Source organism: Nicotiana sylvestris, chromosome 6 (genome assembly GCF_000393655.2).
Source record: "Nicotiana sylvestris chromosome 6, ASM39365v2, whole genome shotgun sequence".
In the NCBI taxonomy this organism is placed as follows: domain Eukaryota; kingdom Viridiplantae; phylum Streptophyta; class Magnoliopsida; order Solanales; family Solanaceae; genus Nicotiana; species Nicotiana sylvestris.
Genome location: NC_091062.1, coordinates 144,966,971 through 145,037,259, shown reverse-complemented (window position 1 = coordinate 145,037,259; position 70,289 = coordinate 144,966,971). Strand labels below are relative to the sequence as shown.

The 70,289-nt window shown below is 38.9% G+C and overlaps 7 protein-coding genes and 1 long non-coding RNA gene across 11 annotated transcripts in view; 5 read left to right on the top strand and 3 right to left on the bottom strand.

Annotated features, from left to right (window-relative positions):
- Positions 1-20,089: 20,089 nt before the first annotated feature.
- Positions 20,090-24,470, top strand: LOC104238693 (type IV inositol polyphosphate 5-phosphatase 7-like). 2 transcript variants are annotated; one of them, XM_009793131.2, is made up of 11 exons: positions 20,090-20,580; positions 20,708-20,795; positions 20,972-21,037; positions 21,152-21,236; positions 21,320-21,424; positions 21,557-22,310; positions 22,426-22,625; positions 22,826-22,934; positions 23,027-23,175; positions 23,363-23,614; positions 23,748-24,470. In XM_009793131.2, the coding sequence occupies exons 1-10, from the start codon at positions 20,551-20,553 to the stop codon at positions 23,580-23,582; spliced, it is 1,806 nt and encodes a 601-aa protein (XP_009791433.1). In that variant the 5' UTR covers positions 20,090-20,550; the 3' UTR covers positions 23,583-23,614; positions 23,748-24,470. The 2 variants fall into 2 exon arrangements, 1 of the variants encoding a protein (XP_009791433.1); XR_713946.2 differs by having other exon boundaries at positions 20,091-20,580; positions 23,363-23,632.
- Positions 24,471-24,770: 300 nt separating this feature from the next.
- Positions 24,771-30,315, top strand: LOC104238692 (probable RNA helicase SDE3). The gene is made up of 5 exons (XM_009793129.2): positions 24,771-25,044; positions 26,134-26,959; positions 27,052-27,222; positions 27,905-29,362; positions 29,664-30,315. Exons 2-5 carry the CDS (start codon positions 26,162-26,164, stop codon positions 30,093-30,095), a joined length of 2,859 nt encoding a protein of 952 aa, XP_009791431.1. The 5' UTR covers positions 24,771-25,044; positions 26,134-26,161; the 3' UTR covers positions 30,096-30,315.
- A 67-nt stretch (positions 30,316-30,382) lies between these two features.
- On the bottom strand, positions 30,383-32,053 carry LOC104238691 (non-specific lipid transfer protein GPI-anchored 21). 2 transcript variants are annotated; one of them, XM_009793128.2, is made up of 5 exons: positions 31,902-32,053; positions 31,575-31,832; positions 30,960-30,986; positions 30,751-30,828; positions 30,383-30,659 (listed from the first exon to the last, which is right to left on the bottom strand). In XM_009793128.2, the coding sequence occupies exons 2-5, from the start codon at positions 31,801-31,803 to the stop codon at positions 30,430-30,432; spliced, it is 564 nt and encodes a 187-aa protein (XP_009791430.1). In that variant the 5' UTR covers positions 31,804-31,832; positions 31,902-32,053; the 3' UTR covers positions 30,383-30,429. The 2 variants fall into 2 exon arrangements, with proteins under 2 accessions (XP_009791430.1, XP_009791429.1); XM_009793127.2 differs by having other exon boundaries at positions 31,575-32,052.
- A 1,039-nt stretch (positions 32,054-33,092) lies between these two features.
- Positions 33,093-34,759, top strand: LOC104238689 (non-specific lipid transfer protein GPI-anchored 5-like). The gene is made up of 3 exons (XM_009793126.2): positions 33,093-33,549; positions 33,950-34,050; positions 34,487-34,759. The coding sequence occupies exons 1-3, from the start codon at positions 33,228-33,230 to the stop codon at positions 34,532-34,534; spliced, it is 471 nt and encodes a 156-aa protein (XP_009791428.1). The 5' UTR covers positions 33,093-33,227; the 3' UTR covers positions 34,535-34,759.
- A 794-nt stretch (positions 34,760-35,553) lies between these two features.
- LOC104238687 (uncharacterized) lies at positions 35,554-36,686 on the top strand. The gene is made up of 2 exons (XR_011400267.1): positions 35,554-35,956; positions 36,387-36,686. It is a non-coding gene; the product is annotated as an uncharacterized lncRNA (long non-coding RNA).
- A 113-nt stretch (positions 36,687-36,799) lies between these two features.
- LOC104238688 (protein CDC73 homolog) lies at positions 36,800-41,999 on the bottom strand. The gene is made up of 4 exons (XM_009793124.2): positions 40,904-41,999; positions 40,620-40,702; positions 38,942-39,049; positions 36,800-37,064 (listed from the first exon to the last, which is right to left on the bottom strand). Exons 1-3 carry the CDS (start codon positions 41,913-41,915, stop codon positions 38,960-38,962), a joined length of 1,185 nt encoding a protein of 394 aa, XP_009791426.1. The 5' UTR covers positions 41,916-41,999; the 3' UTR covers positions 36,800-37,064; positions 38,942-38,959.
- Positions 42,000-66,361: 24,362 nt separating this feature from the next.
- LOC104238686 (uncharacterized) lies at positions 66,362-67,613 on the bottom strand. Its single transcript, XM_009793122.2, has one exon. The coding sequence runs from the start codon at positions 67,233-67,235 to the stop codon at positions 66,672-66,674; it is 564 nt and encodes a 187-aa protein (XP_009791424.1). The 5' UTR covers positions 67,236-67,613; the 3' UTR covers positions 66,362-66,671.
- A 1,689-nt stretch (positions 67,614-69,302) lies between these two features.
- Positions 69,303-70,289, top strand: part of LOC104238685 (folate-biopterin transporter 1, chloroplastic-like) — an 8,439-nt gene continuing 7,452 nt past the window's right edge. Inside the window, exon 1 of one of the 2 annotated variants that reach the window (XM_070147581.1) lies at positions 69,303-69,743. In XM_070147581.1, coding sequence (XP_070003682.1) covers positions 69,665-69,743 — 79 coding nt within the window. In that variant the 5' untranslated portion in view covers positions 69,303-69,664. The remainder of the gene's footprint in view (positions 69,744-70,289) is intronic. The other variant, XM_009793121.2, reaches the window with a different exon arrangement.

The following is a 70,289-nucleotide window of genomic DNA, read 5'->3' as shown; positions in this document are numbered from 1 at the left end:
GATTTAATCCAAAATACGCCAAAAATAATTTATTCGAATTTGGTCAAGTTTTTGGCGATCGTGAATTTCACGATCTCCGAATGACCTGAAATTCGGTAATGTCACGACCCAAATTTTCCACCCTCAGGAGTCGTGATGGCGCCTACTAATGTGAGCTAGGCAAGCCAATTATTTGAACAAATTTCTTCTTTATCCATTTTATACTCTTTACCAATTATAAAGCCAAAGCGTGTGGACAACGGAAAATTTCAATAAGCGGAAGAAAAGCAGTAAATTATCTGAATATATATATGTCTAATACAACTGTTGAACCTCGACCACCCATAACTGGTGTCACAGTACCACAAACGATCTGAAAACAAACAATACACTGTTTTTGAATTAAGGAAATGAAACAGGAATAAGGGATAGAGGGAGACGCCAGGGCCTGCGGACGACTGCAAGTCTACCTTGGATCTCCACGTGGACTGAAGGCAGCCACCCAATCTATGGTCCAAATGTTGCTGCTCCGGGATCTGCACATAGTCCAGAGTGTAGTATCTGCACAACCAACCCCATGTGCTGGTAAGTGTCTAGCCTAACCTCGGCGAAGTAGTGACGAAACTAGGACCAGACTACCAAATAAACCTGTGCAATCTAACTATATACAGCGGAAACGAAGAACAGAAATATACGATCAAGTATGGGAGGGGTAACATGCTACGGGGGAAACTATCAATTTAGAATAGAAAGACAGCAGGAAATTGAAAGAAACAACATATCTCAAATATCAACAAAGAATCAGAATTCAATAAGTGCACAGCATCACCCTTCGTGCTTTTACTCTCGTCCTCACCAAAGCAATCAAGTGATTAAAATGTTTACGGCATCACCCTTCGTGCTTTTAATCTCTTCCTCACCATATAATCAATATAATCGGCACGGAATGGTACATCGTGCGGCATGGCATCACCCTTCATATTTTAACACTCTCTCACCAAAACAATACACGGCATCACCCTTCGTGCTTTAACACTCTTCCTCACCCAAACAACAATCACAAATAATAGGGCAAGGGAATAAATGAAATTACAATAAGAATCCTGTCAAGGGAACAATAGTTCAAAAATCAAGTCCCGGCAAGGGAGTAACATCAGCATCAACATCCCGGCTAGGGAGATAACATCAAAAACAATAAATTCCCGGAAAGGGAGATAATATAATGATTCTCTTATCTTTTTCACTTTTACTTCACAACTCACTTCACAACTTTGAGCCAATGCCCTAAAAGGTTCAGTTTCCACTTATACTTTCACATTTCATTGTACAACTTGAGCCAACGCTCCTCAATGTTCAAATGTCACAATTACTTTCACAAACTTTGCCCAACAATAGAAATCATCATCAAAGCATGAATAATACAATGAAGCCATAATAATCACAATATAAGACTCACGGGCATGCTTGACACCAACGTATAAATACTCGTCAGCATGTCTATACATCGTACTCGACAAATACCACATAGCAAATAGGACTCGACTTCTAATCCCTCAAGCTAAGGTTAGACCAAAAACTTACCTCGATGCTACGAACACAATTCAAGTCCCTACTATCGCTTTACCTCTTGATTCCACCACCAATTCGCTCGTATCTAGCCACAAGTTACTTAATTACATCAATAAATGCTAAATCAATCAATTCTAATGCATGAAAATAAGTTTTCCAAAGTTTTACCCAAAAAATCAAAAATCGCCCCTAGGCCCACATGGTCAAAACCCGAGGTTCGAACCAAAACCCGATTACCCATTCCCCTACGAACCCAAATATATAATTTATTTTGAAATCGGACCTCAAATCGAGGTTCAAATCCCCAATTTTTGAAAAACCTATGTTCTACCCAAAACACACAGTTTCCCCCATGAAAATCATTGATTTTGAGTTGAAATCATGTGAAAAGATGTTAATAATTGAAGTAAACGAGTTAAAACTGACTTATAATCGATTTGGAAGAAGAGTTATCTTTGAAAAATCGCCAAGGAGTGTTTTGGTTTTGAAAGAGTGTGAAAAATGAGAAATTTTCGGCTAAGTTATAAAATTGCAGGTTGTAGATATGGGAATTGCGACCAGGGTTCGCAATTGTGAACCTCGACCTCTGCTATGTTCGCATTTTCAAAGGGGTTCTCGCAATTGCGAGTTGGGAAATGCGAACAAAGGATCGCATTTGCGATAACAGGCCTAAAAGGGGCGTATCGCATTTGCGAAGGAAATCTCGCATTTGCGAGGAAGAGCTGGCCTAGGTTGTTTCACATTTGCGACTCAGCCTTCGCATTTGTAAACTCACATTTGCAAGCCAGGATTCACAAATGCGAAGCCTGCAGGCGTGATGTTATACCCCATGTTTTCGTACGTAAGAATACGTCATAAGTCAATTAATGTAAGCTCAGAAAAGGAATCATCTTTGAAAAATTTACAAAGTTATTTCATTATGTTAACGTGGATGTTACAAATTTTTAAGATCATTAATACCAAGTAGCAAGAGGGTTTGAAGGCTTAGAAGCTAAACGAATTGAAGAAAATAAGTTTCGTCGAAAGTCGACAAGTTGGAATGCTTCACCATGTACTTTGGGGTGAGACTAGGGTTATTAATATTATAAGGAGATTATATTATGAGTTAATTAGTCGTATAATAGTTGATGTATTTTTTTGAAGTCAAGCGAGTTGTGGAACAAAAGTAGAAAAGGTTATCACAAGTTCCATTCATAAATGTGCTGAAACTTAGGTCAAATATAACTGAGCTTTTCTCCCAATATACTTCAAATTAGGGGATGATATACCTACCAAATTGAAGATGTACGAGTCTATTTTCGAACACATTAAGCCATTTATTGATACGATATTGGAGTAGAGATATATTCGCATTTTTTCAAGACAGCGCACACTGGTAGGTGACAAGTAGGTGCATCACCTACTTGCCAAAAGGAGAGGTCTCAATTAAACCTCCTAAAGTCGGCCAAGAGTGGAAATTTAAAGGCTTATAAACTCATTTAATTTACTCATATTTCATACCATATAACCATAGTTAACCCCTGCAACTCCTCCCAAAAAATTCCTGACAAACCCTAGGTTATATCGGATATTACGATGTGATTCTAGTGTCGAAACCCGGATAGCTTGCTAGTTTCTCTTTCTCCTTCATGTAGCTGCATTGGGAGACTGAATTTTTGATGGATAAGGACTATTTTCATGGTTCTACTCATTCCAAGGTAAATTTATGCTTCTCCTTCCATTATCTATGCTTGTACGAGTTGTAACTCGACCGTAAAGACTAGACCTAGCGAGTTTCGAATGAGTGGTATGTTGTTTGTTGTTGCATCACTATTGGCTGGTTGTGAACTTATTTTTAAATTGAATTGATGGCTGTTTTATAGGATAAGATGCTTAATTATGTATTGTTGTTTGTGTTGCTCAATTTGAAAGAAAAGACAAGTCGAAACATGTTTTAGTAAACCGAAAAGTCAGTTTTGAGTTGTTGAACTTGTGGGACTATTTTATGGGCTGTTTTGTGTTGTTGTTGGGTTGTCTATTTTGCTAATGTTTTTATTGGAGTTTGGGAGGAGAAAGAGTGTGGAGAAACACCACGTAATGGCATGGTGGTTGGATGGTCGTTCGTCGTTATATTTTTTTTAGGTTGTTGGACACTACTTTGGTTATCGTTTTATGTATGAAGTGATTAGGGTGTGTGGGCTGTTTTGTGGTATATTGTGATGGAGATAAGGTTGGAACATGATACATACATATTGTTATTGTTGTGTTCTTGTTGTTGTTCGTATATGGTATTGGAGGATGGCCTTGTTATAGGGGAGATGTTGGCAAAATCTACGTAAACAAGCTACTAGTTTAAGTTGCGGACTTAGCCTTTACTTAACACTGATTTGGAATCTCCTTATGCCGTGGTAGATTAAATTGAGTTGTTTGAAGAAATGCTTCGAAGTCATTAAGGACTCAACGGAGCTAAGGTATGTTAAGGCACTTTCTTCTTTCTTTTGGTATGATCTAAAATGAAATGAACATAAACGATATGCTATTTCATAATGAATCTACTCCTAGCAACTAAGGTTGTCCATGTTGTTCTTTTTGTACAAAGTTATTCTAAGAAAGTATGTATGATCCTTGAGTCCTAGTGAATTTCATATTGATGGTATGATGTCCATAATGTTAGTCGAAGGTGCAATGACCTTACGTCGCTCTGAAAGGTTTAGAACGTGATTTCATGAGTCGAGCATGCATTATATATAGTATCTATTTTACTCTACGGAGTCGCACTATAGTTGGCCGGGTAGGACACCTAATGTGCAACCACTGATTAGTTGGGTTTACCAAGCTCCACGTGGCTGGGTACGATTCTATCGAGCCTTATGATGGCCGGGTACATTTTTACCGAGTCCTCTTTGAGGCTGGGTACGATATGATGATGATGATGATTCCCACAGAGGCGTATGTTTTTAAAAAGTTTATGTATATATATTTTTATGCATTTCATGTCAGTAGCCCCCAGAGGCACTAAGATGTTACAGGTTGTATCTCCTTTATCTTTCTTTACATTACTGTTCTTGTTTATGCTTTCCTGCCTTACATACTCGGTACTTTATTCGTACTGACGTTCATTTTGCCTTGGGACGCTGCGTTTCATGCCCGCAGGTCCCGATAGACAGGTTGACATTCCTCCTAGTAGGCTATCAGCTCAGCGGAAGGTGTTGGTGCACTCCACTTGCTCTGGAGTTGCCTATTTGGTCAGTATGATTTGGACATATATTGATTGGTATGGCGGGAACCTGTCCCGACCTTATGATATGTATGTACTCTTAGAGGCTTGTAGACAAATGTCATGCATATGAAAGATTGTATGGCCTTGTTGGCCTCTGTTCAGTGTACGAGTGTTCATTTTGGTCTTATAGGACTGCATGTCACATGTATAAGTTTGTATATCATGTTGGGGCATCCTATGTTGAGTACTCCTTTATGTTTCATTCTTGTTATATCATGACGGCCCTTCCGGCCCATTTACCCATGATGGTATGATAAGAAAGATATTTTACGTTGGTACTTGGTTGAGTAAGATACCGAGTGCCCATCACGGCCCTCTGATTCGGGTCTTGACAATCACACCAGCTAAAAACCTACAATTCACCAAGTCCAAAATCCACCCCGTGGCCTATCCAAAACTCACCCGAGCCCTCGGGGCGCCAAACCAAACATGCACACCAACCTAAAAACATCATACGCACTCGCTCGTGTATTCAAATTACTAAAATAACATCAACAACTATGAATTTAGCATCAAAATCATGAAATTTTCTTAAGAACTTCAAATTTCCAATTTTCTCAAAAACGATCCGATTCACGTCGTTTCAAGTCCGTTACTTACCAAATTTCACAGACTTACCTTAAATCATATATAAGACCTGTACCGGGCTCCGGAACCAAAATACGGGCCCGATACCATCAAGGTTTAATCACAATTCATTTCCAAAATTCATAAACAATTTCGGAAAATAATTTTCTTTAAAAAATCATTTCTCGGGCTTGGGACCTCAGAATTTGATTCTGGGTATACGCCCAAGTCCCATATTTTCCTAAGGACCCTTCAGGACCGTCCAATCACGGGTCCGGGTCCGCGTCCATTTACCCAAAATGTTAACCGAAGTCAACTTAAACTCATTTTAAATGCAAAATTCATCATTTTTCACAAATTTTCACAAAATGGCTTTTGGGCTACGCGTCCGGACTGCACACGCAAATCGAAGTGATACCGAAAGAGGTTTTTAAGGCCTCGAAACGCAAAATCCATTTTAAAAATAAGTGATGACCTTTTTGGGTCATCACAGGTAAGATCATCGAAAACGATCAGTTAAGAAGAACTCATTGTTGTGTAGTGAATCACATCGTATTTTGATGATTCGGGATTGTTTAGATGAGTTGTTTGGAGGTTTGACGGATTAAAATGTGATTTATATACGAAAAGTAATTGTTTCTATCATTTTATTTATGTCCAATCTGGAACATGATAACACATGTTGATTTGACATGAATTGGTATATGATAAGAATGCAGGTCATATTTTAAATTCTTAAAAAAATACTTAAAATGGTAATTTTCCAAATTTGGTCGCAATTTTTGGAGATTGTGATTTTAACGATCTTCGATTGATTTGAAATTTGGTAGGTTTATTAGAAATAGCCCAGTGAATAATACTCGCTACTATACAGTGAAAAACATTAATTTTAGCATAAGACTGTTTAAATGGGGTATTGAGCATTCTTTTAATTATAGAACTTAATCCTCAGAGAAAGGTTTGTGGTTGTGATAAAGTGATGATAGGAATTAACCTCTATGGTCTCCTTTTTTATTTATAGTGAGATAATAAATTTACGCGTTGACATTAGGTCTTCCTCCATATCGAATAAATTTACTATGAGCTCACTAGATATAGTTACTAGTTATTGATAACATGTATTAACTCTCTATCTGAGTTTAAAGGGTTGAATCAATTTTGTAACTAAAATGCAATCATGATTAAGTGGTAATAGAAATATATTTCTATGGTCTTCCGCTATTAATTTCAAGTGAGTAATAAATTTATGCGTTGACTTTAGGTCTTCCTCCATATCGGATAAATTTATTGTAAACTCACTAGGTGAAATACTAGTAATTGATATCGTGTACTTGTAACGACCCGAACGATCGTTTTGAGCTCTAGCGCATCGTTCAGTAGTTTAAGGCCATGGGCAGCTTCACTTCAGGTATTATGACTTGTGCACACGGTCGGAATTGAATTCCGAGAAATTCGGAGTTGATTTGGGAAGAGAATTCTCATTTTGGAAGCTTTAAGGTGAAAGAATTGACTAAGGTTGAATTTTTGAGTAAACGACCTCAAAATCGGTATTTGAAGGTTCTTGCAGGTTTGTATAATAATTTTGGACTTGGGTGTATGTCCAGACTGGGTTTTGGAAGACCCGGGAAAGTTTCGGCGTCTATTGTGGAAGTTAGCATTTTGGAAGAATCTCATAAGTTTGGGTTGAAGTGCATTTCAGTGTTATCAATGTCTGTTTAGGATTCCGAATCTGGGAATAGCTCCGTATGGTGATTCTAGTATTGGGAGCGCGATCGAAAGTGAATTCGGAGGTCCGTAGGTCCTTTTGGAATCATTTGGCTAAAGATAGAAATTTGAAGGTTTTTGGGAAGTTTGACCGAGAGTTGACTTTTTATATCAGGGTCGAATTCTGATTTCGGAGGTTGTGGTAGGTCCGTAATGTTGAATGTGACTTGTGTGCAAAATTCGGGGTTAATCGAACGTGATTTGATAGGTTTCAGCATCGAGTATAAAAGTTTGAAGTTCTAAGTCATTAAGCTTGAATCGGGTTGCGATTCGTGATTTCGATGTTATTTGAGATGATTTCAAGGCTCAACTAAGTTCGAATGAGCTATTAGGACTGGTTGGTAGGTTTGGTTGAGGTCCCGGGGGCCTCGGGCGTGTTTCGGATGCTAAACGGGTCGATTTTTGTCTTGTGAGGATTGTTGGTTTTATGGTGTGACTGCAGCAGGTTTTTACTCTATGCGATCACGTGAGAGGGTCTGCGATCACATAGTGCAAGATTTGGAGGCAGATGGTATTGGCTTATGCGATCGCAGGGGTGTATGTGCGATCACATAAAGGAAGAAATTGGAGGCTGCTAGGGGTGTGTTTGTGATCGTATTGTGCAAGAATTTGGAAGCCCTAGGATTGGCTTATGCGATCGCGGAGCATTGTTTGTGATCGCATAGAAGGGTCGCATGGGCAGTGAAGTGTTTTAAAATGGGTTTTGGCTCATTTTTATCTCAAATCTTTCATGGGAGCCGATTTTGGAGCAACATTGGAGTGCCATTTTCATCACCAAGCCTGAGGTAAGTGATTTCTACTAGTTTTGAGTAAATACAAGGTTTATATATGGATTTAGACAAGGAAATTTGTAGAAATTTGAGGATTTTGAGGAAGACCTAGAAATTTGATATTCTTGAATTTTGACCACGATTTTGCGCATGAAATTGAGAGAAAATTATATATTTGGGTTCGTGAGATTATGGGTAAACTTTATCTTCGAAATTTTTTGGAATCCAGGCACGTGGACCCAAGGGCAATTTTGTCAACTTTTCGATCGAGGTTAGAAATTGTTATAAATTGGATTGTAATGAGTAATTGAACATATATTAATGGATTTGCATAATTACTGGCTAGTTTTGGAGCATTTAGCATCTATTCGAGTCTTCAGAAGGGCGTGGAATGTCAGTTATGGATCTTCGGAGCGAGGTGAATCTCCTTTCTAACCTTGTAAGAGGGAATTGTCCCCATAGGTAAAATAATTGGTTATGTTCTTCTTTTTGTGGGGGCTACGTACGCACGAGGTGACGAGAGTCCGTGCGTAGCTACTATTATATGTAAGTCCGGGTAGTCTAGGACCCAAAAGCATGCTATACTTGGAATATCTGTAATCTTGTTGGCAGTTGAATTGCTTAAATCCTATCGAATCGGTAAATGAATTTCTAAAAGGATTAAACTTCATTTTCTTAAATAGCTAAAAGAGAATTGGCTTTTATTTGGATAAACGTTCCCCGATAAATTCTTAATTGGCTGTTTGAGCATGCATTTCTATGTGTACCTACGTCGCACGTATGATTCGCGAGCAGGGTGATTGTTTATTTAAATTTGACCGCGTCGCATGTATGATTCGCGAGCAGGGTAATAGATGCATCTATGGTTCACGCCGCTCGACCCTCGGCAGTGCACATTTTACATTTATGTTGGATCGGGCCGTCCGACCTCGGCATGATATGCGCATGCTTATATTGCTTGCTTGAGAATTTTAAATTTTGATAATTACCCTTCCTGGACGGAGATAAATTGATAAATATAATGAAAAGTAAATCTTTGGAAATCCTTTATTATTTGAGAAGTTGTTTACGTGCTTTCCGGCTTTATGAGTTAAATTTTGCTTTATGAAATCCATGAATTCCTCACACTTTTACAATATTATTACTGGACCATTAGTAAGTGTCGAAGTCGACCGCTCGTCTCTACTTCTTCGAGATTAGACTGGATACTCATTGGGTACACGTTGTTTTCGTACTCATACTACACTTGTTGTGCATTTTTGTTGCACAGGTTCATATGTGGCTAGTGGCTTAGTGGCATAGTGGCATGGTTGATACGGAGAATTAAGTGAGCTGCATTTATCGAGACGACCCGCAGCCAGTAGAGTCTCCTTCAGAGTATTTTACTGTATTTTTTATTTCTGTCCACTTTGTATTCCAGACAGTTATTGTATTTTATTTCATTCCCTAGTAAATGCTCATGCACTTGTGACACCAGGTTCTGGGATGATTATGAGGTATCTTGTATTAACTTCTTAACATTCATATTTGATTTGAAACGACTATCTTTTACTGGTAAAATTGAAGGAAAATCATAGTTTTCAAAATTATTAAAACGAGAATTTAACTAAGTATTTTAGTTGGCTTGCCTGACAGCAGTGTCCGGCGCCATCATGACCCTTAGTGGAATTTGGGTCGTGAAAGTACTTACCTCCATCTGAGTATACATGTTGGATCAATGGAACTAGAGTTATTAATTATGATGTTCACTTGACTTAAATTAGCAGTATACTCTCCATCTGAGTTAGGTCTGTTTTAATTATTGGAGTCAATAATCTGGCATTACATATGTATGTTGCATGAGTAGTTCTTTTTCCCATCGAAATTGCTATTCAAGATGCATGACATATATGTGTAGTGTGTTTAAAATTTTCGTACTAAAAGGTTATATACAATTGACTGAAAATAATAGTATAATCTTCATCTGAGTTGGTTCTATTTATTTTTGGTTTGTATAATTCTTGCATTATATAATATATTTTGCATGATGATTTTTTTCCCATCGAAATTTATTATTCGAGATGCATGTATGTATATAAATATTGAATGCAGTCTGAATTTTACTATTCAGTGTTTTGACTTATTACGATATATCTAATGTTTTTATCTCAACTCCACAATGACTTTATGCAATTTGTTGTGTTACTTGTTAAAATTTTTTTTTAGTGATAAGACATTAATTTAAAGGATGCAATATATGTACTTTTTGTTAGAAGGAATTCAACTCCGGTTTCTGGGCAAAATAAGAGATGGATATTTGTTTTATTTTTCGAATAACTCTTGAGTTATTGAGCTTGATAAACGTTTTATCTCTTGTGGTACATGAATGCATGACCTTGTTATTGTATATTAATGTCTCTCCTGAACAGAACAATATTAGTCTACCTCATAAGAGAATATGTTCTTCAAAATTGAGTAAAACTTATCTGTGCACTTTTGTCTAAGTCATATTAATCTGGATAGGATTTCAAGTTGGTCAAGGATGGATCTTAAGATTCATTGAAAGTAGAGGCACTACCAACTTGTAGATTCTGTTTGGAAGGAAATTTGACTAAAGGTTGTTTCCCTTCAAAAGGAAATAAAGCTAGTGATAAGCAAGAATGAATCCCTTCTTATTTGTATGGTTAAATGAACATACTGGTAAGAGCTAGTTTTGAGTATTTTTGTGGCGTTCATAAATAATTACTCAAAATATTAATATATTTATTTGATGCACCGTAAGTCTTAATGAATTAAGTAATTCAAGGTTTTTAAGACTTGAAACGAAGAAGCACCAAGGAAATATATTAAGTTACTACAATTTGATTGTAGTAGCGAGCACCTCTCTAAAGAGTTCTTTAGTTATATATCAGAATAAGAGATTACATCTCAATTGACTACACCGTAAACTCCATAATATAGTGGTGTAGTAGAAAGAAGAAATAAGTCTCTTTTGGACATGGATAGATTAATGACGTGTTATTCAGATTTGCCTTATTTGTTTTAGGAATATTTCCTGAAAACTGCAAATTACATTCTGAATTTAGTTCCTTCTAAGTTAGTACCTAGGACATCTATAGAACTGTGGACTGAATGTAAGCTTGGTCTGTGGCATGTTCAGATATAGGATTATCCCGCATATGTGCTGAAAGGGAAAGCAGATATGTAAGTTGGAACTAAGGATGGATAGGTGCATGTTTATCGAATATCCAAGAAAACGAATGAAGCTTTATTTTATTGTCCTAAAGAAAATAAGGCAATTGTTAAAACAAATGCATTTTTCTAGATAAGGACTGTTTAATAAAACATGTTCCTAGAAGTAAACTATTTTTACAGGAACTGGGCAAAGAAATAACTAGATGTTCAAGAACATCAAAACCCACACGTCAGAATTGACGTTCCATTGCATTTAAGTAGTGGGAGAACGTTAATAGACATAATATGCCTTTATCGAGTGGGAGTGATGTTTGAACATTGAACACTATAGTAAGAAGTCACTAATATTTCAATGTCGTGAGGTAACGAAGGTAATATTAGTGGTACTTCGTCTTAGTGGGAGAAAGCTAAAGAAAATTATAGTTCGGTGTTCATTCTTGGGATAGTTTCGGTAACAGGATCTCTGAAGAGTTTAATACCAAACTAGATAATTACGACAAAGTACTACTGGACAAATATTGCATCAGATATAACTTGGCAAGATTCTTTAACAAAACCTTATTTGGTGAAGACTTTTAATAGTCATGTAAAAGAATGCCTGAGAAAGTTGTAGATGCATGGTTATGAGTCTAAGTGGGAGATTGTTGGGGCATATACTATTAACCATGCATTTGGATATAGTATATTCTAATAATTATCATGGTTAAAAGTCTAAGTGGGAGATTGTTGGGATATATACTATTAACCATGAGTTTGGTTTAGATATAGTATTTATTATGAAATAATTGTTTATTCAGTTTTAATAAAGTTTTAAATAGATCATATAATAGTCTGTGTCCTTTGCTTATATAGTAGATGATTTAGTGTATAGAGTTTAGCTTATACACGGAAGATTAAATCATCGGTTCTTATAAGTATAAAGTTTGAGTTCACAATCTAATGATGGAATTGGACAAACCATCAGGAATGATTGTAGCACAAGATTAAATATAATTAATCTTGATTATGGGAATGGTTTAATTCCAACTTCTTGTGCTAGTACATTTTGTATGTATTGAACGGACCAGGTAGAGATAAGTATTTTATACTGACTTAATAAAATAAACTCTCTAGCCATTAAATGTACTTATACTCTTAATCTTGATATAATTATTATTAGTTGTGTATATTATTATTGTTTTGATTTATTAAAAGGCGAGATTCTTTCGTGGGTCAATATGCCTGGTAAATTGGATAATAATAATATACATTGGCGAAGTAATAGTTAGTTGATGGAATCCATGTCTCGGTTTAGAGATTGATGATATACCTTTATGAAAGCTTATAAGTTTTCATGTGTAAACCCGGCCGGTGGATTTTGTATCCGACACATGAAATAAGTTAAGCAAAAGTCTAAAGGAAATAATCAATAAATTAAATCGTCAGTAATTTAATTTAGTTGATTAGTATCTGAATCTTAACATGGGGAGTTAATTTAATGGATGAATTTCGAAATTGAATAAGGAGTGCAATTACGGATTTTTAGTGGAATAATTCGTAATTAATCATGGTGGATATTAATTTCGAAAATTATAAATTAATTCCATAATTGGAAGTCTTGTTAATTAAATTTTGTGGTCCCTGTTGTGCCTAAATAATAGAAAATAAATGAATCATTTTTCAGGTGGAAAAGAAAACCTAACAGGTTTTGGAAAAGAGTTTTAACCCTTAAAACTTGTGCTATAAATACATAAGGTTTTCCACCTAGATGAGGAGAGAAAAAGGGGGCCGAAATTTTCATCCTTTTTCCGAGAAAAATTTTGTCCACACGAAATTATTATTTTCGGATATTATTTGGGTAACACAGTAGAAGACCATGGAACGTTCAGAGATTATGATCGTACGGGTGATGGAGATTCCATTGAGAAGTTATGGAACTGAAGGCTCACTTGATAGAAGAAATATGTTCACGCTTCAAGAGGTAATCCGTAAAATCCCGTTTATGCTAGTTGTCTAGATTACATGTGATTTTAATACTGAAATTGCTTCCATTGCTTATTATAATCCATCATCTTAATCCCTCCATTCATTAATTTGTTAAGGTTAAGACATGGATTTATAGGATCATATATCTGATCCTGTATTTTTGACACCCGAAGGAGGGTTTCATATTTAATTTATCTGAGACCCTACACCGCTACACGTAAAACAATTAACAATCATTCTTAATTTTAGCCTGAAAATTTACATTTTAATTCGATTAAATTTGATCTACATCAATTCTGAATATTGGCAGCTGCTGACCATGTCTCTTGCCCTATCTTGATAGGCCTGTCAAATGATATTTAAAAACAACTAAATCGATCGAACTGTATCATATCGAATTAATTTTAAGTTTCTTTTAATAAAATTATAGGTTTTTATATAAATCTATAACCATAGCGATTATTAGAATAGGTTTTTAATTTTATGAAAATAAATTAAAAAATAACGAAACGTATCGAATAAATTTACATGTGAAAAATATATTTATATATTAAGTTTAAAATTAAAAAAAAAAAAAAATTCCATCGGCCTTAGAATTATGAAAACGGTTATAAGCCAATAAGTAATTAAAACTCAAAATCCTAATTCTCAAACCTATTATGCTACTTGCCTACTCCTTCCAGCATATTCACTAGTAAGACACAAGGTATTCTAGCGATTATGAGTAGCAAACTACAATGTATTGATGATGTTTCCTTTCGTATGATTTAGATTATTTTTTTTGAATATTTAATCTTCTATAGATTTTATTCTTGAGTCCCGGCTTGGTTAATTAATATCTTTTCACTCGTGTGATTTATATTTTCTTTGATATTGCTTAGTTTCTTTTACACTGATGCAGAATAGTTGATGGATCTAACTCTAGCCATATTTCATATTTTCTTAATTCATTACCCTTTGAACAGTAAAAAAATCTAGAAAGTTTTTTTAAGTCCTATAAAAATACGCTTGTTATTGCATCTACTTCAACTAATAACTTTTACATGACTTTTAAAAAAAATTAAAAATTAACTGAACCGTACCGATACCAAAAGAAAATCGATATGATTGAAACGGTTTTAAAAATTATAATTTTAGTTATAAATAATAAAATAATCAAAAAATTAATATTGTACAATTTTATAGAATAAACGACCGAACCGAACCACTGACATTCCTACTGCCAACCTTGCATTTTGGATTTTTGGTCTAAAAAAAGACAGATTTAACTTTGCTGTAGAATGTAGAGAGAAAAAGTATAATTTTTTAAATATTATTATTAACGTAAAGTGATTTGCAACTATAATGTCATGGGCTGCTTTCCAGACACGCCTCATGACCCCTTGGTCGCGCCCCATCGCGGCCTAGCAAGCCTCACAATGCCTAGCGCCAAGGTCGGCCCCGTGGTCTTGGCTGCGCCAAGTGACAAGCGCGCATGCACCTCTGTCGCCCCACCGATACATCTCGCCAGTGCCCAGTGGCTGGCCAATGACAACAGCGCCCCGCTCCCTGACAATGCCGCGCGCGCAGATCCTAATGTCTCGCCAGCGCCCAGCTGCAAGCCCATTCCAGTAGCGCCTCGCGCACAGACCCTGATGCCAAGCACCAGCGCCCAGCCTCAGGCCAACACAACAAGTGTCGCGCGGTCCACAGCACCGCGCGCGCAGACTCTAACCCGCAAGACAAAGTTGCTGCCATCGGACTTGGTTCTACATTGTAATAAACTAAGCCCTTTTCATTGTAATTATAGGCTAGTTTACATCATTTTCATTCAGTGTGCTTCTACAGCTTTATTAGGACTAGTCATGTAACTTTGGTTTATTTTTTTTAAGTATTATTAGGGGGATCAAGCAATCAAACATTTTCAAGCAAGCAATTTTTTGTACTGGTGTCTCTCCCCCTCGACACCGCATCTTTTGTAATCAACATTTCATTCATCAATAAAATCATCTTCATCATTCAAAACCCAATTCTCTCTCAGCTTCCGCAATTGCTCGTGACATTGGTTTTCCCGCACGGCACTGACAATCTAGTCTAGCATGCGGAAGGGACCTTATTGGCGGACAACAACTGCACTGACATCGGTTGCTTAGCCTTACGTAGCCCTTCCAAAAAATATCAGGAAGACGTTGCGTAACAGTTGGTATCAGAGCCTAGACTCGACATCGGACGAGGGAACACATTTGCCATCATCACCATTTCTAACCATGGTGAATCATGAGGAGCGCCTAGCATCCCTAGAAGAGACGGTTGACTGATTACGACCCATCGTGGATATGGTGCCTGATCAAAATAACAACCTAGTGCAAAGGTTGGACGACCTGGACCGCTAAATGCGGCAGGCAAAAAATGACATTGCAAACATCAGTTGTGACTCTGAGGATGACCGACAAACGACAGCCATTGAAACTGCCAATATTCATGGCAAATTTGAGGCAGACAAACTAACTGCCATGCAGCAAACAATAGACGACTTGACAGGCAAGCTCAATGTTGTAAATGCTGCCCTACAGAACCTACTTCGAGGAGGCGACAACCACATCAGAGGTGCAGCAAACATCACTCCCATTCCACAAAATCTTAAGATACCGAAGCCAAAGCCATACGACGGATCCCGGGATGCTAAAGAAGTGGAAAATTTCATCTTCGACATCGAACAATACTTCGATGTCGTGGGCCATTTGGAAGAATCCAAAAAGGTAGCAAATGCTGCCATGTATCTTCAGGTCGATGCCAAACTTTGGTGGCGGGTCAAATACGAAGCCATCAAGGCCGGTGAAGATACTCTCCAGACATGGGATGAATTGAAGGCAGCACTACGCATGTAGTTCTTCCCCGAAAATGTGGAATACAACGCAAGGAGAAAACTATGGGAGCTCCACCACACCAGATCAGTGCGGGAGTACGTGTGCAAATTCTCCGCACTCATGCTAAACATACGCGACATGGGGGACAAAGACAAACTCTTCACATTCATAGAAGGTTTGAAACCTCATGCCCGTATGGAACTACAGAGACAACGGGTAGACACCCTGCCCAAGGCTATTCAAGCTGCAGAATGTCTTGGCGATTATCATTTAGGAACTCAGAACGATAGACCCCAGCCGTCTGTCCGAGGGGGATTCAACGGGAACCATCCCAGCAATGGTAGCCCAAGCAAAAGTGGGGGAGATCGGAGTGCATCCAAAACTAAGACTCCTCCCTCCAGCAGCAACAGTGTTGCATCAATCAACAACAATCAGGGGAGAAAGCCTCCCTCAAAATGCCTTCATTGCGGCGGGGCACATTGGAACAATGAATGCCCAAACATAAATGTCAATGCTCATTAGACTGTCGAGGACGAGTCAGATGCATCAGACACATCAGAATCAGACCAGGTAGGCGCCTTCAATGCAATTGTTGGCTCTATCCCACATGCCTTAGCGGGGACCAGTGCATGTCCTCCTAAGAAAATCTCAGCCCCAATCACCAAGAAAGAGAAGGAAAAGATGGACGAGAGGCCTCCTAAACAAGCGAGGACCCTAATGTTCGTCGAATTGAAAGTGAACGGCAAGCCCCTTCACACATTGATAGACACGGGTGCTACCCACAACTACCTGGCTTCAACTCAAGTAGAGCGCCTAGGTCTTGTTGTGCAAAAGAGCAAAGGTCGCGTCAAGGCCATCAACTCGCCACCCCAGGCATTGGGTGGAACAGCTACAGATGTCCCAGTAAAACTTGGCCCATACAAAGGAAGCATCGACCTGCGCATCGCAATCATAGATGACTTCGACATGATAGTGGGTTTGGAGTTCATGAGGTAGACCAACACCATACCAGTACCATATGCCAACATGCTCCTGATGTTGGGAGAAGACGGGGCCAAACCCTGCACCATACCATGCTTTCCCATAAAGATGGCCGTGAAAACATCTCGGCCATGCAGTTGGAGAAGGTAGTCAGCAGACTTGAACCCTTGGTTATGGCTACCCTTCGCAGCAACAATCAGCCATCATGTCATCGACCTCAAAAGACTGGTGACGCTCCTCAGTGTGTGAAGACTTGTCAGCCATGCCACAAGAACAAGTTGGATCATCGCAGACGGGACCCTTGCAGCCATTACATGTCCCTCAGAGACCATGGGAAAGTGTTTCCCTCAGGTTCATCACGGGATTGCCCCAAGTCGGTAATCTTGCATCCATCTTGGTTGTCATAGATCAATTTTCTAACTATGCAACCTTTATAGCAGCCCCGCAGAACATCTCAGCAGAAGATACAGCTCAACTCTTCTTCTCGCACATTGTCAAACATTGGGGCTTGCCCAAAGACATTGTTAGTAGGCGCGGCTCACGCTTCACTAGCTACCTTTGGACCCATCTCTTCAGGTGCTTTGGGTCAACATTGAGTCATAACTCAGACATCCATCCACCATCGGATAGCCAGACAGACCGGTTCGATGACATGTTGGAGGAATATCTCCGCAACTTTGCAACCGGGTCACAGAAGCATTGGGTGAAGCTCTTGGATGCTGCTCAACTATGTTTCAATTCTCAAAAAAGCCATCATACAAACAAAAGCCCTTTTGAAATTGTTACCGGACAGCAACCGCTTCTCCCGCAAACGGTGAATGCATCAACCATGCCGAAATCTCCTCGAGCTGCCAACTTCTCGAGCGAATGGGAGCGCAACATGGGGATAGTGCAGAGCTATCTCGTCAAAGCCCAAGAGCGGGCAAAAAGATTCACCGAACAAAATCTTTGTTTTGCCCAACATCAAATAGGGGACAAAGTAATGTTATGCATCCCAAAGCGGTACTTGTTTGCAGAGGGGACCCATGACCCTCGCCTGCAATAAAAATACATCAGGCCCCTGCCCATTGAAAAACGCATTGGGAAGTCCACATACCAGGTGAAAACTCCATCCTGGTGGAAGATCCATCCAGTCTTCCATGTCAACCGCATGAAATCATTGCGTCGCTACAACAACAAGCTCAAAGAACAGAGGGGCGCAGACCTCCTATCCAACAACCACAAGAATCATCATCATCATCATCATCATCATCATCATCATCATCATAAGGCTCCGAGGATGGTGCCAACTCAGGTGGGGGAGAATGTCATGGGCTGCTTTCCAGACACGCCCTATGACCCCTTGGTCGCTCCCCATGGCGGCCTAGCAAGCCTCACAATGTCTAGCGCCATGGTCGGCCCCGTGGTCTTGGCTGCGCCAAGTAACAAGCGCACATGCGCCTCTGTCGCCCCACCGATACATCTCACCAGCACCCAGTGGCTGGCCAATGACAACAGCGTCGCGCGCCCTGACAATGCCGCGCGTGCAGATCCTGGTGCCTCGCCAGCGCCCAACTGCAGGCCCATTCCAGCAGCGCCTCGCGCACAGACCCTGATGCCAAGCACAAGCACCCAGCCTCAGGCCAACACAGCAAGTGTCTCGTTCGCCCACAGCACCGCACGCACACCCTAACCCGCAAGACAAAGTTGCTGCCATTGGACTTGGTTCTACATTGTAATAAACTAAGTCCTTTTCATTGTAATTATAGGCTAGTTTACATCATTTTCATTCAGTGTGCTTCTACAACTTTATTAGGACTAGTCATGTAACTTTGGTTTATTTTTTTTAAGTATTATTAGGGGGGATCAAGCAATCAAACATTTTCAAGCAAGTAATTTTCTGTACTGGTGTCTCTCCCCCTTGACACCGCATCTTTTGTAATCTGCATTTCATTCATCAATAAAATCATCATCATCATCATTCAAAACCCAATTCTCTCTCAGCTTCCGCAATTGCTCGTGACATTGGTTTTCCCGCACGGCACTGACAATCTAGTCTAGCGCGCGGAGGGGACCTCATTGGCGGACAGCAACCGCACTGACATCGGTTTCTTAGCCTTACGTAGCCCTTCCAAAGAACATCAGGAAGGCGTTGCGTAACAATAAGTATGATCCTAGTAAGTTTAGTTTTTTTTTGGTGCAAAAGATAACATATATATATAGCTGGTTTAGCATTGAATACCTCTTATTAATGTCTAAACTATTGCTTATGAGAACAAAGCTTCGTGTGTTGGTCTAAGATTTTCTAAATTGCATATAACAGCACTTGTATGCATCAGACCAACAATATATGATAAGTCCTCCCCTCACAATTGGTTTAGGATCAGAAACCAAATATCTATACTATCTTTTGATGTGTGGTATATGATTAATTTCTCTATCACAATGCACAAGATATATTTCCCAAAGAAGATTGGGGATATATGTTAGTTTTTCTAACATTTGGGGATGGAATGAACAGCTGAAAAATATGCTATATGAATCGAATTATCATTAATATGATCCTCACTTAGAAGATAATTCAAGTAAAATACCAGAAGCATTTGCCGATCCAAAATTAAATATCATATTTCAGCTGCAAATGCTCCTATTAAAATTAAAGTCCCTGAAGGATAGAGTTTACTGTACGCATCAAGCATGGCAGACCAATCGGATCCAAAGGTAACAATCCTTGAAAAATGATGGGAGCTAATGATCAAAATGATCATAATGGGGAGGAAATGAGCTTTAGAAGAGCCAACGACATAATATTTCATGAAACTCCCGAAGAAGTTCAGGTACCTAAAAATAAAGAAAGTGAAGAGATCTCAATAAGTTATGTCGCTTAGGAACCGATACAAAATGATCGTCGACGATATATTTGATATAGTGCAAGATTGTGAGGAATAAGAACGACATTATTTTTTTTTTGACTAATCAGAATTTTATTTTACTAATATAATTTATGTACCTGTTTTTGTCTATTTTATGTGACGGCATATTTAAAAAGAAATAAGACTTTTTAAATTGATGATCTTAAAATTGTTATGATATTTTTATAGCTTCTTAATCATCTCATTAAAAAATAAATAAAAAAGTTAAAGGTGAATTATTTCTAAACACAATTTTTGGGGGAATAGACTAATTTCACAATTAAAATTGGACAAAAAGAAAAGAAGGAAAAAACAGTTCAACAGTTCCTCCAGTGCGAGAGTGTGTGTGTGAGAGAGAGAGCATATACAGATAAGGGGATGGTTTGAACTTTATTCTCTTCAAGTTGTCTTACTTTGTTGTTTCAGAAAACGAGGCTTTGTTTCTTTCTCTCCTTCCTTGTTTATATATTTAGCCTACATTATCTTGTGCTAAACTTAAAAGTGATTTTTGTCTCTCTGTTGTCTTACTTCCTTTTTCTTCTCCTACTCTATACTGCAATCCGTGTGTAAATTCTACTATAATCATTAGTGATTTTGCCGACAAAAATATAATCTTTGGTTCATTTACAAAACAACAATTAATCAGAAACTGAAGTAGCACTAAGAAAGACTTTTCAGATGTTGATTTTATTTGGATCACTCTTAATATTTCTAATTCAGAATTATTTGGAAGAGGAGGAAGGGAAGAAATAGTGACAGAGGGTGCATGAAGGAACAGTGAGAAAATGAGGGATGAGTATTCCAAGAAAAGCAAGGTGAATTCTTCTATCACAGCCCTTCTTTCCTTTTGCTTTCATTCCTTGTAAAATGCAAGTTTGGAGTTTTGTTTTTGTGCTAACTCAGTTATCGGTTTACTGACATTTTCCCCTTTGATTGCTGAAGCTGTCATGGTCAAGAAAATTAGTTGAGAAATGGTTCAATATTAAGGGCAAAACTGAGGAATTCCAGTCTGATGAATCTGTCCGTGGAGGTCAGCATCTAATTTCCTCTAGCTTTGAGCTAATTTTTTCTAAATATATGTATATATATACTCTTTGCTTTCTTTTCTTTTTTGTGCAATTTTTAAAATTGTTGGAGTTACGGTTGATATTTACCAACTTCACCAACCCTTCAATTGGGAAGTAATGTTAATCTTCCCTTCTTTAGGAAGTTATGAGCGGAGAACAAGCATATCCGACTGGGATCACTGCACAATGAAGAAGATTAAAACAGGTCAGTGGCATCATTGGTATTCTAGATGCATATAATTCCCAATTGTAGTATATAAGAGACTCTTGTTCAGTGACTTAAACTAATTCTAGTCTCTTTGCCCCCTCAAATGACCAGAAAAATCAACCAGGGGTATGGAGCATCCCCCATGGGGAAGTGTCGATCTTGATCGTCCTCAGATTATAAGTGTACAAAATTATAGGTTTGTCTTCTTGATATAGTCAGTCACAATATGAATGTTTTTCGGTACTCAGTTACTAATATTCTTAATTTCTTATTGCTCAGAGTCTTTGTCTCTACATGGAATGTGGGCGGAGAATCACCACCGAGCAATTTGAATCTAGATGAATGGCTTCATTCCTCACCCCCTGCAGATATTTATGTACTCGGGTATGGGCTATATGATTTGCGTCGCATTTTTTTTCTTTACAAAGTTTGTCATTTACCGCAGTTAGCTAAAACATCATTTGGGTTACATTTTACCTTGGTTGACTGCAATATTATTTGTTGTTGCATTTTCAGATTTCAGGAAATAGTTCCGCTAAATGCTGGTAATATTCTGGGAGTTGAAGACAATGGCCCCGCCAAAAAGTGGATGGCTTTGATCGGGAAGACATTAAACAGCGGTCCTGGTACTAGTGGAGGTAATGGTTGCTACACTTCTCCTGTTCCAGATCCAATTGCCGAGTGGAATGCTGACTTTGAGGGGTCAAAAAGACACAAGGCATCGTCCTTCTTTCATCGTCGTTCATTCCAGACTCCTCAATGCGGGATCATGGAAAATGATCCATCCATCTTGCAACCTCGCATGGATGGACGATACAGTGTTTGTGATCGAGTAATTCTTGGTCATAGGTCTAGTGATTTTGATCCTAATATTAGGTGGGAGCAGAGGCAAAGCGACTATACTTCTGCTCACTGGCCAAGTGATTATTCATCTTGTCACAGGCCAAGCGATTATTCATCTGGCCATAGGCTTAGTGACTATTCCTGCGGACAGAGGCCAAGTGATTTCTCCAAATGGGGCTCGTCAGATGATGATTATGGACCTGCAGATTCACCAACTGCTTCGTTTTCACCTGTGACAAATGGAGTGTACGCTCCTATGGAAGACGGTTATAGAATGCCCAAAAATTCAACCTACTGTTTAGCAGCAAGTAAACAAATGGTTGGCATTTTTCTCACTGTATGGATGCGGAGTGATCTTAGGGAACATGTTGGGAATATGAAAATATCATGTGTTGGCAGAGGGTTGATGGATTACCTTAGGAATAAGGTAATTTTAAGTGGAGAAAAGCTTGGTTAGCTTTTGGCTGATTTAGAGATTTGCATATCTCGACTTAGAAAAGAAATACTTAACATAATGTGCAATTCCATGCTTGGTTTTGCAGGGATCTATTTCAATCAGTATGCAGTTGCATCAGACAAGTTTTTGCTTTGTTTGCTCTCACTTAACCTCTGGTCAAAAAAAGGGTGATGAGTTGCGCAGAAATTCTGATGTCATGGAGATCCTAAAGAAAACGAGGTTTCTGCAAGTTAGTGGTGCAGGTGAAGAGAAATCACCATCACCAGAGACTATTCTTGAACACGAGTAAGATGACTGTTTACTTCGTCAAAATAACTCCAGTTGTTGTTTTATGAGGATAATTGAGGGCAAAAAGGTGGAAAGGCCTGAGTTTAATATACACCTAGTTGTTTCCATGTAAAACCATGATTAGCTTACATTTTTTAATTTGTTCAATCTGAAATATTCAATGAATCCCTTTTCTGATGATTATCCAACTTTTTCAGCCGGGTTATTTGGCTTGGGGATTTGAACTATCGGATTGCACTTTCTTATCATTCTGCAAAAGCACTTGTTGAGATGCAAAACTGGAGAGCATTGTTGGGAAATGACCAGGTGTCCTAGCAATCTTGTGTTTTTGCTCCCACTCCTTTACCTGAACTTAATTTAGTTTGATTAAGTGATCTTGTCTTCTATTTCCTTGACAGCTGAGGATAGAACAAAGACGTGGTCGAGTTTTTGTGGGATGGAAAGAAGGAAAGATATATTTCCCACCAACATATAAATATTCTAGGAATTCAGATAAGTATGCTGGGGAAGACATTCAACCAAAGGAGAAGCGTCGAACGCCTGCATGGTAAGTGTTTTTCTTTGAATATTGAAAAATAAATATTTTCAATCTAAAATCACAGGCCTTAAACAAAAGCATTAAAATTTAATAACAAATTAAAACAGAAGAATAATTTTGCATCCCTTTTTTAAAATATCTAGCGAAGGATTTATCTATTTAGTTTAGAACTAATATGTGCAATTTCCATCTGAAGGTGTGATCGGATTCTGTGGCATGGAAGGGGTTTCCAACAGTTGTCTTATGTGCGTGGGGAATCAAGATTTTCAGATCATAGAGCCGTTTTCAGTATTTTTTGGGTTGAAGTTGAGTCAGTACGCAATAGATTGAGGAAAATGAGTTGTTCAAGCTCAAGAATTGAGGTGGAGGAGCTCTTGCCCTATGCACATGGTTATACCGAACTCTGTTTCTTCTGAAGTAGAATGAGGACATAAAGCCTCAGTATTCGGTAGATACTCTAATTTTTGTGAGTATTCACATTGTTTTCCTTCAAGTTAACATTGCATTAGGAGCAAATTATTAATGTTTCATTAACAAGCTCCAACTCTGATGCAAGTGTCCTCTTTCCTCCATTGTGTTAGGTAATTATGCTATTCATTTGGTGAGACAAGTTATCTGCTTCCTAATAACTATCAACTAAACTACACAAGCGTGGAGCTCGGTGGCTTGGTTTGGAGTCCTTTGGTGAGATTGTGGCCAGCCATGCAAGAGACATGGCGTATCAACACGCTGGAAATCTGAGCTCATGAGCTGTGGTTTTGAGTCTACTTTCTTTTGGATACTAAGTCAGTATTTTTTTGGGGGGCAATTATAACAGGATGAACTTAACCAACGGTTAGAAGGATTTCCAAGTGGGAAAATGATAGTTCTGTTCCGAGATTCTTTATTATAGTTAGGTAGAGAAATTCAATGACGCGAAGAGAATGTGACATGGTGCAAATTAATCATGTTTCAATGAAGAAAAGGCAGAGATCTGATCATGTGTTGAATGCTGTATACTCAATTACAATGTACAGGAAGATATCCTGTTGCTTGCTTTTCTTTCTCATCTGTGGATGTTAAATACAGTAATAAAAAGTAGTAGTAATAGACAGATTTACAAGGATAGCAGGTAAAGTGATTTGGGAGGGAGCCATGACTCAGAATTCAGAAGCACCTTGTTTTGGAAGGATGCTATTAATTCTCTTGTAAGAAAAAGAAAAAAAAAAGCAAAGGGTGAAACTTGAACTTGTCCACAAGAAAATGACAAGTTACAGATGTTTGTTGCAGTGCAGATAAATGGAGAAGTTATGATTTCGGAACTCTTTTTTCTCTTTCAACATAGTTGCCCCTCAACTATGTGAACTGATTTTGATATGTCATGGTCTCCGACTCCCCGTTAATAATAGTTGCGGTCAATCTTACAATACCAAAACTTAGCTCACAATGGAAACTTCAAATCAAATAAATATGATGAAGTTTTGAAAAACTTTAGTATCCATCGAGTGAAAAACAAACAAATCAGCCAACTTGAAAAATAATTCCATTGATTCCTATAAAAATAGGAAACTTATACTCTACTACTTATATCTCTCATTCACACAAATTCATTTTTCATTATGCTACTACTAACTCTCATTTTAATTTATTTTTTATTACTAAAAGTAACATTCGCACCACTTTGTTTTTAAGACTAGTCTACTCTTCTCTCCTCGTCACGCACTGGGTCTCACTTCACTAATCAGAGTATGGCTTTATCAAATTCTAAGCTCTAATTTATCTGAAAGAGTGATAATTATACTCGTCGTCTCTTTCTCTTTTGTTAAGAGACATTTCACAATTCCTCATCTCAAGTTTAAAACCCTTCTGTATTCTCCCTTCCTAGAGACCAAAATTGAGGTGGGTTTTCCTTCATTTTCTGTTTTATTTCATCTTCTGCACTATTACCTCGTTTGTGATTATGGATTTTGATCGGTCATGCTTCATGTTAAAACATGGTTTTATTTCTCTATTTTGTTGACAGTTAATATTTCACGGTTATCTTCTGAAAACTTTTTATAATTTTTGTCCTTATTTTGATTCCTTTTTCTTCCTCTTGGCATCAAGTATCCACAAAACCCTGATGATTTTCAATGTTTTATAGTAGTTAACATCATTTTCTACTCCTTTTTTTGGTGACCGAGAAATCCATCGGTGGCCAACCCTTGGGACCCACTGCAGCCTTTGAAACTCGGGCATAGGGGCCGCCCCTATTGTGCAAGGCTCGAACCTATGACCTAAGTCACAAGTCCCTCAACCTTTGCCTGGACTAAGCCCTGGGGGCTAACATCATTTGTTTTTTACTACTTGTTTTTTGTAATTCTGTTTCTATATGAATCATCTGAAGTTTTTGTAGATAAATAAATGAAGGAAAAACAAATTGTGAAGTCCATTAGCCGTTGTGTTACCATCACCTGTTTATTTTTGAGGTTGACTTACTTTGGAACCTTAGGCTGGGTTATTAAAAAAGTTGATTAGGCTTATATATACTTTCAGAGTATCTAAAAAACTGAATGCATATTTAACAGTTAAACCACCTAAAGTATCAAAAAGGAGAAGTTACAATGAACAACCATGTGCTTTCATAACAATGTTAAATACATAAGAATAATCCATGAATAAAACATTGGTATGCTGGATTTATGATTACTTTCTTTGAAAAAAATTATGTGCATCTACGGCCTATTAACCTGAATAATGTGTAAAAGATGGAAGAAATAACAGCCTGTGTATCAATAGGTATGTTCTCTACAGTGCATTAGCATTTCCAAAGGAAAACTACATTCATATTAACGTTCTCTTTCATAAAAGATTTTGGACTGAGAGTCCTGGATTTTCCTTAGATTTATTTGAAACATCAGATTATTTGTGTAAAAGCAATTTGGTTTAAGTGTTATGGAAGGGTTACTTTGTTGCAGTAAGTCATGTTACTTTGGTTGAAAGCTGCAGGTTCTTCTTGAAATTCTCTCAAGTACTCATGGGCTCAGTTGCTGATAAGTCGGATGATGAATATTCAATAATTACTGATAAAGGAGACATCGGATTCGTTGACTTTGACAGATATAAATCAGCTTGTAGCTACAATCCAAATGGAGAGAGCGAGATAGTTGTTATATCTGTTCCATTTCCACTGATAGGGGGAAAACCTAAATCAGGAATTGTTGGTGAAACTATTGTCGATTCAATCACAATAGAGAATACCACTAATGATTCGCTGGAACTCTGGTCAATTAAGATTTATGACTCGAAACCTGAGGATTCGTTCACTCTATCTCTGATGAAACCTCCAACTCCATGTTCCGACATGCAATATGTTCAAGAATTTATGGAGTCCTTTAGCTTAGAGGATAGAATGCTACGACCAGGTCAGACACTAACAGTGTGGTTGTCTTGTAAACCGAAAGAAATTGGGTTGCACACATCAGCTGTGCATATCAATGTTGGCGATGAGACCGTAGAAAGATTGGTTTTTGTCCTGGCTGAGGATAAGGTCTCGCAGTCACTAGCTTCGAGCAGGCCATACTACAGAGATAGAAAGAAGAAAGCACCAGCAGTAGATGTTTTTGCTCCTAATGCATTCGTTGTGGGTTCTCGTCCTACAAGGGCACGAAATCAAGGATTCAGATACAGACTTCCTTCATATCGCATTCCTGGGGATATAAGGGAAATGATAGAGAAGGAACAGTTTCCTGATGTTATTGGGGAAGGTTTAAGAAGAGATAATTACATTCTTTATTTTAGAATTTTACTAAATATTGAAGAAATCAAGATGGAGGTTTGTTTTCAAATTTTGATTTGAAGTACTGAAATACTTCATTTTGGGTAGTACAAAAATCTTATAGGCTTTTTTTTTTTTTTTTGCATCAGGAAGACATGAGGGACTATGAAATGGAGTCCGCCACCATGAAGCGAAGGGGGCCTCAATTTTTGTCCCTTGATGTCCCAGGGCTAGCTGAGAGGAGGCCGTCACTTGTTTATGGGGATTATATCTTTGCAAGGCTAGCTACTGCAGATGCAAGTGAGACCACCCCTTATCAGGTGCTTTCATATATTTGCTTTGGTTTATATCATAACTTGCTACTTAATAATTTTAGGCTCTCTTTACTGCATAATTTGGTGAAAATAATTATAAATCCATGGTACCTGTAGCTTTTCCAAGTTGAAAGAATGTTGGCCATTACGGCTACGGATGTTGTGGTAGAGCTTCAGCATTTTTGCTATTGATTATCTTCCTCGAGTCTTTCCTTGCTTTGTTTCTGTTTTTAATATCATTTTTTCATGAAGGGGAGACTTGGCCCTGGGAGAAACGGTAAAGTTGTCTCTATCTGACATGTAGGTCACAGGTTCGAGTTATGCAATCAACCACTGATACTTGCGTCAGGGTAGGCTGCCTGCATTACACCCCCTTGAGGTGTGGCCCTTCTCCGGATCCTGCATGAACGCGGGATGATTTGTGCACTGTGCTGCCCTTTATTTTAGTTTCATTTTCATTTATTTTACTGGAAAGCACACCTACCTTGTCCAATGACACTTGCATTGCAACTTTCTCAGATACATGTTAAAAGTTCCACTCTTTGTCTAAGATATGCATAAGAAGAGGTTTAAGTACAGATAAAAGAGAAATAATCATATATCTGTGAGATTTTATACTTGAACTCGAGAGATCAAAAGAAGTAATTTATTTACATGAACTTGGTGATTTTTGGTGGTTATTGCACAGGGTTATATCCACCGAGTTGAGGCGGAAGAAGTGTATTTGAAGTTTGATAAAGAATTCCACATCAACCATGTTGCTGGAAATCTTTATAATGTGCAGTTTGCATTCAATCGTACGAGTGTGCGGAGGTTACACCAAGCCATTGAAGCTACAGAAAGCTTAAATGGAGAAATTCTCTTTCCATCAGGCATATCCAGAGCAAGACATATACAAGCTGCCAGACTGGCACCTATTTCATGTACGCTTAACAAGGAGCAGACGACTGCAGTTGAAAAGATCCTTGGGTGCAAAGGCGGAGCTCCATACGTTATCCATGGGCCTCCTGGTACAGGCAAAACAAGGACTCTTATAGAAGCTATTCTCCAGCTACACGTTACGAGGAAAGATGCTCGTGTTCTCGTCTGCGCACCTTCAAATAGTGCTGCAGACCATATACTTGAGAAACTTGTCAGTCAGCAGAATGTTGAAGTGAAGGACCATGAGATTTTTAGGCTGAATGCACTCACACGTCCTCTAGACGACGTGAATCCTAGTCACATTCGCTTTTGCAATGTTGAAGTTGATGCCTTCAAGTGTCCTCTTCTCAGGGACCTTAGAAGATATAGGATTATTATATCTACATATGCTAGTGCATCTCTTCTTTATGCTGAAGGTATTAAACGGGGACATTTCTCTCACGTTTTCTTGGATGAGGCAGGACAGGCATCGGAGCCTGAAACCATGGTTCCTCTGTCGCATCTTTTAAGGAACGAGACAGTAGTGGTACTTGCTGGTGATCCACTGCAACTTGGTCCCATAGTTTTTTCAAAAGATGCTGAAAATTTTGGGTTGGGGACGTCATATATGGAAAGGTTATTTGAATGCCAGTTATATGGTGATCTCAACGAAAATTATGCTACCAGACTAGTAAGAAACTATCGGTGTCATCCAGCAATTCTGCAGCTTCCCTCAGAAATGTTTTATGGAGGAGAGTTGATCGCATGTAAAGAAGATGATAAAGCTTCTGCTCAGACTTGGGTGGACCTGCTTCCAAACAAGGAATTTCCGTTGCTTTTCATCGGCATCCAAGGTTGTGATGAAAGGGAAGGAAACAACCCATCATGGTTCAATAGGATTGAGGCAAGCAAGGTAGTAGAGATCATAAGGGATCTGATAGAGAACAAAGGTCTGAAAGAGGAAGATATTGGGGTGATAACACCTTACAGACAACAAGTACTGAAAATACGAAAAGCCCTTGAGAGTTTCGATTGGGCTAATGTAAAGGTCGGTAGTGTTGAGCAATTCCAAGGTCAGGAGAGAGAAGTTATTATTATCTCGACCGTCCGATCAACTGTAACACACAATGATTTTGATAGAATCCACTATTTAGGATTTTTAAGCAATCCGAGAAGGTTTAATGTTGCTGCTACAAGAGCCAGATCGTTGCTTGTAGTTATTGGGAATCCACATATCATCTGCAAGGTAATTCTGTATTAATTTCTGCTATTGCAACTAGTAGTATCAATCTAGATTTGATATGCCACAGTAAAGCTGAAGTTTCTGTCTATCCTTTTTGTTTATTTTCCTGATCCTGGTAATATCTATTGTTGGTAACCGAGGAGTTGAATATTCTCAGGGAGCTAAATGTTACAGTTATTCATAATAGTTGAATTGTTGTGGGCATATGTGGAGCTTAAACTTATGAATCATGAGGCTAATTTTGCCAAAATTGCTATTTATGAGTGATAAATGCAAATATTTACTGACGTGTACAATATGGCAGGACCCCTACTGGAACAAGCTTTTATGGTATTGTGCAGACAATGGCTCCTATAAGGGCTGCTTCTTACCTGAAAGACTGGAGATCCTTGAAGAGGATTCTGGACGAGCAAATAATTGGTGTGATGACGGGGCTCAAGCAAAAAGTTGGGACTGCGAAGGAGCACAAGCAAAAAGTTGGGACTGCGAAGGGGCACAAGCTAACGATTGGGACTGTGAAGGAGCAGAAGCTAAAAGTTGGGACTGTGAAGTAGCTCAAGTTAATAATTGGGATTATGACCAAGCCAAGAATTGGAATGACGGAGGCACCTGTGAAAACGAAGGGAAACAGAATCTTCAGCCATCTCCGGAGGTTCAATGTGGTACAGTTCACCAGTCAGAATACATCCCAGACCCTGTTATGGATGAAGCTGAATGGTCTGATGGTTGGAAATAACTGCAGTAATAGCTAAGAGGCTTTTAACTTTTGGAGGTTGTACAAACTAATAGATTTCACGCAGATTCTGTACTAGGACATGCAGTTTTTGCACTTTCAAAAATTCAAGCTCCAAAATGCCTTGTCAAATTTACATAAAGTGGTTGGGTGAAAAATTCAAGCTCCACATATGCGTCAAAACTGACATCTTGAAACCTCATATTCATTATATTCCATGAAACTTGACCACAATGGACATTATCAAAACACTCCAAAGAATGATTATAAACTACAAGCAAGCTCTCTAATTCTTTTTTTTTTTTTTTGGGGGGGGGGGGGGATAAGAGTTGCCAATTTAGTAGAACTTCAAAGCCATTGCTCCACAGGCTGCTAGAAGAACAAGTGTTGAAAATCTATCAGAAGATGGGGCCGCTGATGGTGTCAAATTAGGCTTGAATCCTGAATTATCATCAGGGTTTCCAAAGCTGTCTGTTGGGGAAGGTGGTGTTAAACCTGTATTAGGATTACCTGGTGTTGTATCAGCCACTGGTCCAAAAGGTGTGAATGGCTGAGGAACATTAGCAGCTGCCATATGCATAGCATCCATAAGCCATATTAGACATCAAAATTCAGCAAGTTCAGTTCAATTCACCAGAAAAATCAGAGTTTTAATTACCTTCAGGACTAGGAGATGGAGGTGACTTAGGCCTTTGAGATGATCTAGGAGATTTTGTTGGTGCTAAGGCAGCTGGACCTGTCAGCCAGAAGTTTTCATTAATCCCAATATTTTTGCAATTGAAGATCTAATCTTATTTTTATTTTGTTGTGTTACTAAAATCTGGAAATGCTAGTGCGAAATTAAAGAACCAGAGTTGCTTTTGGTACCTGGAGCTGGAATAGGGGAAGCAGATGCTGCAATGTTAGTAATACAATTCAGAGTTAGTGCCCAAATCAATTTGCTCAACATTCAATAACCTCTCAAGGGTAAGAAAAGAAAAGACAAAAAAATTGTTCTTAAAGGTAATCTCACTCCAATATTTATACAGAGTAGACCAACCATGAAACGGACTGTGAAGTTTTTGCTTCAGAATGCATATTAGTTCAATATCAAGCTAAATTTTCCAAGTCAAATGACCATTTTAACCTTACAATGCCAATATACTCCAGCAAAGAAGCTACAAATTGAAGCAAGTATGACCACAAGTGAGACTTTTTGTGGGGCTAAAATCTCCACATGAAGTGGAAAAGTCGTCTCAAAAGACTTTTCGTGGGAGCGACTAGAAGATCGCCATGAATAGACTTATTCGTGGCAGACTCCTAAAGGATGTGAAGTCGCTTTTTGGGTTAGTCACTACAAATAAAAAGTAGAGTCGCCAACCCACGAAAACTTTCAAGAAAAGTCGCTCAAAAGAAAAACTAGGTAGTCACAAAAATGTTCAAGAAAAGTCAGTAATAAGAACTTGGTTGATAAAACAAATAAGAAACAACTTGATTAATTACCTTTGCACTGAGGGGGGACACCAGCCATGTTACAGGCTTTGGGTAGGGAAACTGCTAATGTCCTGTTAATGGGTACGCGAAAAGGAACATTTCCAGTAACAATAAGGCAGAGGCAATCTGTGCCATTACTCATGACACACTTGAGAGATCGGCAACATTCTGAAGTTGGTGAAGAATTGCTCCCACCAGTAGTAGTGAAGTTTATGCAAGGGCTAAAGCTACGTAACATTGCGCCGCTACATGCTGTACTAATCTGCCCTGAAACAATTGACTGCTTAAAATAATAGCCAAAATTGATACCAATAGTTTAAGAATTTTAACACTAACATTTTTGTTTGAATTTAAAAGACTTGGAGAAGTTAAAAGGGAACGTGCAAGGAGGAAAGATGATTCTATAGAAGCTTGATGTTGGATGTGGAAGATTTTGATGACAAGTGATTTATAGATGATCAATTGGGATATAAGATCAAAAGGAAAAGAAAAAAACAAGAAATATGGAGGTTCAAAGTGGTAGTTTTGGAGCTCAACTACCTTAACAAATCACTTCAAATGATGGAGTGTTTAATTAGGTCATCTTGCAAGACTTCGCTCTCTCTCTCTCTCAATATAAATTGCATTTGGATTTCGGAAGTTCTTTAATACTAACCCCGGTTCGCTTTAATTGATTTTTGGTCTTTCTTTTCGTGGTCCATAATATTTGATTTATTTAAGTATCAAGAAGGAATTAACTTTTTTTTTTAAAGTTGCCCTTGAAAGTAAAGACTTTCGGAGTATCTATTATATCTCTAATGAACAAATTAAAGAGGCATAGTAAAGGATAATATGATCAATTTTATTATTAATTAATGTGAAAAGGTGGATTCCTTAATATGTAAAAACAATAAAAAAAAAATCTATTAAAATGGACCAGAGGGAATAGTTTTATTTATATATAGTATGTTTTTATCAGTTAGATGTATTAATTCCTTTCTTGTTTTTTCTTTTTTGAACTGAAGTCTAGTAAAAAGTCAGAGGAATAATCAACTAAAAAGTGAAATTCTGCTATATATTTGGTCCTTTAACTACTTTGAACCTGATTTTTACTCTTAGCATGCAGGTAAATGGAAAAGGTTGCTGCTGAATGAATTCTCTACTATCGAATATGTTTCAAATACATAGATTATCTATATATACTGCTTCATACATATATATACCTCTCTTTTCCTACATTGCATTTTTCCAGATCATATTTTTTATAAATTCTTATCGACATAGTAATTTCCTGCCTCAGATAGTCCTAATATTTTTATTATCGGACGCCCCAAATGAAAAAGAGATTGATATATAACAACATAATAAGTCAACAAAGTTATCTACTCCATTACTTAGGAGTTAGGTCATCAGCCAGTGCTTATACTAACGGGTTAATGACACCGAATTAATGACACGTTATTGGAAATCTTACCTCATGAATCTTTATTAGTTACCAATGTATTCCCTTCTGTAATCAGAAGACAAATAATCACCCCTAGCAGAATGTATATATAAATCTCCAGCCCCCCACTCCACCAAATTAAGAAGCAAAGCAACTAGCTAGTCTAATATTTCTTTGGTTTTCCCCTAGTTGTTGTGAGCAAAAATTAATTATAAACATATCTGTCGCAAGACCAAAAGATGGGATCGAGAGGGATGAAAATTTGCATGGCTTTAGCTGCAATAGTGAGCATCATTTCAACAGGAGCAATGGCTCAATCCAGCTGCATGAACGCGTTCTTTAGCATGTATTCATGCCTTAGCTATGTCACTGGAAGTTCAAAAACACCGTCCAGCTCTTGCTGTTCCGCCCTCTCTGGCGTGCTGCAGTCGCAGCCCAGGTGCCTTTGCACCATTGCTAATGGAGGTGGTTCGTCGTTGGGCGTCCAAATTAATCAAACTCTTGCGCTTGCACTGCCTGGTGCATGCAAGCTGCAAACTCCTCCTGTTAGTAGATGTTATGGTAAGTAATAAATACTAGTATTAGGCTATTAGCTAGTACTCCATCTATTTCATTTTATATCGCATGCACTCTCATCTTTCTTTTTTAGTATATTCCAACAAAAAGGATACATTTTTATATTTGGAAGTTTTTCAACTTTTAACTTCTCATTTTACCCTTAATGACATAGAAATGTCAATACTTTTGATAAGAGTCAAAAGTGTTTCTTTCTTAAACTTTATGCTCAATCAACACTAACGAAGGTAGTAAATTAACATGATTTTGAGACATGCGCTATCCAGACTATAAGTCGGTATGCATATTGCACCTGTACTACAAAGTGTTTATGGATTACCTTCATTCAATATTTTCTCTATTGATGCATAATTAATTTGTCTGCTAATAATAGTATTTGATACAGCTGGTAATGGACCGGCAATGTCTCCAATGCCAATGGGTTCGCCAGAGGGTTCAGTACTTCCCACGGAACAGAGGATTCTTAAACTGGTTCATCGTTTTAAGGTAATTAAGTCATGAACATTGCACTCACGTACCAGAGTACTAAGACCAATTCATTAACCTAAGTCTACAAAGTTGAAGCAATTTACAACAACTCAGGTCGAAAGATCTGCAACTATATATAGATTGTGGGTGTAATTTCACCAGAGTATGTAACCCTTTTAGCATAGTTCATGTCCTAATCAAGAGCAAATATATGATAAGTTATGATATTTGTTTTAAATTAAAGTACTAATATTATTAGCTAGGAAGCAGACAGTAAATAGAAGAAATGAAAAATAGCGAAGATCAATTATAGTAATTCACGAGTTACAACTGTTAATTAAGCATATATCCACATAAATTTGATTGTACATTTGTGAGGTCATATTACTAAACTACTAATTATCTATGATTGTCTATTTATGACATCTTAATTACTTATCGATGAATTGAGCAGGCTCGAAGACAACAGGGACCAGCAGTACCTATGGTGGAAGCCCCTTAAATCTCCCTCTTCAAATTGTTGGAGCCTTCTCTCATTTCATGGTTTCTATGCTGAAGTTTCTGAGTTTCATTTAGGAGTTCCAAAGAAGTAATGTATTTATGTAATGTCATGTTATGTTGTGAAGTGATTTTATATTATAGTGTATTGTGCATCCTTCTCAATTTGCCAGTTCTCTCTATATTCTACTGTCCTAGCAATGCAATGAACTCCAAAAGTTTGTGAACATTTGTAAAGTTTCAGTTTGACCTTCTGCTTTATATTCAAGAAGCACATTCACGAATTTACTCTCTGTAACTCATAAATATTGGTAGGAATTTAGGCATGCCGATAATTAGGAAATACTAGCACCTAAAAAAAATTAAAAAATAGTCTCGAAAAGAACCAATAAATTTTCTTCAGGAGAAAAAGAAGTGAATCATGGCTCAAGCTGTGAAAATTAAATTTAAATTTTAAGAAAAAGGACCAATAAAAAGAGTTGTCCAAAGATGAAGATGTTATCATATAATTTACAGATTCCCTAGGTTTTCCCTTTCAATGCATAAATAAATTCACTTAAGTGGCAAATATCACTTGAAAAGTTAATGAACTAAATTACAATTATATATCTTGAAGTGGAAAGACCAGCATATTTTTGAGATCTCCTAGCCCAAGTCTAATTTACTGTTTCCGCTAAAAGTTTGAAGAAAATTGTGGATAGAGTCAGAAGTTAGAAGCATGTGATAGATTTACACTTTGTTCTTGAAGGTCTTCGCCTTTGGGCAGAATCCTTAGGTTTTTCTATTACCACCAAACAAATCATGGTACAGAGTGTTGGCCTAAGTTGATCAGCCATATAACTAACCACTTGTCCTCTTCTACCTAGTAATTCCTATATAAAATATCAAAACGAATATCAACGTCTATCTGTGAAAACCTGTTTTCTTTAATGGTAGATAATACCAAAATATGTTCTTTGAGTACTCTTCGTGTCTTCCACCTCCTTTTTCCTATATAGACCAAGCGCACAGTTTTTCTCGATCAAGATTACGTGATCAACTTTTCCTAGATAGAAAACACTTTTCTCGTCATTTCTCCGAGGTTTCCTGAGTATCAAAGGAATGGCAAGTCAAAGGAATGAAAGGGGAGCAGTCTTGATTGTGTTGGCGATGATCTGGGCAGGAGTAACTGCTCAAGAAAGCGATGACTGCACGAACGTATTGGTCAGCATGGTACCTTGCATGACCTACATCACATGGAACTCCTCGCCGCAATTCTCAGGTTGCTGCACGCAGCTTAGCACTGTGGTTGATAAGAAGCCAGAATGCTTTTGTCAGGTCCTCAATGGGGGTGACTCCAACATGGGACTCAACATTAACCAGACTCAGGCTTCGGCCCTCACTACTGCTTGCAAAGTTCAGACTCCACCTGCTAGCCGCTGCAATGGTAAGAAGAAGCTTCATTCTAAAATCCCCGCATTTAACTTATTAACACACAAAGCATCAGAGGCAGATGCAAGGCATAGGTACCGGGTTCTACTGAACCCAGTCCTTAATTCTTGGCGCGGAGCATAAATTTATGTGTAAAAATTCATTAATATTGCAATACATAGCAATATGAACCCATAACTTTAAAAATACAAGGAGTTTAACGCTAAAATTTTTACAGATTGAACCCATAAAACTTAAACCTCTGAAGCATACAATCCTGACACTGCTCCCTAAGAACAGTTGGTCTCTCCTGCTGGACCACCAAATTCTCTATGCACTAGCTACGCTACGTTTTTTTTCTTTTTTTTAATTCTGCCACTACTTCAAGAAAGTAAAATTTTGGTTTTACAAAATGCTTGACATAATGCCATCAACTATGTTGACAGGACACGGTTCTAATTCAGTACCGCCATCACAAGGCGGTTCCAACGATGCAACTTCAACCAATATGGCAGCGCCTCTTTCTTTATGCTTTCTCTTTATTGCCTCTTATGCTTCAATTATCAACATGGCCTGACTATTGTTACCTGCCGTAGACTTCCAATGTATTTTATCTATTGTACTCTTGATGGTTAGCTAACCTGTCTGTTACGGAAGAGTGCTTTTACTTTTTAAACATTAGCTCATATCAGCAATCAGCTTTCTACCAGGCTAATTCGCCATTGTATTGCATATTCTTTCATCCAGCAATATTGCTAATAATATTCTATAATCTTTGGTGCGCATTAGTTGGATCCATTCAGGTGAATAGTCTACTGTTTAACTAATCTTTCGAGAATAAATAAATTGCAAACACCCAAAAAAAAAAAAGCTTCACATTCAAAGAAATTAATAAATTTACAGAAAAAAACTAGCAAAATAATTTTTGTTGGCCTACAAGAAAGGTATGCCTACACAGGATTCACACGTCTACAACAAAGGGTGTATATACCCCAATAGAAGACCTCGTCAAACCTACAAAGGAGGATATTCATCTGACGAAACTGTATTTCCATTATAGGCTCACAAGTCTAACAGAAGTCTTCACTGTCCAGTTTTGTAGGCCACTTGTCATCTAATTTCACCTGGTGCAACCAAGATCAAGATATCATGTTACTTGAAGCATTCTAGTGTTACAAAATATACTTAACCTTTAAATTGTTGTACTACAAAAGAAAAACAAAAAAAATAACTATGAAGCAGCTTAATTCTGCATTACTCTTAAACACAGGAAAAGTCCCACGAATTCCTGTAACAATCTACTTTTACAGATTAAACTTTGGCACTAATGTCACAACTCACTCCTCTGCGCTGGAACTAGCAGCAGAGTGACGTGACAGAATCTTTTTGTTGGTCATGACTAACAGGGGTAAAACGGTGGACTCAGACGAAAAGATGTCACATCTTATTCAATCTCTTATTGGAAATGGTAGGGGAAACAGGAAAATTAGACTTTCATGCTTCCTCCGTCACCTATAACCATGGTTATGACCAATTCTCCATATATGGGAGTCCCTATCCTTGCTGGACATTTACCATACTAACCAGAAACATAAACTACATTCCATGAAACATTTCCTTCACAAAAAAATAAAAAACGAGAAGAGGAATTCCATCCATGTTTTATTCATGCAATAAATCAAATGAATTGCATCCTCACCGCCCTCACCCCTTTTTCTGATAAATATCCCTGGCCCAATCTTATCATCCACCAGGTAAGTTTTCCTTCACTTAAGTAGGCAAAAAGTAGCTTATTCCAAACTAAACCTACTACAGTTTAAACAAAACTTAAATGACAGTATTATGGCACTATCAGAACTCGCCAAATAAGCAAAGATTCATCTAAAGCCAGTAAAACTGATTCTTACTTGGTTCATATGTAAAAATGACATTTTTTTCAAGTGTATATTCTTTTAAAATGTTTGAGAATTTACAGGAAGTAGAGCATAAAACCACAAAGTACGCATTGAGGAGAGCTAAGAAAGAACATTTCACTTCACCCAAAATATCAGAGTAACTTGCAACAGAACCTCCAATTTCTGAATGAGAAATGGCATAAATCAAAGAAGAGAATAACTGGAGCTATAGCACCATGACTGTCCTTTTTTACCCCAGAAAAACAACAGTACTACTCATGGCAACAATGGGTGGAACGTACACGAACCTACTCACATACAGGCGGAGGAAAGGGAATATGCAAGTTTGACGAAAGAAAGCCATATTTCTACAGCTCTGACGTAATATTTATTATTCTCGCGACCTCAACCTTAAGATCTAGGCTAAGGCCTCAATAGCAGCATGTTCCCTCTCGGTGGTGCCAAATTGTAATAATTCATCAATCAAGTCTCACCCATTAAAGACCTAGAATGCAATGTAACAATAAAGTCAAAATGATGTCCAGGTGAGACCGCTCTTTTACATGCCGGAAACTACTACGGCCAATTCTCAATCCCAAACTAGTAAGCGTCTGACTACAGGAATCCTCTAAATCAATCATGCTCCATTAAAAAGTAACTCTTATATTTATCTCCGTTGATTAGGAAACAAGAATCGTTTCAGATGACAAAGAGGCCAATGATACATTTGGACCTGACTGAAATCAGCACATGCCGCAAGGTAAATATGGCTTACCAGAAATCAGATAGTTAATTTCCTACTGTATGGAAATGACTGAGAAAAAAATACAAAGTCCCAAACACCTTTAATTTGAAGATACTAATAATACACAGTCAGCTATTCAAAACCAGCATAACTATTTGAAAGAGTTTAATAGCATTTTAGAGCATCAAAACCTCCTTAGACTCAAACTGTCAACCTGATAAATATAACCACAATATTCAAAGGAAGCAAAATACCAAACATTTAGCTTCTCAAATTTGAAAAAATTAGGTTAATCAAGTTATTGTTGCAATAATAAAAAGAGAGCCATAAAAGGGAATGCAGCATATAGCAAGTTGTCTACCTAGAGCCTCAACATGCATCAATGTGAGCGAGACCTCATAAATTCTTCAAGTTTCTCCCACACCTCAAGTGCTGCAGCTCTGTCCTGGTGGCGTTTGTTTTTACTTATCTGCAAATTCAATTGGCAATATTGGTAAGACATAATAATGTTTGACTATAATTATATATTTTTAATGCATTACTTATCTTGCATTTAGGTGTTTTAATGCTAAACTATACTATATTTGTTCTTAATTGAGTCTATTTTATGTATAGGTACTTTGGAGATGAAATTGGGAGCGAACTAAAGATTTTATGTGTATTTTATACACTACAAAAATGATTTATGATTATTTAATTATGGGACAATGATTGAAGTTGAGTATTATAAAAGAAGACAAAGAAAGACAATTGACAAAAGAATTTGAAAAGTAAGAAACGAGAAAGGAGAAAGGAGAAAGGAGAAAGGAGAAAGAAGTTAGGCAGCAACTTGGTAAGTGAAGCAGCAGCAGCCGACGCCAGGGTACAAGCTCGCGTTAGAGCAGGCGAAGCAAGACCATTTCCTGGCGTTTTGCCTCGCGACGCGAGGGGTGCAGCAAGGTTCGCCGCGCGTTTTGCCTCGCGACGCGCGGTCTGTCGCGAGGGTGTTCCGGATTTCATGCCTATTTTGTCTCCTATTTGGTTTTGGACTTGGTTATTTCGTCTAGGCCTTTTCCCTACACATATAAATAGTCATTAAACACCACTTTTGAGGAGAGACTGGGATTCGACCTAAGGAGGCAAGAACATACTAAGAGCAAGGCGGGGAATTCTTCTACGAGTTTTTCACTTCCTTCTTCCTATTTCCATTATCGGTTATGAATTCTAGGATTGTAGTTATGCATACTATTATGAATAGCTAATTTGTTATCTAGAGTTTTGAGTAGAACCTTTTGTAGGATAAATTCTTGTTATGTTTTTATATAATTGAGCCGTTGGATTTCTCTACTTGTTCAACTACGTGTTTATTGTTGTTGATTGAATGGCCATCAATTGACTATGCCTATTTAGTATGTATTGCTTGGAAAAGGGTACATATTTAGGTAGTTGTTGAACAACATCACTCCTGACATATGTGAGGAACTTTAAAGGTGGGATTAGGAATAACGAAACCTTGGTGCGATCTTAGTGAACAGTGAATTAGTGTCAGCTAGCATAGTTCGGAAGAATATGTCTAGTAAATTGTGGTAGTTGCTCGGAAGAGAATTATGACACCCGAAGTACTCACGATCGGTAGAGAATACTTAGGTGAAATTATAGAAGGCATAGCGGGAAGGATTCCGACAATTGGACAAATCATAACTCTAGACCTCTTTAATCTTGTCTTCAACCCTTAGTATCTTTAGTTGTTAATTTTTCTATTTTAATTTGTTAGTTAATTAGTTATACATAAGTATCTTAATATTTATAACTTAGGAATTGTTCAAGCTTGTCTTCTTGGCAATATTGAACATCTGTAGCTAAGCCTTAGTTCTCTGTGGGATTCGACTCCGAACTTGTAAACCGGATTATATTTGCAGCGAGCGCTTAGTCCTTTTTTTAAGGTATAGTTGGGCGTGATCACATAACAACCATACAAAATAAAATGCAAATTGTCGTCATAGCATATAATTGACAGTTTTAAGGATAAGGACTAAATGAACAATCATTAATGTGCTAACCGAAATAATCTTGACATTCCACTGCTTTGCGGTCTTCGCTGACTCCACGCTATCATCCTCAAAACGCAAGAAAAATCCTACAACTGCAATAAAGGGCAGGAAATGGATATTGCATTAAGTATAAAATTTAACTTTAGATTCTAAGCGAAAATTAACCCCAAAACAATCGCTACTTTTTAGTCTTACTATTCTGATCCATTTCAGAACTACTGTTGCAAGAATCTATCATCATTTCGCAAACAATTTGGCAATAATTCAGCTGCACATAATCATTCAAAACTTACTCTTGTTAAAGATCTCAACATGATTCTTAAAGGGCCAATCTTTGAACTGCCATTCTTTCCCCAACACGAAAACAGCCACCACACGATCCCAATCCTCCGCCTTCAATGCAGAAGGCTTATCCCTCACCTCATAGGCCGTAACTACCCTATCCCTACTAAACTTCTTCTGCACCGTTATACAATCAGGTTTCGTCCCCTTCATCTGCTTCAATTTCACATCAGTTGGTATAAAGACCCCATCCTCCAAAAACTCCTTCACATTATAAATAGTAATCAAAGTCGAAAACGCACTGGGAACCAAAATAATCGGCACACCCTCCCCTATCTTGCTTCCCTTCAAATGCATTTTCGCCTTCGGCCCACCATCATACCCTAATTCATCACCACCGCCAAAACCCCCTCTCTCTATCCGATTCTTCGCTACCAAACCGTCTTTCCTCTGCAAAGACTCTGCCCGCTGCCGCTCCTCATCTCTACGCAACGCTGCCGTAAAAACACTGTAAAAATCCCGGTTCTTACACATCAAAATCGACTCCCTATCCTTCAAAGGCTTCTCTACAGCTCTAATCAGCTCAATCGGGTTTCGATTTTCCAAAACCCTAACATCCGTTAAAAAATTCTCATCGTTACCAAGACTAGCAGCAGAAACAGAAACAGGAACCGTAGTTTCATTGGGCTGAGGGAATTTGAGGAATTCAATGGAGTCGGACGAGGCAGTTTTCCCGGTGAGATAATCGAGGAGGGGTTTACGATCAGGGAGAGTGACAGCGGGGATACGAAGGGAGCGTGATTGCTGGATGTAATCAGTGTGTTTGAGGTGGTGATTGGTGATGAAGTTGATTAGGGTTTCGAGAGTGTAGCGATTCGCTTGCACGTGCTTAGAGCGGTAAGCGGTTTCAATGGTGCAGGGGAAAGAGTAGTCGTTGCCGAAACGGTAGTCATCGCCGATGCGGACGATTTTATGGAGCTCGTTTCGGATCGTGTACTCCCGGAGGAGGGTTAGGGGATCCATGGGAGTGATTGTCAAGTTTTGTTTCACTGTTGGACTGAACTTACGAGGCTTATTAGCGTGTGTCCACTGTTGAACATGTTCTGTTGTTCAAAGCTGACGAGCTAAGAACTTGTGGCCAAATTAGCCCCCCCCCCCCCCCCCCCCCCCACAAGTAGAATTTGGGTTGACGAAAAAAAAAAAGGAAAAAAAGTAATTCCTCCTCTCCACTTTAATTAATTTTTAGTTATTTTCACACATATTAAGAATTCATATTTTAACAATAAATTGACCATATTAATCTTAATTTTTCATTAAAAATTCAACAAATACTCCTAGGCTCTTTACTCTAAGGGCAACTTTGAAAAAAAAAATTAATTCCTTCTTTATATTTGAAAAAATTAAATATTATGAACCATAAAAAAAGTTTAAAAAATCAATTAAAGTGGACAAGATGAATTAGATTTGAATTGGCTTTCTGAATTACTATATACTTCCACGTGACAATATGGGTAAAATTAAATGTCTTTAGGTATTAAGGTCTACGAGCGGTATTATCATTTCACTGAATGTATTAGTGAAAAATAGACTCGCCACGTGGATCTATGAAATGGTTACACGTGTCAGCAAAGTTTGGAGAAAAGTGAAAAATGACATGTAAAGATGATATGTGAAACACTTTCGGGACCGAACATACTCGTACCGTGCCTGTTAGCCTCGGAATTGATCATCATAAAATAGTCTGGATCAGGTACGGGAGAATATCTTGTAATTACAAATGAGGAAAGAATCAATTAATCCCGAATTATATGGGATTTACCATCATTACACCATCAGTTACAAATCAATTATGTAACGTACAATAAATGCAATAAATGATTGTAACGGTCAGAACAAGGCAATCAATTACAAGATTGACTCAACAGGCACGGGATTGACTCAACAGGTACGGGATTGACATCAATTACGGAATTCCAGCATTTACACAGCTGATACAAGTCTTTCAAAAGTAATAGATGGATTGAGTAAATGCTCATAATGGACCCATAATTCAAAGAGAATAGTTACTTAGATTTAGCCCTATAAATAGACATACTTTTACCACCATCAGGGGAATCTAATTTTCTTATCTACAATTCTATACATTGTAATTTATAGCATATTGCTCCCAAGTTAGTCATAGTTCGGCCCTTCAAGCTTTGTTCGACTCATTATCCTATCAAGGATCATTCAATAAAAAAAAATTTCTTCTTTGCTTTATTTTTATTATATTATCTGTCATTGAATTTATTTTTTACTTCTCTATCACGTTGCATTAACAAAAATTTATATCTTTCGGATTGAATCGGTTGCTTGTGGGCCCGTCATATAAAATTATTGTTTTGACCTTGAAAACTATTTTTTGGGTTAAACAGTGAAGTACTCCAATTTTGAAATATCTGAAAAAAAAATGGATATATTATATTTGAGTTGTAGACACATTGATACTCTTGTCAACCTGAAGATTCAACTTGTTGCACGACAATGGAAGACTCTAACTGCTAACTAGCCCATGCCAATATGGAAAGATTGGTAGGCAAGCTCACCCCTCAAATATCACACCATCACACAAGGATATTTATAGCATGTTTGGCCAAGCTTCTAAAATCAACTTATTTTGAGAAGTGATTTTTCCAAAAGTGCTTTTAAAAAAAGTACTTTTGGTGATAATCGATTTGTGTTTGGCTAATTAATTTGAAAACGCTTCTAAGTAGCAAACTGTTTAGCCAAACTTTTAAAGAGTGTTTTAAGTGTATTTTTCTCAAAAGTGCTTTTCAAAACTGCTACTGCTTCTCCAAAACTGCTTTTGCTTCTCCTCAAAAGTACTTTTTTTCTTCCAAAAGCTTGGGCAAACACTTCAACTTTGAAAAAAATATTTTTTTTTTAAAAAAAAAATTGCTTCTAAGTTGGAGAAGCTCGGCCAAACAGGCTACTAATCTGATGCTAGGCATGGTTAGTCAATAGAATGAAGTAGTTCGCATTAAGATATATCAAGGGTTCTTTCAGGCAAGATATGTTATATGAGGACAAAAAGGAAATTACATATTGTTGAGTACTCTTGTTTGACTGAAAAACGTTAAGTCTTTTCGTAAATTAATTAAATAGGAAGAGTTGAGGTAAATCCTAGCTAAAGATAATTTATCCTAGATTTGAGGTAGAAGATAAGACCAAACAAGCATAGCTAAGCATGAAATTTAACCATGGCAATAATTGAATCCCGTGATATGCAAAGAGGATGGCGATTCTTCATAATATTGAACAATAATGAAGAATACATAGATAAAGATGGTCACCAATCTTTAACAAGATTGACCTCCATACATTTGATGTGATGGGACTAACGTTGTATACTGAAGATCTGAGCTTCCGTACTTCTTTCTCTTTAACGAGGAGAGAGATGGAGATCCTTCCTCTCTGATAATATCTCTCTATGTGAGTTTGTTTTCAACCCCCTTTCTTCTTCTCACTTAAATTATATACTAGATATCCTCATTTACCCAACGGTCATTAGCCATAGTACCTAAGCTATTGGACTATATTACTGATTGATCCTCTGAAATGCCATAACATCCAATTCACCGTTCAAACATTCTGAATACACGACCTCGGCCTTAACCGAGGTGCTCGTCACTATAGCGTGGCATGAATACGACTTCAACCCAAATGATGCTATCATCCCTCTTCGTGTAAATTCTTGTTTGGTCAGATTTCGACCCATACAATTAGTCCCTCTACCTATTGAGGTTGTCTCTTGGCGAGCTCGATAGGCAGACTCAGTCGATTCGTGAGTTGTGAGAAATCTGAATACTTTGGGCGATGGGCGAGTACCTCATGGAGAGGTAACGATGTGACATTTTGAGAGCTGCATCAGATCGTTACGTCAGTTTAAAATGTCATTAAAACTCCTTACGTTTCCTATGCATTACATGTTTCCCGTGCCCTTTCCGTTTTCAAAAATGGCGGGGTTTCGTTTTCCCGCTCAAGATACTTATATCCTTATAAATAGGGGAAAATCTTGCATTCGAATGCTATATTTCCCAATTGCTCAAGAGAGACTTTCACAGTTTTCTTCTTCTCCTTCAGTTTCTCACATTTCCCTTTCTGTTAAAAATTCTTGTGGCCTCCACCTTTTTCTTTTATTATCCCCGATTTTTGCAACCAAAGAAGAGATGGCTAGTGTATCTTCCAACCCTGATAGAGCCATTGGTGCTCCGAACCTGGAAAATGATATACCCCTACTCGAAGAGGGAGTGGATCTGGCGGAGGACGAGGGTTTTCCGACGGTAGATGAGGTGATTTCCTACCCAGAGAAGGCGAGGATTGACTTCAATAGCCTTGTTGAGGTGAGCCGGAACCTATTTTTTCTTCGGTGGATGTTGCAGCAATCACGACGTTCAAAGCCAAATGGGGGATCCCTGATCACATTGAACTGGTTCCGGTGGATCAAGATATAGTGCATATACACCGTCTGGGCTACTACACATTTTATCCGTATCCATTTATCATCAGATACATGTTTCCCCTTCCTTCCTTGGCAGTGGACTTCTGCTGCTTCTATGAGGTGTGTCCGACTCAACTCTCACCGTACGTATACAAGCTCTTCCTTATGCTCATCAAGTACACGGAGATGGCCGATTGAGGAATTTCTTTACAATGCATGTTTCACCTCTTCGTCCCCCATTTTCATAGGGGCACGTTGATTCACAGGCGTCACCGAGGAACCAATGGTTTGGTGGTGAAGATGGATGACAAGGCAAATTGCCGCTTTTGGGAGAACTTCTTCTACGCCCGAACAGAGCACGTGGTATCGAACCCGACGGGGTTTCCTGAGACGTGGAATTTCGGCTGTATGTCTTCCTTTATTTTTACCTTATACATTTTTTCTTAAGATGGTTGTTGGTCGTCTCCCTTTAATGACCTCATCGAGTGTTTGTTTTTGTTTTTTCTGCAGCCGAGAGAGTACCTCCTCTACTAGTTGCTAATATTCGCGAGTGGGTGAGCTCGATCCCTCCCCACACGATCGGAATTTGCGAATGGGCACCTTTCCATGAGAGGTTTGGGCGCAAGCCTTCCGCTAGTGAGTCGGCTCGTTTCAGTCTTAGTTGCTTTGTCCTTTGCTCTATATCTTCTTTTACCTTATATCTTTGTTTGGTCGAATCTCTTCTTATTGGCAGGTCGACGAGGAGTGAGAAAGGCGAGGGCTCCTACGCTAGCCTTCAGCTAGCCGGCTTCCTCTGTCCGGCCCGTTCCAATGGCAACTGTGGATGAGGGTATCCAAAGTTTGGTTACTCGGCGGACCACGTCTGCGACTGAACTTGTTTGTTCGGAGGTTGCTCCTTGGTCGGACACTCCGGTTCCTACAATCTGTTCAACGGACGAACCTTCTCGTAACAGTGGTGAAGAGGCACCGTTAAAGAGGCGGAGGTTGTCATAGGGGGTATCTTTGGTTGAAACATCCTCGGGGGCAACCCTACTTTGGTGGTATCTGAAGTTGGCGGTGATACTGGCCTGGGTGTAGAGGCGACGCTAGTTATGGTCGTGGAAAAGGCTGCCATGGCAGGGGGCCAGAGTTCGGAGATGTGATTGTTCTGAGCGGTCCATCATCGACTCGGCAGGGTCGCGCTCCTTCTTCAGCTAATGAGAGGTTGAAGGGCGTGGTGGTAGATGATTACAAATCTGATTCCGACATTGATCCTGAGTATATGAGGATGTTAGAGAAAGGTTTTACCAAGGTTGATGTGAGGGCGTAAGGTCCTTCTTGTGTGCTCAAAATTCCATTAGACTTTAACTTGTTGGAGGACACGGTGGACTTGGTGCCCCAATTTGACCTTCTGTGCTTTGCCGCCGAAAGCAGGTCTCTTTGAGATATTAGTGATTACAATCTGTCACACGACGTGGCCGAGATGGCCTTGAGGGTGAGTTTCCCTTTGATATTATCGTTGTTTTGTGCCATTTTCTTCCGCTAATTATTCTTCTTTCTTTTAGACTTACATGCTGGAGACCGAGAGTGCTCGTCGGGCTGAGACGCGGGCCGATGTCTTTCTAAAAATGGCTACCAAGTATCGTCGATATCGCGACAGGTGCCGTGAGATGCACGCGTGGCTTAGGATGGGTGGTAACGCTCAATCCCTTAGGGAGGAATTGGAGAAGAGGGACGAGGATATGATTTGGTCTATCTGCAGATATAGCGAGCTTGTTGGGCTGCTTAGGGCCAAAGATGAGGAGCTCGAATTGGGCAAAGGGGCTGTGGCAGAATGTGAGGACCTTTAGGCGAAGGTTTTATCTTTGCGAGCTGAGCTTGAGCAGAATGCCACTAGAGTTGGCGATCTGAGTGCAGAGTGGACATAAAAGGTAACTAAGCTGGAAAGGAAGGTGGCCGAGTTGGAGAGGGCCGAAAGAGCCCAGGTGGTTGCTTTGGCGAGGGTAGCGGTGCTGGAAGACACTATCCGCATCCTCAGGTCTAAGCGGGAAGCCGAGAGGGTGATGGCTACACTGAAGAGGCAAGGCTTGAGGAGCGAATCCGTGAGCTCGAACGGGATGCCTCAAACCTGGGAGACCAAGTCGTGGCTCTCAAGGCCAAGAATGCTCAGCTGTTGGCTTAGGGTCCTCCTCAAGAATCTACCTCTGCTGCTGTCCCCCGCCATTTGTACGAGCTATGGGTCTATCCTGAGGCCCAGCAAGATATATATAAGGGTTTGTGGGAGGTGGGGAGCGTTCCTGAGGTCGCTTTTAAAGATGTTTGAGTTAAGGCACGCGAGGCTCATCTCACCTGCGACTATGACCCTACGACAGCGGAGGCCGGTGAGGGTGCCGAGATTGAAGATGGGCTTCCTTCTGATGATGACAATGCTAGAGAGGACGGCGGTGCGGATGATGCCGAGTGAAGTTTTTTGCAGCTTTTGTACTTAGTTTTTTTTGTTCTTTTGTTGTTGTTTGTTTTTCTTTCTACGGGGGCCCGCTCTTGGCCTTTTGCAAGACGTTGTTACATATGTATATCTTCTGAATAAGATGGTTTGCCTCTAGCTGCATATTTCTGACTTTCTTCTATCATTTTTCATTTTCATTCATTTTTTTCAAAAAGATCTTCAGATTCTCCCGTGATGAGTCCCTAATTTTTAGTAGTTGATTTGAGCGGGATCGAATTCGACCCGCTAATTTGAACATGACTTTGTTAACCCGAGCAAGGTCGAATTTCATCTAGAAAATTTGAGCAAAGTTAGTTTGTACTTGTTAATTCGATCAAGGTCGAATTTTGTCTTGCCAGTTTGAGCGAAGTCACTTTTGACTTGTTAATTCGAGCGATGTCGAATTCTGACTTGTCAATTTGGGCGAAGTCATTTGACTTGTTAATTCGAGCGAGGTCAAATTCTGACTTGCCAATTTGGGCGAAGTCATTTGACTTGTACATTCGAGCGAGGTCAAACTTTACTTACGCTTGGCGATGTTTGGGGGCGTAAGGGAGTAAATTTAAATGAGGTCAAATTGTAATCCGTTATGGGTTCGAACGAGGTCGAACTTTGACTTCACTTGACGGCGGTCGAGGGCCATAAGGGTGTAAATTTGAATGAGGTCGAATTGTGACTCGTGATGAATTTGAACAAGGTCAAATTTTGCCTTCGCTTGGCAACGACCGAGAACCATAAGGGTGTAAATTCGAACGAGGCCGAATTATGATCCGTGATGAATTCGAACGAGGTCGAATTTTGCCTTTACTTGGTGATGTTCGGGGGCCGCAAAGGCATAAATTCGAGCGAGGTCGAATTACAACCCATTATGAATTCGAACAAGGTCGAATTTTACTCACTTGGTGATAGTCGGGGGCCGCAAGGGGCGTAAATTCGAGTGAGGTCGAATTACAACCCGTTATGAATTCAAACGAGGTCAAATTTTACTCACTTAGTGATGGCTTGGGGTCGCAAGGGCGTAAATTCGAGCGAGTTCGAATTACAACCCATTATGAATTCGAACGAGGTCGAATTTTACTCACTTGGTGATGGCCGGGTGCTGCAAGGGCGTAAATTTGAGTGAGGTCAAATTACAACCCGTTATGAATTCGAACGAGGTCAAATTTTACTCACTTGGTGATGGCCGGGGGCCGCAAGGTCGTAAATTCGAGCGAGGTCGAATTACAACCCGTTATGAATTCAAACGAGGTCGAATTTTACTCACTTGGTGATGGTATGGGGCCACAAGGGCATAAATTCGAGTGAGGTCGAATTACAACCCGTTATGAATTCGAGTGAGGTCAAATTTTACTCACTTGGTGATGGCCTGGGGCCGCAAGGGCGTAAATTTGAGCGAGGTCGAATTACAACCCGTTATGAATTCCAACGAGGTCGAATTTTACTCATTTGGTGATGGTCAGGGGCTACAAGGGCGTAAATTAGAGCGAGGTCTAATTTTACTCACTTGGTGATAGCCTGGGGCCGCAAGGGCATAAATTCGAGCGAGGTCGAATTACAACCCCTTATGAATTCGAACGAGGTCGAATTTTACTCACTTGGTGATGTCAGGGTGCCGCAAGGGCGTAAATTCGAGTGAGGTCAAATTACAACCCATTATGAATTCGAACAAGGTCGAATTTTACTCACTTGGTGATGGCCGGGGGTCGCAAGGGCGTAAATTCGAGCGAGGTCGGACTTTACTTTCACTTAGCGATGTGCTGGTTCGGTGGAGTGGTAAGAATGTTGCACGCGACCTTGCTTTTATTGGAAAATATTACTCGTTGTTGTATCGTTTATGCATGCATTAGGATGAGTCCCAGTTTAGTTACTTTTGCTTTCATTACAGAATATTATGCATTGTTGCATAGTGTGTATACGTCGGTGGAGTCCCAATTTATCTAGTCCCTTCATTGCTCGGCTTAGAGAGGTCGTTGACGGGACGAGCGATGAACTTATTACTTGGGCTTCTGGGCACCCTGGGACTTGATTAATTCAAACGAATTTCGGACGTGATTTGTAATATTTAGTCGACTGAATTGGCATAGGATTGTCATGGCGAGTATACGTGCAAGCTTTTCGAGTTCATGTTCTGCTTGTGTCGGAGAGACTGTATGTTCTATGGGCTTAGCGCTCAATCTCAGGTTATGGAGATTTCTTAATAATGCCGGTTTGTTCTGAGCCATTTGTCTATTATTAGTAATATGGTACGGTGTGGAGGATTTTGCTCGACCGTCGCCTGCGAGGTGATATAGTGCGGAATATTTTCCTGATGTGTCATTTTGGTGGCGTTTGTTCCTTGTTCGCACACCCAGGAGAATGCTCATGTTCTTGTCCCAATTCAAAAAAGAAAAATGACAAATCAAATCCAAACAAAATCATCTGTTACCTTGACCTGATTGATTGGCGAGGGGAGATGGGCGCTGTAGAATGACTCGTTTCACCCCGTAATTGTTTGACGACTTAAGATTTGGTAGCCTCATGTTTAGCTTCACCGTTAGTCGCGTCTAGGCTTCTTATGGGCTCACAACTTACTTTGCCCATTGGAATCTCGAGCTCAAGTCCCACGATCCAGTCCGATGTGCACAAAAATAAGAGAAACATAAGTTATACTCCGTACATAAGTTATACCATGTACATACGAGTACAAAAATAAGGCAGGACAAGCTGGTTATTTCAAAGAATCACACAATAGGCTATTGTCCCTTCCTAAGAGGTGGAGGTATAGATTGGTATCTAACGTTAATATAGCGAATAGGATTGCGGAAGTGCTCAGTGCATAGTGGTTGAATCCCACTTTGACAACTCATACGACGTACCAAACCCATCGCTACAGCAAGACGTGGATTTTGTATAGATATCAGATATAATTTCGATTTCACGCAAAGATCTGACCCTGGTTGGTTTGGTTATTTCAAAAGCTTGCCTACAACTTTTCAAGTTGGTGTTTATATTGAGAGGGTGAGGCTATGACAACCGAGAAGTAAAACTCTAGCTGACTTTAGATCTAGAGGGAACTAAAATTTTAGCTAGAAAATCCCCATAGACAGCGCCAAATTGTTTGACTAAAAAGCGTTAAGTCTTTTCGTAAATTAATTAAATAGGAAGAGTTGAGGTAAATCCTAGCCAAAGATAATTTATCCTAGATCTGAGGTAGAACATAAGAACAAACAAGCATAACTAAGCATGAAATTTAACTGTAGCAATAATTGAATCTCGTGATATGAAAAAAGGATGACGATTCTTCATAATATTGAACAATAATGAAGAATACATAGATAAAGATGGTCACCGATCTTTAACAAGATTGACCTCCATGAATTTGATGTATGGGACTAACGTTGTATACTGAAGATCTGAGCTTCCGTACTTTTTTCTCTTTAACGAGGAGAGAGAGATGAAGATCCTTTCTCTCTGATAACATCTCTCTATGTGAGTTTGTTTTCAGCCTCCTTTCTTCTTCTTCTCACTTAGATTATATACTAGATATCCTCATTTATCCAACGATCATTAGCCATAGTACCTAAGCCATTGGACTATATTACTGATTGACCCTCTGAAATGCTATAACATCTAATTTTCCGTTCAAGCATTCTGAATACACGACCTCGACTTTAGCCGAGGTGCTCGTCGCTATAGCGTGGCACGAATACGACTTCGGCTCAAATGACATTGTTGTCCCTCTTCGTGTAGATTCTTGCTTGGTCAGATTTTGACCCATACAATTCTAATGCGAATGTGACAAGAAATTTTTCCCAAAAAAATAACCTCGAAATAGCACAAATAATTTGAACATGGTGATATGGAATCAATGACTTTAGCCATATGCAAGCTTATATGGTTAAAGCATCTTAATAAAGAGTTTAAGCTTGGAGTAGATGGACATGAAACTAATTTAAGTCAATTAGGTTGCACTGTGCTTTAACTAGGATGTTGTATTAATTTGGATCACTTTTCATTGACAATAATGTACAAATTTAAAGTAAAAATACAAATAAAAGTGCACTAGAAATTTACTCACATGACTAAAACATAATCCCAACTAACTGATATTGTCTACATAAATTTCTCATCCATTGTGCTCTTGTAACTTCTAACTCTAACTTCTAAAATTCAGGTTCTATATAGGTGGGGGAGATTTTTCGTATACCATACCGAGACATTTGCATCTATACCCGCTTTTTGTGTCATATTTTAATTTGCGCCCGCTTTGCAAAAACAATTGCAAGTGTACCCTCTTTTTCGCATAACTTCAGCATATAGGGCTGAAATAACAAAGGCAATCAAGAAAACTCCAGCATTCTAGTACCCGGGCCTGAAGTTCAGCTCTAGAGCTGAAGTTTTTGTTTTGTAACTGGCGAACTTCAGCTCTAGAGCTGAAGTTTTTATCGAAAGAAGTTTTTGTTTTGTATTCTTAGGATAATCCTGAACATCCCAATCCTTTAATTTGATTAAAAAAATAAGCTACTTAATTTGACTCACCAGTAGCAGCGACAAAGACAAGACAGAAGAGAATGGCAACGAAGGCTGTGTATTTAGCCATATCTAGCTTGTTTTCCTTTTGGATTTCTTGGTGAGAAAACTGACAACAGCAATGGTGATATTTATAGCATGGTATATGCTCAACATTGTCAACTTAATTTATTTTTTGACTAATTCAAGCATTCACATCATTATTATGTACATGAAAAAGTAAAAAGAATAAGTCTAGGTGATTCCTTCGATTCCCTATAAGATTATGAATTGGACGATGAGAACGAAGAAAGAAAGGAGAAGAAGAAAACGAAGGAGGAGAAAGGAGGCAGAAGTTATTTAAAAAGTGGGTACAAGTTAAAAGTTTTTTAAAAAATAGGTATAGGTTAAATGGGGGCGACCAAATAGGTGCCCCATGCAATTTTTACTACCATACCTATTACCTATAGCCTGACTGTTTTAGTGTATTGTATTGTAAGAAAATGTACATTAGACCAGAGTCGGCTGAGGCCCAAGGCAAGTAAGGCAAGGGCTTTAGGCCCTATAAATTTGAAGTCCCCACTTTTTAGTAGTTTTAGGTTTATATATTTTTATTTTAATAACATTTGAGTACTTAATGTGAAAAACTACATCTTTTCATGGAAAAGGAAAAAGAACGTTTACTTTATACAGTTACTATGTTATTGGGAATATGAATTGTTATTTGGGTAAAAGTTAAAACTTTTTGGGATTGACTTCTTTTTTCCATATTTATATTCACAATTACAAGGACACACCCACATTAATTGAATTTCTTTGCCTTCTTTAATAAGTTCTGAAATGCTTTATGATAAAAAATTCGGAAAAGGGTCATAATTGTCCCTAACCTATTCGCTTCAATCTATGAATATCCTTCGTCCACCTGTTTTGCTAATAGTGACCCTACCGTTAAAAATCTAGCCTGTTTGTGCCCTCATTTCTAAAGGACTACTTATCAATAAAAAAAGAGATTTTGTTAATTCCACATTACCATTTTTCTGGTCATTAAATATGGCACACCTCCAATCCATATTTCAGCCCACCCATCACCCATCCAGACCGACTCGACCCAACTAAAATCCTTTTAGCCCTAAAACACTCGATTTCACATCGTTTTTCATCTATTCAAAATCTGGACACTACTAACCAAAACAGCAACTTCTCTACATCATTTTGCAAGCCGCAAAGACGACAAAAATAGCTTATGACCATAGTATAAACTTTTTCCATTTTTTCAATTTCAACTCTATAAATTTGAAACTTTCTCCTCTAATGTGGATAGATTATTCAAATATGATGCTTTACTATCGACCATATCATCGACCGTCTACCTAAGCTTATTCCTTTTTTGATGAAGGGTATCTAATGAATTTTTTTTCTTGTGGATAAATATTGACACATTAGGTGAAAGTTCTTCATCGCACCATTTCCAATAACGACAACCGTTAGTCTCGTAATGAGGACATTTATAGAATCTACGACCACCATTCATAGTCATAGCAGTAAAATAATTGGCTATCAATCCATAATAACAAGCATGAAAGCCACTTGGGTCACGAGAAGAAGTAGAGGAAGATTCAGACATTTGAAGCAAAAAAAAAAAGAACTCCAATTTACCAAATTCCGAGTTAAGAGATGGGAGATGAGAGAGGAGAGATAGGACATATGAAATCGAGTATTTTGGGGCTAAAAGGATTTTTGATAGGACAGGTCGATCTGGATGGGTAATGTATGGGCTTAAATATGGATTAAGGTGTGCCATATTTAATGACCAATCAGAAATGGCCACATGGAATTAACAAAATATTTTTTTAATGGTATGTAATATGTTAGAAATAAGGGCAAATAGGCTAGATTTTTAACGGTAGGGTCATTCTTAGCAAAATAGGTGGACGAGGGGCATTTATAGACTGAAGCAAATAGGTTTGGAGCAGTTCTAGTCCGTAAAAAATTTACTCCTTCTCTCAAAAGAACGTACAAGACTATTGTGATCCTTCTTTGTGGAACATAATATAAAGTTGGTAAGGACAGAAGTTTTTTTAATGACAATTTTTTCTCTCTTTTTTCAAGCTTTCTTTTCTCTATATATATTGTTCTTTGACTGTTTTTGGTAGTCAAATTAATAGAAAATTGAAAAAAATGAAATTTTGTAATATGCATTACACTTACAGGTTTACATATTGATTATATGAATGTAGTTTCATATTCACAATGATATTTCTCCACTACTTATTTTAATTTAGAGTTAAAATTTTAATTCCGTTTAGAACTTCAATCTTATGGCAAAAGGCGATCGAAGAGTACTAAATAGATAAAATTGTGTATTTTTCGAAGAGTACCGCAAATATAAAATTGTGTATTTTTCGAGGTTTTCAAGCATAGAAGCATAACAAAAGTTTTTTAGTATCGACTTAAAAAGGTTTCTTTTTAAAGAACTTAAGGGCCCTAATTACACTTTGGCTTTAGGCCTCGAATTGTGTTGAGCTGCCTCTGCATTAGACTGATACAACCTTTTTAATATGTTAGAATAACTTCAGTAATCGGACATAATGTTTACCCTAAAATTCGAGTAACAATTAAACTTATATTATAGTTTTAAAGATATGTGATTTAGCCTAATACCAATTGATAAGCAAGGACTCAAATGTATAAATTAAAGAATAAAGTAAGTCAAACCAGTGTGCAAGCCAAGTCTCGACCTCGAGTTATGACAGTCTCGAGGTGGGTCAGTGAGAGCAATAAATTATAAGGCAATTCTAATGAACGGTAAGCAAGAAAAATGATGAATGTATATTCTCTTGTCAATGGATAATAGTGTTACAAATGAATGAGCTTACCTTTATATAATAGGGGAGCCATAAATAAGGTACACTTTCAATTTTAGTAAAGAATCTTAGTGTCGTTGCGAAAATCTCACTATTTCTGTTAAAAAATCATAACGACATTATCTTGAGGTTGGTCATACCCGACCATGGATTTCATCGAGCACTTCGATGTTCAAGTTCTATACTCCGCCATCAGGCTCGAACCAGGTTCGTTTTGAGCTTATTATTGAAGCAACTCCATGAGCCTACGAAATCGGGCATACCTAATTTCTACCGTATACAGATAGTCCCCGCGTTTCTTAGAATAAGACGATAAGAAACAATTTGAGCCTCGATTTTTCAAAGCCCCTGATGATGATGTCGTCCTCGTGACGTAAGCGCTCGAGGTGACTGAAACGTCCCGTCAGTTCGCTTCCCCAACACATTAAATGCTTGCTAGTGGCGGTTGGCCACTAGCGCCACCGAACCGTCGCCATTTGCCTATAAATACAGGGCTCCTTATACGAATTAAAAACTTTGCTCCCACCTTCAAGCCACCTTCAAACTTCCCTAATCTCTCCCCCTCTTCATCTCTCTCTTTCACTACCGGTTACTCCCACACTTCTAGTGCCAAAAGATACCAAACTCCATCTCTTTCTACTTCCTCTAACCTAAATTAATGGCAAAAACTTCCAAAACCATTCCTCAAAAGGAGAAAGCTTCCTCATGTTCTTCCCGGCCAGCCAACGATAAAGCACCAGCCCTTCACAAGATTATTCCCGACCCTTGTGTCATAAAGAAAGACTTCAAAATTGAAAATCCCCCCGCGATACCTGGCCGATGTGAGCATGTATCGAGGTATATTTGCTCAATAAACACCTCGAGGCCATGAAGAGGGATTGTGGTTGGGGGGAAGGTGAGGTCATGGTACAGATCCCCACCCCCGAGGAGAGTATCATCACTCATGTGTAGGGTTTCCTAAGTGTTTACACTTACCCCTTAACATTGGGTCCCATCGATCCAATCGTAATCGACTTTTGCAAGAGGTATCAGGTCACCCTCGACCAGATCCACCTTTCTTTCTGGCACACAGCGATCATGCTCCATTATTTCTCCATCAAGGCCGAGGGACTAGAGTTCACCCTCAATAATCTCATCCAATTGTACCGGCCTCAGCTATTCCGAGGGTTGATCAAGCTCCAACGTCGGTCAACCAAGGCCTTCTTTGTTAGCAACGACGAGGACAAAGATGAGGGCTTGATGATCCGGTTCGTGCGAGTGAGGACCTGTGACATCATCCTAGAGGAGAAAATGCCGTTCCCAGAGGAATGGAACCCCGATCATAAGTGAAGTTTTTTACCAGTAGCCCTTTGTATTCCGTTTTTGCATTGTGTGATGCCTTCTTCTTTTTTGCAGCAGTCGCTTGGATGCCCTATGCGGTCACCAACCTCGAAGACTGGGTCCGAAAACTAGCCTCAACCTCCTCGTATGACGAACGATGCTGGCGTGATTTGGCAAGGGGCAGATGGGGAAGAGACCGAGTCCCCGATTCCAAAATCGGGGAAAGATAATAAAAGGAAAAAGGTTTCGAAGCCCAAAGACTCCCAAGATAAAAGGGCTCCTACTCATAGATGCAAGAGGAATATCATTCATGTGGATATAGACTCAGTCCACCAACTGAATGATGAAGAAGAAGACAAGGGTGAAGACTCGGCGCTGGTGGCTCGAGCCAGGAAGTCGGTTAAAGCTGCCAAGCCCTCCGAACCGGAGACCCTGCCTCGTGGTGAGGAGGTTTCAAAGAAAGACGCGGGCAAAGTACCTGAATCACCCAAGGTCGAGATTGTTCCTTGGTCATCAACAAGCACACCAAATGGGATAGGTTCCGAGATCCCCAAGGCTGAACAAAACGCCCCGAGTAATTTTCTCGGGGCCACGACAATAGGTCACTTTCCTTATTTACCGGCTTATTATGAAGAGGCCATAAAGGAGGCTCAGGCTCTAAAAATTCCTGACTTAAGCGGAGTCCCCAGTGAGGAAGATCCTTTCTGGAATTGCTTTACTAGGGTCGATGATGCTGCCGATCTCAATGACGCATCTACCCTTTTCGAAAAGGCTCAACGCTTTTTCTCTCGAGTAAGCATTAATTCATATCGTTGCAATTTTCTTTTTCTTCTTCTCCCCTTACTCTAACTTGTATTCTTTTTTTTTACATGTAGGCTTTCACTAGGTTTAGGGCTGATCTGAGACAATGCGAGGCCGAGCTCTAAAAAACCTAAGATGAGAGGAACACTTTGAAGCTCCTTTGTAGTCAGAAGGAGGAGGAGCTCAGGGACCTTCAAGCAGACTTTGCCAAGGCTCGTAAGGATGAGGCCGAGCTGGACAAGCATGTAACTATTATTTTAAAAGAGTATGGTCTACTCGACTCAAATTCGGAGTCTAATACTTCGGTGTATCAGTTGCAGCAAAAATTGGAGAGGATCGAGCTGCTTCGAGAGGAGGTTGATCAGATCAAGGCCGACTGCAATCGGTGGAAGGAGAATATGGACCGCCTTACTCTGGAGAAGGAGGCTGTTTTGGACAAACTAGCATCGGCTGAGGCCCAGCTCCGGGCCGCTAAGGAGAAAAGTTCGGCCCAAGTCAAAAAGATCGACGAGCTTGAGGTCAAGCTTGCCGAGGCCAGGGCAGAGGTCGAGAAGACAAAGGTCACAACTGACAAAGTCGTTGCTATGTACCTAAGGGATGCTGAGGCTGCACAGTTAAGGGAAGTTTCTGACCGAGAGCGACGAAGTAATGACCTGGCAAGTGCCAAACCCGGAGGGAGACCCTCGAGGAAATCCACGCTCGAGGTTACGATCTCTCTGAAGAGATAGCTCAAGGCCTCAAGCAAAGGCGCACGAGGCTGATGCTAGATTTCTCGTCTCCTCCGACGATGATGATGACGAAGGCAGCCAAGGTAAGTCCGACAATGATGAGGGGCCCAAAGAGGAAGCTGCTCCCGAGGGAGAAACCAACCCCGGGCATAGCTAGGATTTTTCTTTTTCTTTTTCTTTTTGTAAGACCTATTGTCGGTCTCTTGTACATATCTCTTTTCAAATACATAAAAGAAAATTTTTCTCAAATTTCAATTTTTATGAATATGTTTCTTGCCTTGCAAACTTTTAGCATAGTTTCATGCTTAGAACGGCGTGTTTGATACTTTGTCTTAGATGGCTTCCTTGAAGTTGCCATGGTCGATTTCGAATAAGGTTCGAACTTTGGGGCATAGACCCTTAAGGGCTCATGCCGGATAATGGTGAGTCCCCGATCCATAATTAAGTTATTGTTTATTTGGGCTTAAGATAATCGAACCCTTGGGTTCGGATTGGGTGAGAATAAGATCTCGAACCCTAAGTGTATTAGACCTTAGTCTCTTTTAGATTGCATTATGGCCTTTAAAAGATGGTTGTTATTCCCCTAATTGGCTTAAAACACTTAGTGAAAATTTCTTTATGCCTTAGCATGTATTTTTTACCCATTGGGTTTTTTGCGGGTTCGATGTTGATTGAAACCCTTTTGCTTTTTGTGCCTTAGCACGTTTGTTAAAATAATTTTAATACCTCTTAAGGTTTTTCGAGGGCTGATTTATCGAAGCACTTTTGTTATTTTTCGAGGGTAGCCTATTTTAACCGGTCTCAAAGAACTTTACAGCCTATTTTGATTGCTGGGTTCGGACGTCTATGAGCCGCATTAGTTTGGCCGCAGCCTTTGGGTATGACTCTTGGGCTTGTTCCCCAATAACACTTCGAACTTGTTTGAGGTGTTAGTCCCTGAGAAAGATGGCCTTGGATTATAAATCGAGGGGCGCCTCTTTGAGGTCTTATGAATTTGAGTTTTGATAACTCGAATGTGTTGACTGTCGATGACAGTCCCCGAGTATTCAAAGTGTATTTGCACTTGGCCCTTGAGCCATTTCTCATAAAATTATAAGTATGGAGCTCTTAAAGTAGCAAATTTCTTCGAGACACAAAGCGTTTGATATAAAAAGAATGTTTCTTTGAATAATTCATACATGCATACATGTTTTGCCATCGGGGCTTGACTAATCTATACGGACACGGTTCATTCGACTGTTTGGCCCATTACAAGGTTTCCCTATTAAGGCCCTTTGTCATGAAGTATTTTTCTCAAAAAATATAACCTCCGAGGGTGATACCCCCCAGTATTTGAGGTTGATTGAAAAGAAGCCTTGAATACTGTTGAATTTTTCTCAAGTAGCACATAATTATTGCCTCGTTAAAAATCTCGTCAGAAAAAACCATTCGGTATAAAAACCGATCTAAGGAAAAAAGAGTGCATTGCATGCTTTAAAACCTAAGATCCTCGTTGAAGAGTTTCCTCGACGCCTCGATCGAGCACCTATAATAGGTTAGTATCAAATACAAATGGAAAATGGAGAGATTCATACCTCAGCAATAATTCTTTTGAGTAGCGGTACGCTCCAATTGTTTGGCAATTGTTCGCCTTCCATCGTGACAGTTTTGTAAGATCCCTTTCCGATGACACCAATGACTCGATATGGTCCTTCCCAATTTGGGCCTAGTTTCCCTTCGTTTGGGTCTCGACTATTGAGGGTGACTTTCCTTAGAACTAAGTCCCTGATTCTGAAGTGGCGAAGGTTGGCTCTTCTATTGTAATATCTTTTGATTCTTTGCTTCTATGCAGTCATCCGGACAAGCGCAGCTTCTCGTTTCTCATCCAATAGTTCGAGGCTAGTATTAATAGCCTCGTGATTTGATTCCTTTGTTGCATGTCAAAATCTAGCTCTAGGTTCCTCGACCTCAACTGGGATTAAGGTTTCAGAGCTATATACTAAAGAGAATGGGGTTGCCCCAGTGCGGGACTTCGATGTCATTCGATAGGCCTAAAGAACTTTGGGTAGAATTTCTCTCCATTTCCCCTTAGCTTCGCTCAACATTTTCTTCAAGTTTTGAATAATAGTCTTGTTTGTCAATTCGGCCTGTCTGTTTACGCTTGGGTGATACGGCGTCGATAAGATCCTTTTTATTTTGTGTTCCTCGAGGAATTTCATTACCTTGCTGCTGATGAATTGTTTTTCATTGTCGCATACTATTTCAGCAGGTATCTCGAATCGACACACGATGTGGTCCCAGATGAAGTCTATAACTTCCTTTTCTCTGGCCTTCTCGAAGGCCTGTGCTTCTACCCATTGAGAAAAGTAGTCAGTCATAAACAAAATGAATTTAGCTTTACCTGGGGACGTTGGCAGAGGGCCGACGATATCCATCCCCTATTTCATGAATGGCCACGGGGATAGGACTGAATGAATTTTCTCTCCGGGATGATGGATCATCGGTGCAAACCTTTGACATTTATCACATTTTTGAACAAACTCCTTAGTGTCTTTTCCATTCTATCCAGTAGTACCCTACTCTAATGATTTTGTGAATCAAAGAATCAGCACCGGAGTGGTTCCCACAAGTGCCTTCGTGGACCTATCTTAAAACATAATCGGTGTCCCCCGGTCCTAAACATACCGCCAATGGTCCATCGAAAGTCCTCCTATATAACATTCCATTTTCATCCAATGTGAATCGGGCGGCTTTGGTTCATAGGGCTCTTGACTCTTTAGGGTTCGATGGGAGCTTTCCGTTCTTTAAATATTTATTATATTTATTCCTCCAATCTAGGTCAAGCTTTTAGAGTTTATATCGGCGTGACCTTCCTCGACCACAGATCTCGATAATTGGACGACAGTCTCCGGGATAATATTGTCCCCTTCGACTGATGATCCCAGATTTGCAAATGCATCGGCCTCACGGTGTTGTTCTCGAGGTACGTGATCTAGAGTCCACTCCTTGATGCGGTGCAATATTACCTATTGCTTGTCCAAATACCTTTGCATTCTATCCTCTCAGACTTCGAAGCTTTTATTTACTTGGTTCACCACCAATAAAGAGTCACACTTGGCTTCAATGACTTCTGCCCCCAAGCTTTTAGCTAACTCGAGACCTACAATCATGGCCTTGTACTTGGCCTCATTGTTAGTTAATCTAGAAGTTTTGATAGACTGCCTAATAATGCTACCTATGGGTGGCTTCAAAATGATGCCTAGCCCGGACCCCTTCATATTAGAAGCACCGTATGTGAAAAGGGTCCATACCCCCGATGACGTGCCCGATTTTAACAAGAGTTCCTTTTTGACCTCGGGTATGAGGGTTGGCATAAAATCAGCCACGAAGTCTACTAGTATCTGAGACTTGATGGCCGTTCGGGGTTGATACTCGATATCGTACCCACTGAGTTTGACGGCGTGGATAAGTGGTTAACACACATATGGGGTGACATTGAAAGTATGGTTTTAACTTTCTAGAGGCACTTATCAATGCAAGTGCTAATTTCTCTAAGTGTGGATATCTAGTTTCTGCTTCCCCTAAGGTCCGACTTATATAATAAATGGGAAATTGCATACCTTAATCTTCTCTAACTAAGACACCACTCACCACGATTTTCGACACCGCCAAGTACAAGTAAAGTTTCTCATCTGCCTTCGAGGTGTAAAGTAATGGTGGGCTCCATAAGTATCACTTTAATTCCTCTAATGCCTGTTGTCACTCCGAGGTCCAGGTGAAATCGTTCTTCTTCTTGAGTAAAGAGAAAATCTGTGGCTTCGATCCGATGACCTCAAGATAAATCGGCCTAAAGTAGCTATCCGCCCAGTTAGCCTCTGCACGGCTTTTACACTGTCCACGACGATGATGTCTTTGATTTTATCGAGGTTGATCTCAATTCCCCGATTTGACACCATGAAGCCTAGGAACTTGTTCGAGCCAACCCCGAAAACACATTTCTCGGGGTTGAGTTTCATGTTGTATTTCCTTAAAATCTCGAACGTTGCCTACAAATGAGCCAAATGGTCCTCTGGCGTAGGGACTTAACTAGCATGTCATCAATATAAGCTTCCATTGACTTACCTATTTGTTCTTTAAACATCTTATTTACTAGGAGTTAGTAAGTAGCCCCTACATTTTTTAGCCCGAAGGGCATTAGATTATAACAATATGTTCCGTACTTGGTGATGAATTAGGTTTTCTCCTAGTCTTCTAGGTTCATCTAAATTTGATTGTACCCGGAATAGGCGTCGAGAAAGGTAAGGATCTCGTGGTCAGTCGTGGCATCGATCATGCGATCGATGTTAGGCAGTGGAAAAGAGTCTTTAGGGCATGCCTTGTTCAAATCCTTGTAATCTACACACATTCTAAGTTTGTTCCCTTTTTTTAGGGACTATGACTACATTGGCTAACCATTCGGGGTATTTTACCTCCCGAATGGACCCTATTTTGAGAAGTTTAGTTACCTCATCCTTTATGAATGCATGTTGTACCTCGGACTAGGGCCTTCTCTTTTGTTTCACCGATATGAACCAGGGGTCGAGGCTTAGCTGATGTCTTGTTATCTCCGGTGGGATCCCTGTCACGTCTAAATGGGACCAAGCAAAACAATCTATGTTATTGATACGAAATTGGATAAACTTTTTCCTAAGTTCGGGGGTCAACCCCGTTCCTAGGTATACCTTTCGCTCGGGTAGATGCTCGATCAGTATAACCTGTTCCAGCTCCTTGATAGTTGATTTGGTAACGTCGGAGTCTTCGGGAACAATAAAGGTTCGAGGGGTCAAAAAATCCTCCTCCTCTTCTTCTATCTCCTGCTTTCCCAATTCAGTCGAGGCTGGTGGCTGTGATTGCTATTTGGTTTCCTGTTTGCCTTTGATGCTCGACCTTTCCAGAGTTGATAAAGTCGACACTGGTATCACCTCGTTAACTGCAAAAATTTCCCTTGCCGCATGCTGCTCCTCGTACACTATTTTCACACAGTCCAATGTTGGGAATTTCATCATTTGGTGGAGAGTCGAAGGAACTGCCCTCATGTTGTGAATCCAAGGCCTTCCGATTAGGGCATTGTATCTCATGTCACCCTCTATCACGTGGAATTTGGTATCTTGAATGGTTCCAGCCATGTTCACTGATAGAGTAATCTCCCCTTAATTTGTTTCACTGGCCATGTTAAAGCCGTTTAAGACCCGAGCTGCGGGCACACTTTGATCTTGTAGGCCGAGCTACTCCACGACCCTCGATCGGATCATATTCGCCGAGCTACTTGGATCCACTAAAACACGCTTAACTTGAACTTCATTTAATAAGATAGAAATTACCAGAGCGTCATTGTGTGGTTGAGAAATGCCTTCTGCTTCTTCGTCGTTGAATGATAAGGAGCCATCGGGCACATAATCACGGGTCTATTTTTCCCTGGTAATCGATACCTTAGTGCGTTTGAACACGGGCCCTTTGTAGGATATCAGCCCCGCCGATGATCATATGAATGACATGTTGAGGTTCTTCCTGTTCAGTTTTCTTGTTGGCGTCTCTGTCTCTGAAATGATTCTTGACTCGATCGCTGAGGAACTCTCGAAGTGGCCCTGGTTGAATAGTCGGGCTACCTCCTCCCTTAATTGCCTGCAATCCTCGGTCTTGTGACCCTGTGTGCCATGATATTTACATATCAAATTTGGGTTTCTTTGAGAAGGATAAGGTTGTATTGGTTTGGGCCATCTAGTATCCTTGATTCTTCCGATTGCCAATACAATGCCTGATGCGTCGACGCTAAAGTTATATTCCGATAACTGAGGTGCCTCAACGGGATCAGCATGCTTATCAAAACCACTTTTGCTCATAAGTCCCCGAGAATTTTGTCCTCGATCATTTTTTCGATCATTCTGGGATGGATTGCGTCCCGAGCCATTATTTCTTCGATCTGCGGCATATGGTTGATATCGTTCCTTGTTCGACCTTAGTTCCCTATCGGTGTCCCTCGGGGCTTTAACTGCCAACCTGTTTGGATGAACTGAACCTGAAGGGGCTCATAACTGGTCATCCTCGACCCTGATCTTTGATTAATATCGATTGTGCACATCTTCCCAAGTTACAACTAGATACTCGATTAAATTTTGTTTCAACTGTCACGGTGCTATCGAACTTCGCTCGTTCAACCCCTGGGTGAAATCTTGATCAGCCTAATCATCTGTGATCGGTGGTAACTCCATATATTCCATTTGAAATCGGGACACGAACTCCCTCAACATTTTGTTATCTCTTTGTCTTATCTTGAAAACGTTCAATTTTCTAGTTGCGACCTTTATGGCCCCGACGTGTGCCTTTACAAAAGAATCCGCTAACATGGAAAATGAGTCGATGGAATTTGGTGGCAAGTTGTGATACCAAATCATTGCTCCCTTTGATAGAGTTTCCCCAAAATTTTAAAGCAAAACAGACTTGATCTCATCGTCTTCTAAGTCATTTCCATTTATCCCTCATGTGTACGAGGTGATATGTTCATTAGGATCGGTGGTCCCATTGTATTTCAGTATATCCGACATACGGAACTTCTTAGGAATGGGCTTCGGAGCCGCACTCTAAGGGAAAGGCTTCTGCACGAACTTTTTTGAATCCAAACCCTTTAAGATCGGAGGTGCCCCCGGTATCTGATCAACTCGGGAGTTGTATGTTTCCACTTTTTTATCATTATATTTGATCTTCTTTTCTCCCGACTCAATTCTTTTGCTGAGCTCCTTGATCATTTTCATAATTGTAGGATCAACTCCTGATCCGTTACCATTCGTCATTTCCAGCACTGGCTCGGTACGACGAGTGATTTCCAGCTCAACCACACTCGGAGTTCTATGTTGACTCTGAAGCTGAGCAATAACGGCCTGTTGAGCCTGTAGCATCTCGAATATTACCTAGAGACTAACTCCCCCATCTCCTACGCCCTGTGTTCCTTGGCCACTAGATCGGCCTTCCCTGCGCACACTCTCTTTGGGTTCCACGCCTAAGTCTGTGTTCAAAGCAATGTGCGAAATGACATCGATTGGATCGGCAATTGGTACTTCCCCAGGGTTAATCGATGGCACCCCGGCTCCTAGAGCAATTACTTTATCGTTTTCCCATGAAATCCAAGACCGTTATCACCATGTACGGGTGTGTTTTGTGAGTTTGACATGTTTTAACCTGAGAACAAAAAATCTTTGACAAGAACAAGCGTGAAAATAACATGTGTTATCAGAATCAGTACTGAAATAATCACAATTATCTTTAGCCCCACGGTGGGCGCCAAACTGTTTACCCTAAAATCCGAGTAACAATTAAACTTATACTGTGGTCTTAAAGATATGTGATTTAGTCCAATACCAATTGATAAGCAAAGAATCAAATGTATAAATTAAAGAATAAAGTAAGTCAAACCAATGTGCAAGCCAAGTCTCGACCTCGAGTTATGACAGTCTCGAGGTGGGTCAGTGAGAACAATAAATTATAAGGCAATTCTGATGAACAGTAATCAAGAAAAATGATGAATGTATATTCTCTTGTCAATAGATAATGGTGTTACAAATGATTGGGCTTCCCTTTATATAATAGGGGAGCCCTAAATAAGGTTCACTTCCAATTTTAATAAGGAATTTTATTGGACAACTGTCTAACCGCCAAGTACTAATCCGTTCCGGAATTCACGTCGTGATCTTAGGGCTGTTGTGGAAATCTTGCTCTTTCTGTTAAAAAACCATAACAACATTATCTCGAGGTTGGTCATACTCGAATTTGGTTTTCATCGAGCACTTCGAACTTCAAGTTCTATACTCCGCCATCAGGCTCGAGCCAGGTCCGTTTTGAGCTTATTCTTGAAGCAACTCCCCGAGCCTACGAAATCGGGCATACCTGATTTCAAGCGTACAAACATAACTTTCACGAGGGAAATAAAGTAGCACATCTTTTGGCAAGCGAAGGATCCAAGCAAGCAAAACTTGGCACCTTGTTCCAGTCCCACCATTGTTTGTTAATGCAGCTATCTTAGAAGATAAAATAGGAACAAGTTTTGAGAAAGCCATATCAGCCCGTGTTTGTAATAATTTGGCAAAACTTGGTATGCTTGTAACAGTGGTGGAAGTAGATTCAAAAAATAAAAATAAAAAGTAAATATGTGACACCTAATATATGCAAATATGAAGAAAAAAAATTAACCCCTTATACGAAGGAGGTTCGGTTGAACCCCTTCCGGCCACCTAGCTCCGCCCCGCTTGTAATGACATTTTAGTACTTTAATATTAATACAAGGATCTTATTTAATTACCAGGAAAAAAAAAAGAAACAAGATAAAAGTTCTATAAATTCGACAGACATAAACAACACTCACAATGATTTGGATCTCTACTTGGTGTTCATAAAGTCTTTCAATAGTTCATACAATACTAATTCAAGCAATGATGCAATACAATTACTATCCGAATTGCAATCAAACAATAAATGACAGCTAAAATATTTCCAACAGTCTTTGAAGTCGGAAAGAAGCTAAACCTACTACTACTAGTATCAGATTGCAATAAAATCCTTAATCCTTTGGCTCCTCCTTTTGATCTCCAAAAGGAAAAGGAGAATACATGAAAAAACTTGAGGGGACTAGTGTTGAACAACATCTGTAGATAGCAAGCTAAATATTACCATGTCTCCTGATTTCCCCTTTATACTCATGAACTTTCTTAGAACACCTTCTCTCAAGAACCCAACTTTTTCTAGCACTCTTTGTGATCCTTTATTGTCAATATCCACCAATGCCTCAATCCTCTCCAGATTTGACCACTCTGAAAATATGGTAGTTGCCACCATTTTCACTGCTCTTGTGACAATCCCTTTACCCCAATACTTGTAAGCCAAGACATATCCAAGTTCAGCTCTACAACTATCAATATTACCAGAATTTGGTGTCACAGAAATTGCCCCAATTGCCCTGTTTTTAATGCAGATAACTCTCAACCATGGATGGGGAATAGCATTATTCTTGATATAATCCAAAGCTTGGTCTTTGGAAGTGTAAGTATCCCAGATGCAAAAATGGCTGACTTTTTCATCTGTTGCCCACTCCATGAAATCATCCACATCTGACAGTTCAATTTGCCTGAGAGTGATTTCAGTGAATTCATATTCGCTTTCTTTTCCTTCTGATTTGCTAGTTGTTTCATCCATTTGCTTATAGCTCTTCTCCAGGAACTCTATGTAAAGATGAAAACAATCAAAACTAAATGTATCACGGTTTCGTGGACAATTTTGGGATGGTGGCTTTGCAAATTCCAAGGGTGAAATTTATGATGAAAATTTGAGCGAAGGGGTCAGTTTTGGTGGGCTTTTTTGGACTATTCTATACTTGGAGGAAAGGCAAGAGGTGTATAAAACATAGAATTTCCAAGAAAAGCAGTTGACCAAGATGGAGCTATGATATGATCTGTGATTTTTACAACTAATCTCCGAGATATAGGGATGAGAGAGCTAGCATGTTCAACTATGGCTGATTATCAAAATATAAATACGATAAAAAAAATCATAAAATTTGATCACAAAGCCAAGAAATCAGCTAAATGCCAAGATACTTTCCACGTTATTAAGCAGAGCCAAATATTTATCCTCCAGACATGGATACATTTAAGATAAACATAAAGTGTGTAAATATGTGACTACTTGGTTTTTCAGTTAGATTTAGTAGATTTTCTGAGGATTTATTGTCTGATTAACAAGCCATAAGTTAGTGAGTTTAAAGTGATAAAAACTAATTTAGTGGGGTAACTTTTTATAAGATAATCATAAGTTGAATGATTTTGAGTTTAAGTTTGTGTACATATCATTGATATGTACTTCCCCGGGCTACTTTAATTGATTTTTTGGCCTTTTTTATGGACCATGATATTTAATTTTTTTAGATATTAAGAAGGAATTTTTTCAGAATTATGCTTGGAGTAAAGAGTTATGATCAATTTAATTGTTAATTAATCTATACTATATTAAAAGTATGAAGGCTCTTAGTGAAATTCTTTTTTTTTTTTACCTTAAAAAATAGAGTTTCCACTAGACAAAATAGTCATTTTATTGTTATCCTAATATTTAGTACTTTAAAATCGACTAAAAAATTTATGATTAAATATTTACTTATTTGAACTAGGTAAGAAGTCCTAAAATTTAGGAATTTAAAGTCAATCAAAATTCTACCTTACATAAATATTTTTTTATTTAAATTATATATGTAACATAATAATATTTCTTATATGTACTTTTCATGGATGTATATTCTGTGAAAAAAGAGTAATTAATAAAATTAAAGTAACTAGCTTATCCTGTAATTTTTATGCTAATAAAGAGCACGTTAAAAAAATGTACGAAAAACACAATTTTGATTTAAAAAATAAAATATGAAAGCATCAATGATAAGTCATATTTAAGGTAAGAGGTAGGGAATAATTTGAAGAGGAATTAGGACGGTTTTTTTTCCCTTTGAACAATAGAAAGATCAAGAATTGGAAGTATACTCAAATTTTTGCCCATTTTTATTATCTAAATATTAGAAAATAACCAAATGATAATCTTTTTTAAATGCTAAATAAGATAATAACTGTTAATAATAATTGAGTTTGGATAAGATAAGGTTACAATTAATAGACAATTTTTTTTAAATTATTGGTAAATTAGCTGACATAAATTTTATAACTAACATGAAATATACATGCAATGCACATACCCAAGTGCTAAGTAAAGTTGAAGATCTTAGGTACTTCTATGATTTTTTTGTACAATTAAGCAAGTACAAGAACAAGTTGAAAGAAAAACCATTATAGTGGATCAAACTCTTAAATATGATTAATTTTATCATTTTGAAACTTGTAAATTTTTTATTAATTTTAATATTATAATGCAAATATAATTTTTAAATATTTTCTGTTGTTTTTAGAAATTTATTTTCACGCATGCGTATACTAAGGCTAATACCATTAAAAAGTAGTCGTTTGGTATGTGGACAAAATAGTACCGATATTATAATTTCGGGATTATAATCCCGGTATTAATTTATACCACATAAAAAAATGAGATATAATAATTTCACAATTGATGATATAAAATAGGATAAGATGTAGGATTATGTTTATACCTTATTTGGTTAGAGGTATAAATTTATCCTCCAACCAAACAAGGTACAAATTTAATCCCAAATCTTATTGCCCCTAATACCACGCGATCATAACTCTTTTAATCCCAAATCTTATCCATTATATCGCTCCAACTAGTGAAACGCGAGATCATCTTCCCCAAATTTTCTCCACGTCACCGATATTAATTTTTTTAATTTTATTCCTGCTCATAACAATCAATGAGTAGAGGGTCAACTTCTGCATTTGGATTCGGTCTGGATCAGCCAGTCATTTTTAAATTCCATTTTCTTATTAACAAAAAATCTGAGGCAGTACGAACTACGAATTGAAACATTAATTTTTAAATGGCTACATTAACTTCTAACTTAATCTCAATCTTCCCCTCCATAAATCCAATTTTGACCTTCCTCCTCCTCTCTCCGATCCTCGCTCGGATTCGCCGGAGACGGCATTCTGTTGTCATCTCCATCTGACATTAAGATGTCAGTCGCAGTCGAAATGTCGGAAACCACCGTCGAACGAGACAACGACGCCGAACCGTTGCTTGATTCTATAGATCGTAAGTTACGCATACATGATTACGGATATGTCTGTATTACGCAATTTTATTTCAATTTTTGTATGTGAGATTAATTTTCTACAGTTATTATATTTTCTTAGCTCATTTTCTAGGAAAGGAAAGGAAAGGACTTGAGTTAAATAGTGTGGGAACCTGTTAGCAATCTCAAATACTGGCTAGTTCGTTATTAAAATTTCAAGTTTGATAATCGACAGCTGAAATTGTCAGCTTGTGAATATAGAGTTCCTAATCAATATGGTTTGTGACGTAAATCCATGTTGTCATGCTACAGGAATCACCTCGTTTTTTTCCCTTCCATGATTTGAACCTGAGACCTCGTAGTTGTCCTACCAATTCATTAATCACGACAACACAATTAGATGCTAAAAAAATTTGCAGAACATTTTTGCTCATGTAATATTCAATCAAGTCCATCACCGGTAGGGAAACTTCTTGAAGTTTTCCATGGTGCTTTGAAGCATCATAATGAGGAGACCATTGAGAAAACCTTTGCAAAAGTAGAGGAGAGAGTGATACTGAGAGAAC

Bases quoted from the DNA above. Each gene is read 5' to 3' on its own strand.
- LOC104238693 (XM_009793131.2), top strand. From the start codon at position 20,551: ATGAGGGATGAGTATTCCAAGAAAAGCAAG. The intron at 21,237-21,319 runs GTTTGTCTTCTT...CTTATTGCTCAG, and splicing joins ATAAGTGTACAAAATTATAG to AGTCTTTGTCTCTACATGGA. The intron at 22,311-22,425 runs GTAATTTTAAGT...TTGGTTTTGCAG, and splicing joins TGGATTACCTTAGGAATAAG to GGATCTATTTCAATCAGTAT.
- LOC104238692 (XM_009793129.2), top strand. From the start codon at position 26,162: ATGGGCTCAGTTGCTGATAAGTCGGATGATGAATATTCAATAATTACT. The intron at 26,960-27,051 runs GTTTGTTTTCAA...TTTTTGCATCAG, and splicing joins TTGAAGAAATCAAGATGGAG to GAAGACATGAGGGACTATGA. The intron at 27,223-27,904 runs GTGCTTTCATAT...GTTATTGCACAG, and splicing joins GTGAGACCACCCCTTATCAG to GGTTATATCCACCGAGTTGA.
- LOC104238691 (XM_009793128.2), bottom strand. From the start codon at position 31,803: ATGTTACGTAGCTTTAGCCCTTGCATAAACTTCACTACTACTGGTGGG. The intron at 30,987-31,574 runs GTAATTAATCAA...CTAACATTGCAG, and splicing joins TGTCCCCCCTCAGTGCAAAG to CATCTGCTTCCCCTATTCCA. The intron at 30,829-30,959 runs GTACCAAAAGCA...TCTGGCTGACAG, and splicing joins TTCCCCTATTCCAGCTCCAG to GTCCAGCTGCCTTAGCACCA.
- LOC104238689 (XM_009793126.2), top strand. From the start codon at position 33,228: ATGGGATCGAGAGGGATGAAAATTTGCATGGCTTTAGCTGCAATAGTG. The intron at 33,550-33,949 runs GTAAGTAATAAA...TATTTGATACAG, and splicing joins TCCTGTTAGTAGATGTTATG to CTGGTAATGGACCGGCAATG. The intron at 34,051-34,486 runs GTAATTAAGTCA...TGAATTGAGCAG, and splicing joins AACTGGTTCATCGTTTTAAG to GCTCGAAGACAACAGGGACC.
- LOC104238688 (XM_009793124.2), bottom strand. From the start codon at position 41,915: ATGGATCCCCTAACCCTCCTCCGGGAGTACACGATCCGAAACGAGCTC. The intron at 40,703-40,903 runs GTAAGTTTTGAA...CCTTTATTGCAG, and splicing joins TGTTGAGATCTTTAACAAGA to TTGTAGGATTTTTCTTGCGT. The intron at 39,050-40,619 runs GTTAGCACATTA...TTGAATTTGCAG, and splicing joins GGAATGTCAAGATTATTTCG to ATAAGTAAAAACAAACGCCA.
- LOC104238686 (XM_009793122.2), bottom strand. From the start codon at position 67,235: ATGGATGAAACAACTAGCAAATCAGAAGGAAAAGAAAGCGAATATGAA.